The sequence below is a fragment of the Siniperca chuatsi genome, linkage group LG13, assembly GCF_020085105.1.
Source record: "Siniperca chuatsi isolate FFG_IHB_CAS linkage group LG13, ASM2008510v1, whole genome shotgun sequence".
NCBI lineage: Eukaryota > Metazoa > Chordata > Actinopteri > Centrarchiformes > Sinipercidae > Siniperca > Siniperca chuatsi.
Genome location: NC_058054.1, coordinates 4,819,277 through 4,889,275, shown reverse-complemented (window position 1 = coordinate 4,889,275; position 69,999 = coordinate 4,819,277). Strand labels below are relative to the sequence as shown.

Below are 69,999 nucleotides of genomic sequence, written 5' to 3'. Positions count from 1 at the left end.
TGTATTACGTGTTCATTGTTTTATAACAGAATAAAACCAAACCGTCACAGTCATCTAGGGCTGCAGCTGCAGATTTGAATCAATCAATATGAAATTAGTATTCAGAAACAGCAGGAGATAGGGTTATTGAGAGCATGAGGAAGTTACTACAACATAGCCTTGTGGGTCCCTGGGGGCCTCATCTGAATTTTTGGTCCTGGTCTCGTCCAATCAGAAGTGAGCCTGACTTTGTACACTGATGTCTCTGTGCAGGCTCAGGCATGAGCTGACGTGAACAGCGCCTGCGGCCATGCTGACCGCTAGTCAGGCAGGAGTCAATATGGCTCCAGGCTAAAGCATCTGGACAGACACCTAGCTAGGTAGCCAAGCCTACATTTTGCATTACATGTGAGGAATTAAGCTGATGCTCTTTTCCAGAGCAACTTAATAACGAGTGACACAGAACTTAAATCCCCAGATCATTCACTGGACATGCAGCAAAAGAATCCAAGTACACAGTCCAAGCACCTAGCCATAAATGATCATGGATGACAGATAAGTGCCACAACAGGAAACAGGAGCTGAGGTAAAAAGATTTGCATGAAGCTAACATTAATTTTGTGAGACTGGACTTGGCTTCAGTTACTTGACAAACTCAGCAAGGGAATAATTGTCCTGACAGTGATCTGGTCTGCAGAACTACCATGCATAGTATTTATTTGGCATATATTCTGATTGACAAGGCTGAAAATGTTTTGTCATATAACAGCGAGCGCCTGCTGGCCAGCAGCACAATTGTCATGAGGAGGATGTCTGTGTTTGTACTGAGAGTTTGTGCTGTAACCTCTTTCAGAACGCCAGTGTTGGATGTCTGTCTGCGCAGCAGGAAGACACTGAACCGTGATCCATCTTAGTAGGTGAATGAGTTGGGAAACATACATAAACATATCCCAAACCTGACAGGATGCAAGCTTGTAAAATAGCAAACTGATTACATGCGACTTAACCTAAACCAAATTTAGCCCTCTTTTTACCTACGTGCATAGACATTTTTTGACATGTAAATCACCAAGACTGATCTCACTGGGACTTTTGTTTGTAAACCCCACCAATTTGTCACTTCAGTATGGTAAAAACAACATTAAAAACAATAAAAATTATTTATAAAAGGTATTTACTAGGCCGATTTCACCAAAACACAAAGGTCTGACTTCTTATGAATTCTTGTGAATAGATTTGTATGTTTCTAACAAATCCAAACCATACTGGGCAGCCTACAAACACTGTTCCTAAACAAAATATTTTATGTGCACAGTTTATTTAGCCTTTTACTGATCAGGGTACTGTTGAAGTCAGATGCTTTGTATGGCCACAAGTCCACCTGACCTCCACCCTAGAAGGTTTTGGGGTGCTATAACAATGTCAGGCTACTTTCTCCTACTTCCACCTGAGACAGAACTGAATTATCATGAATTATTTGCGCTACAAGAGATCGCTTGTCAAGAAACGCCATTTGAACTGGATTTAAACGCAGATTTGTATGGATTTGAACCCAGAAAGTTGTGGTTACAACTACAGAAGTATTGGAGAGAAGACAATTGAGGAATCGTACTGTAATGCATGCATTTTTAACAAAATACCTTTCAAGAAATAACTCACTTGAGCAAAAGGAGATAATATTGAAAGATGTATTAAAAAGTAAACAATCCAGTCTGCCCAAAGTTGAACTACCAAAATGATGACCTTGTCATTATCCAACAGTTAATTTAAGGGTCAGACATGGAGACGTTGTGGCTGCTCCTCACTCACATCCTGGTAGTTTGGTGTGGTGGAATGCTAATGACGGTGAAGCACAGGTCTCTGGTCGATGTAGGAGACCACCCAGATCTCCTCCCCTGTCTCCCTCTGGAACACTTAGCAGTGTAATTTTATGGGAGTGACATGTGAAAAACACTCTCTGTGCAAATATGGATTAAGTCCCAGACAGACGCTTGTGTCTGTGTGCTACGCAGCGTGCATTTCCGAAACACCACATCTTACTTTCCTTTAATCATCACTTGAAGTTACGTAAAAATATTGAGGGTAAAGTTTATGTTACAAGTGTTAGAATTCTGTCTACTTGGGACTAAGTCATTGGTTATCCTTTATTTTTGAAGTCAGTCACTTAGTAAAAGAAGGGACAACAGTTTTGAAATGAAATAAAACTAAATCCATCAGTACTGGATGGCAGATGTTGAGTTGTTAATTCTCAGTATTTTTATGATATCCCACTGAATCACATCCTCACTCTCCCATCCTCCTCTACGTAATTAAATGTATTACTTTCAGATAAATCCTGTCTATCTATCGGGTTTGGTTAGTTTTCACAGCATTTCTCTCTTACAGTGATCATGCACATTCACAGGAATGTTGTCAGGCCCTACCGGTGATCTAATAAGGAGTCACCATGCTCCACCTTGTATAATTGGTGTGTCATAAGCAGCAGATGCAGTCATTTCCAAATAGAAGCAAACAGTTTGCACACTAAAACTGTATTGAGTGCCATTTGCTTGGTAATTACTGATTCATAATGCAGAGGAGAAACGTGCACAAATGTTTTGAATAATGCCCTTGTCAATGCGCAGGTTCAGTGATCATCACAGTTCAACCTCTTTAATCAGGTACGTAGGATCCGATGCCAGCAGATAAAAAATAACAAGGTGTAGCAGTACATAGACTCAAGATGCAGTCAGACCATATGTTCCCAGGGTTCTACTGTATGCTCAATATCCTCTTAATATGACACATTAAGAAAACCTTTCAAAGGGCTTTATGTTCTCAGTAATGTTTTTTTCCCCTTAAGTCAAATATTCATTGTATGTTTCCCTGGGTCAATATGTTGAAATCACCCAGCTAGAGGTTATGGCCTGATGATAAACTCCTTGAAACCTACGCTCTCAAAAATGCTGGCAAGACAGTTTTGTTGACTTTAGACATTGCTATCTCCATAGTGGCTGAACAGATTTTTACTGTTCAAACTGCATTTGAAACATTGCAAAATTTACTTGTGTGTTGTATCGAAAAAAAACACATGGGACAGGAAATAGCATAGGCGGGGTTATAAACATAAACTGCAACTAACAACGGCAGTTCACATTATACAGCTTCTTATCAAACACTTCACTGCAATTAATCTCTGTCACTGCTCTTGTAGCTGAACCACATCCCTCCTTCTCTGCTGCTTGTATTATTTCACTGTGCAGTTCTTTAAACACGGTTATAAACAATCAGTATTTCCTGAATTAAGGTCGATGCCACCCCCTCTCTCAAATTGTCATTGACGAGCCTCATGATTTCTTGTGTCATAGTTCAATCAGATTGAATTTGGCGCTAAGTGAAAGAGGGGGATCAGTTCCCAACCTAAAGCAAATACATCTTAACAGTCAAGCAAAAAAGCAAACTTTCAGACATCGCATTTACATCTGGTATTAACATGGAACTTGTATCTAAAGATCTCGTATCTAAGAAAAGTTTGCCTTTATAAAGCAAACTGAGCGCACTGGGATGAGAATGCCTTGGATTGGCCAGGTACAGATAAGCCATTCTTGGCAAAGGAAAAATAATTTTAGCCCATACAGCAGCATTGCTTCCCTTGACCTGGGACGCACCATGATAAGTCCGCCAGCTCCACCTGTAATTTGCATATTGACATCAGATAACAATGCCAGCAGAAATGAGATAATGAGAACGCTTACTAATACCGGGTGTAAATTCAAAGGGCCGTGATCAGATGCCATTGTCCAGATAATGTATCCCGATACAGAGCACTGTCAATACAGAGACTGTTCTTCCAAGACAAAGTCATTTTAGCAAAACATCAGACTTTAACACGGGAGACTGTTGTTCATTTCCTACCAACAGTCAACGTGGTTCTTTCCATAACCTTAACCACGTATTTATGCTCGTAACAATGACGACAAAGGTCCCCAAACCAAAATGTTTCCCTAACCTTAACAAAGTACTTGTCTTAACCCAAACCGTGATCTTTCCTAACCAAGTGCCTGAACCTAACCAAACCTTAACCATAGGCTTGTCACATCATGAAAAAAAATGTATTTTTCAAGAGATGTGTAACGGTTTTTGAAAGCACAGACAAATTATGTCGCCCTGTTGATGGGGGGTAAAACACTTCTATGTCGTTCTAGAGGGTATGGACAAACAATGTATTTTGTTGCTTAATTTGGAGGACTTGTTGTCTCAATCTTGATTAATGCTAACCATTACAATAAGATGTGACAGATTATAGAGTTTTCCCAAGCAGATTCAGTATAGTTTAACACTTTCTTGCAACAGAGGGTCATTCACTTCTTGGTAAATGTTACATTTCCTGAGTTCAAAGTTTACCTACTTGACCACTAAATCACTGCATGTGCATGTGGTTTTATTCCAGGATGTTATACGAAATTCAGCTGTCCATACTGAAAAAACATGATTTAAAAAGAGTGCAAGGTATTACAATGGCTCATAACTTTGATACTATCCCTTTGCATCTTTAAGAAATCATTTTGTGTGTTGGATGATGTTGGATGTCGTATATTAGAATAAAACTTTTCAAAAAGCTTACAGCTCATGAATAACTCTTCTGTACAGTTCGTCTCACTGCTGGTGACGTGTCTTCCTCCATCTCCCTTCCATGAAACCTTATATCTGTGTTTAGTTGATCGGATAAACATCTGTATCTGCAGCAGCAGAGATCCCACAGCCTGCTGTGGCCATTCCTCGTCTTCCTTGAGAAGCTTCAGTGTTTTTGGTTTAGACAAAATACAATCGAAAACAAACACAGCGTTCAGAAGTATAGACTATGCGAAAGTGCTGCACATTCCTCTACATTTGAGCTAATATTCTGGGAGATTCTGTGCTTAATGTAATTACGGGGAAAATAACAGTCTCCCATGTGCAGAAGGGAGTTGGTGACTGACTGCAGCGATGGACTCTAATACTCCAAAATTCACTCTGTTACTGTGGGAGCAGTGCTAAATGCATTTCCCAGAATTCCAAGGCTCAGGTTTGACATGGACCAAATTTCCAGAGACATTTCACCTCCGAGGGATTCAGCTACAACTGGACTGCTTTCTGCTAAACAGAACAAACTAGATTTCTGCTGCAAACATAGCATTAATTTATGAATTTTCCAGTGACAAACTATTAAAGAGGGAGCTCAGTGGCTGCAGTGGGGTGAGCTACAGCTGTAAAACAGATGTGGGGAAAGCCATTTTTGCAGTAATGAACAAGTTTCCAATCTGCAATCGGCTTCTGAGGGAGTTCAACGATGATACGTGATACGGATCAACGAAAACTACACGATTTGGAATGACAGTAATTGAGAATCAGGACAGAAACGTGACCGATCAGTTGGCATAAAGTCTGCACTTTGCTGCACTCAATATGACAAAAAGTAATGCAGAATATAAGTATGCATATAGAAGAAATACCTCTACAAAGAGTTTAGAATTTATAGCATCATGCCAGGATTATATTTAAACATTAATTTCAGTTCAGTGAAATTATCCTAGATATTAGATAATAGAAGACAATAAATTACAAGATAAACATTCAATGCTGGTGTGATTCATCAGAAAGGTAGGTGACGGAAGATGCAGTAACAGCTTTTGTGATGCAAAGTCAAATAACCTCCATCAGGGAAAAACACTTTCAGTGAAAGAAATACAGTCCGAGCAATAAAATTTAATGGAAAATCCACACACACACAAATACTTATACATTACTATATCGTAAAGGAATATTTCACCATTTTGAGAACTGTGCTTATTTCCTGTCTAACTGAGCGTTAGATGAGAAGATCAGTATCAGTTTTATCTCTGTGAATTCAATACAGAGATACAAATGGGTGACAAATTAAAAGAAAAATCAACATCTGTCAAATGTCTTGGTAAGGTGTCAGAAAGTCCATCAAACTAAACTTCAAAATCTGTCGCCTTTGTGTTCTCTGATTCGACTTCCCTATCAGTAGGACAACATCTTTTGTCACTGCTTTCCAAAAGCGTTACAAATTGCAGTTACAAAAATGAATCATATATTGTTTTCTCATCTGTCACCTCTATGGTTAAGGGTTGGTTAGGCTTTGGAACAAAATTACTTGTTTCTGGAATTTGTTATCTGTAATCTGTTGCTCTGTGATGTGTTTAGGCTAGTCTAGCTAAAGACTTGGCTTCCAACAGCTCCAAAACTGTGTTACTTACACCTTGTATCTTGTTAGCTATCAAGCTAGGCACCAGTACATTTAACAGTCACCTTTTTCAAAACATTTCTTATGTGTTGTTCACATTTCTGAATCCTAACTTCTGAATTAAATCCTTGTACTGTATAATCAAGTTTTGATTTATATTTCCTTAAAAACTTGTTACAATTACTGCACAAATTCTTGTTATTTTGCAAAAGGCAACACTAGAGGCTGTTCTGGAACTGGAAGTTCTGAGATTCATTTTTTATCTGCCATCTGTCTTAACAAAGTGTCCTTCACCAACACACACACACAAATCATCCTCCCTGCTTAGCAGTTGTTCTGGATGAGAACATCAGATAAAAGTGTTGCCATTAACTGTTAAGTTGCTTTTTCACTGCTACAAATGCTTGCTCTCTTCAGTGGTCAAGGCGTTGGACTTAGATTCCAATGGGGACTCCCCACGCAGGTTCAAATCCTGCTCACAGCGAAGATCTGTGCCTCTTTGCCATATTTGTATCACATCCCCCAAAGCCTCTATACAGATGGTCTCTTACTGTAATAACCTTCTTCTATGTACTGTAAAATGTATCACTTCCAGCTCGCCTAAGGATCTTTTCCAGGAAAGACTTGCCTGACACCAACAGTGTAGAACAGCAAGTTGACTGCAATGACTATTCATTGGACATTTTCAGTCAGTGATAGAGATTGGAAAGGGAAATATTGAAATGCTCATACTGTAGATAGAGCTTTTGGACTCCTAGGTTTGGAAAACCTACTCGAACCCAACGTGCATAGTTCATTTTCAAAAGAAGAGACCCGATTGGAGACGGAACCGATGACAGTCAGTGGTTGATCCTAACAGACCCAAATAGAGAGAGAACACCAGTGCCAGTAGCAGCATGATGTTCCACCAATTAACCAGCAGCTGCAAATCGAAAAGAGTAGAAATACATGTAATTTCCCCCTGAACTTTACATTCACATTCTCCATCACGTTCCAAAAAAAACGAATTTTCTCTTTATTTTTCAAGTCTATCTGCATTCCTTCATTCAGCTTATATAATTGCTTCATCTAATGAGAATGTCTGTCTTGTCTGGGCAGGTAAAGTTTCAGCACCTGAAATGACTGCCACAGTTTTGGCATCCTAGACAGCTTGGGCTGAGCCGTCTGTGGCATGCAGGATGACAAGACACAGCAATGGCAGAAAGAGGAGGAACTTGAAGAAAGATGTGGTACCCAAAATGTGATTGAAACTGAGATGGATGTGATGGTGTGGTTATGGTTGAAAAAAAAGGCAGATTTGTCCAAAAAGTTAAGGGTTAATATAGCAACAACATCGTTTCACTGAATAGGCAATTTGATTTCCCCTTGTTAGCAAAATGTCCATTCCCCCTGTTAAAAATTAACAAATCGCCTACTGGTTGCACTGCATTGGCCAACCAAATATACAAGCACATATTCCTGGTAGATTACTTACTTCTAATGTGAACCTGGTATTTCTACTGTTTAGGTGACAATCATCACAACAAATGTTGTTGTTGTTGTAAAATGTGGTCTCATAGTAAAACACTGCAGTGTTTTGTCATGAGATAAGCTTTCAAGCTATCGGCAGGATGACAGTTAAGAAATAAATCTGTATTATGACGGTGTAGTCCCTCATTCGTCCAGGAGTGTTCTATCGTAGAAAAGGTTTCAGTCGTAGTCATCTGGACACTGTTTTCAGAATCAAGACGTTTCGGATCCCATCCGGAAGTCATTCTCAATTGTGAAAAAATTGGACGGGAACTGGAGAAAGGTTTCAGTCGTAGTCATCTGGACACTGTTTTCAGAATCAAGACGTTTCGACTCCCATCCGGAAGTCATTCTCAATTGTGAAAAAATTGGACGGGAACTGGAGAAATTTTTTCACAATTGAGAATGACTTCCGGATGGGAGCCGAAACGTCTTGATTCTGAAAACAGTGTCCAGATGACTACGACTGAAACCTTTTCTACGATAAATCTGTATTATGATGTGACAAGGCTATGGTTAAGGTTTGATTAGGTTTACACAAAACGACTTGGTTTGTTTTAAGGAAAGATCATATGTGAGTTACAAGGACTACTTTGTTAAGTTTAAGGGAGTTTTGTTGTCATGGTTACAGTAATATCCATGTGGCTAAGGAACAATCGTGGCCATGCTTTAAAAAAAAGTTGACTGTTGTTTGGAAGCGGGAAATGAACAGCGGTCTCCCGTGTTAAAGTCCGATATTTGGACCAATCCATCTATCCCGACTTCCTTGGATGCAACATTCACTCACACTCACACTTACACTCACTCACACACACACACACACACACACACACAATGTATTCCCTAGCCCCTTACCCTAACCTTAACCATTGCAACAAAATGCCTAACCCTTACCCAAACCCTAACCCTTTAAATTTGTGGTGTCCAGCATTTTGGCCGCACAAAGCTGTCAGACCCTACAAGTATAGCAGGCTTCCGGTTTTTGGACTCAGTGAATATAGTAAAACAAGCCCACACACACACACAAAGCCCTGCTCCAGGCTATGTTATGAAGCCAACAGGGCTGCCAGGAGAGAACGTGCCTGTCTGTCTGTCTGTCTGTCTGTCTGTCTGTCTGTGTTCCTGCTTGTCCTCCTGGCTGCCTGCCTGACTGTATCTGTCTGCCTGTCTGACGCAGGTTGCCATTAATTCGTTGGATAAATGGATGTTTGCAAGTCTGGAGTTGAAGCCTTACAGTCTCTCTCAATAGAAACCTGTCAGTGGTGGAAATGTTTTACATTACATTTGAGGCAGTTAGCTGACACTTATCTTGAGTGACGTTCGTGAGTGAAATGTAAAACCAGTTTCAATTTGTAGATTATCGAAAAAAATAAATAAATAAAAAAATTAAATAAACAGGTAAAGGCCAAGTACAGATTTTCAGGGATTTAGGGCCTTGTGTGACCACAGAAATACTGTTTAAAAGCAAAATACTAGAAGAATTAACACTTAAATAAGACTTTATGTAGGAGACGGTAGCACTAATGTACAGCATCATCTTAAACTTCTATGTATAAAATGCATATGCAAATTGACATTCAGGTCAATACACATGGCTTACAACTGAAAGGAAAGAAGAAATGCCAAAGGGTATTGCATGTGTGAAAGACACAATATCTAAATTTCTTTTTAATTTGTTTTCAGTGTTTAGGTGTTCATTCATACAAGGATGTATATCTGTATGAGTGTGTGTCCCTCTGCGGCAGAGCTCAGTGGTTGTGTTAAGCCTGAGGTGAAGGGAAGTGTCTGGGCAGGTTAACATCTCAGAGTGCCACTGTCAGTCAGCTGTCTACTGCTGTTCTGCTGCCAAAAATATGACTCGCTAGCCCTGGCATCTGGCTACCTTACAAGACAAACCAAGCCAAAGCCCTGCTGTCAGGGTGAAAACTGCATACCTGCAACATGGACTTAGTTCCAAAATATAGAATGGAGATTTAATGACTCATACCAACTTCCATTACCATTTCAATGTCATAATTCATTCATTCATTTTGGAAGTACTTTACATAAGAATCCACATATTCTACTGTGCAGTGATTTTTTTGTGGCAGAGGATATTTAGAGTTTATGTGTATATTCAGATGTTTATGCCTCCGCACCAACAATAGCCGTTGCTGGAGGGATTATGTTTGTCTGTCCGTCACTGTGACCTCACAAAACACATTTTTGGCGATAACTCAAGTGTTCGTACGCAAATTGGGACAAAATATCACACAAACATCTAATAGGATAAAATGATGACGTGATGACATTTTATATCCAAAAGGTCAAAGGTCAACTTCACTGTGGCATCATAATGTTCTGCAAAAACACTTGAAGCTCTCTATCAGTCCTCTGTACTCCTCTGTAAAAAATAGACTCAAAGTGAAGACAGCATGTTTGGAATCATACATATGTATCATCAATATAGTGATTCCTTACATTTTGCCAAAAAATACACTTAATACCTTTTATTAAATTCCTTCAAAGCCTTCACTACATATATGAGTCTGGACAGACATGGATGTAAACTGCAACTTGACTGGTTGGCGGAGGCATACATCAGCGAGGCGGTAATTCTAGTCCGTCCTGAAAAAGTGCAGACATTAAATTAGCTGATGGGCATTCATCTCATCTGCCATCAGGTTTTCAAAAATCCAAATTCAATTCTCGTGAAAATATGAATTGTCACATACATCCTACTAGTTACAGAAATGTGTTTTCTCCCAAACCAGGCACACAGGTGTGCTGAAAAAACTATATCATTTTCAAAAGTGTAGGTGTGTTGGTTAATAATTAAGCTGCAAATTACCCCTGAATCCTTTTAATCATATATTCCCAGACATGATGAAAAGTCACTCTGCAGGATTGGCGACAGACAGCACGCAGGCACCAGAGATTTGAGGGAATGTGCGTAAATATGAGGGTTTATGATCATATGACGGGGGTCTGAACAAACCAGACATAGACACACAAAATACCCACTACCTGTACATTCACATGGATGTGGTTTTGGTGTAATGGGAGCTGTGGCTTTTTGAATTTGCTTTCATTTTAGGATTCAGCACCCCACTGGATATTCCTCTACAATATGACATCCATATCACAAATACAAGTTACCTACACAACTCTGTCATTACTTTATTTTATTTTATTTTAAAGATCAAGGACAAACATAGCAGGCAAACAGCAGTAATGTGGGCACCTGGACAGAAACCTCCAGGAATGAAAGAACACGTTTACTAGTACTCAATTTATGTTCCTCAGTAAATAATTATTTGAAACATCACAGGAAACTTTGCCCATTTGAGGTTTTGAACACTGCAATTTTAGAGGATTGCAAGCATTGACGGTTGAAAAAAGCTCTCACTGTCTGGTGCTGTTACTTTTTTCCCCTATATTTTGTTTGAGGAAATTGTGTGTTTGAACAGAAACATGTTTGCCAAATTGCTGCAGCCCAGGATGACAAATTCTCTGTGTGTGGCTTGCCTAAATAATTATATGTCTTTTTTCCAACACTGTAAAGATAAACAGTGATGCAATTTCCCTACCTGAAGAGGTTCTGCTTGCAAAATCAGTCTTTTTGTAAATCATAGCTCAGAATGTGTTTTGCAGACAGGCTTAGGTTGCGTATTTTGTTTGCAATTTGTGTTGTTTTTATGAAATGCATTTAATGCAAATCTGAAGCTTTACTAAAACTCCAATCTAGTACACGTTTTATCTGTGTGACATTGAAAACTAAGTCCTCAAAAACTGGTGGACATTTCAAGAGTTCAAGGCATCTCAACAGCAGTGAAAGTTACAGAGAGGCAGTCTACTTTGGACACAAAGACAAACTTCTATTTGGGGGGGTGGGGGTGGATATGATGTACTGCCAGTTTCACAAATGTTATACTGGTCAATAGATAGTTGTAGTTAAGCTAGTATCAGTTAGGCTAGACTAACGAGTAGGACAGTTTCACTTTTAAATATATATATTTTTTATTTATTTAAAAAATAAAAGACAGGCACCTAACCCCCAGTTTTGTCCCCCAGTGTTGCAGTGTAATGTCTAAACAATAGAACGCTGTTTGCACTGGCTGCACTAAGCAGAAATGTGTTGAACTTTATGATAAAGACTGATAAAAAAAAAAAAAAAAAAAAAAAATCAATAAAATCTTGCTCAAGATCTGGTGCTCAATCACTTAGACAACACCAAACATTAAAAAAAAAACATAATTCTGTAATCAAAAACGGACACGAGCAAAGATTTTCCAAAGATTATCCACAGAAGGAAAATTCTGTTTACAGAAAATAAAAAAACAGAGACAAACCTATAAACAACAGTACAAAAAGCTTTGCATAATCTCAGGGTATTGTATCGTGAATATTTCCCTTCCCTAACTACTACCTACAAGGTGCTACAGTAGTAACCATTATATTAAAGTGAATGAAATGCAAGAAAACAAATAAATAAAATCTATGACAGTCTATTTTAACTTGATACCTATCTGTAGAAACTGCTGTGTATGCAATAATTCTGAATGCGCAGGGGTAGTAGTGTTTGCTGTCTGGAAAACCTTATTCATGCTTCCAGCCAAGACTCACTTCATGACCACCCAGTTACAGAAATTCAATTCACCACATTACAAAGCCACGCCAGTCACAGACTGCCGTTTACATGTCAAGAATAAACCACATCTTCTCCTGTAACAGAATTAATAAATTAGCTGGTTTGGGTTAAAGACTGTGTGTGCAGATCCAATTCACTTACATTGCACTGTTCTGGCAGTGGAGAGGATGGAAAAGAAAGGGGCAAAGGAAGGAGAAATGGAGACTACAATAAGAGGTGAAAACAGGAGAGAAAGAAGAAGGGATGAAATGAGAATGCAAGCTGGGCTGCAGAGGATGATGCTAGAGGCAGAGGATATAAAAAATTATTAAGGAAGGAAGGAGGACAAGGAGATGGAAGCTAAAGGTAATGGAAACATGCAGGCAGGGAAAAAGGCAAGAAGAAGAGAAAAGAGGCAGATGGAAAAAGTAAGGATAAAGAGAAAGGTGAAGTGTACAGAGAAAAGGCGAGGTGAAGAGATGAGGGTAGAAGAGAGGAAATTAAAGGGATGACACAAGAAAGTGAGGGCAGTGCAGAGAAGGAAAGATGCCAAAAAAGATGCAAGACAGGAGGCAAGAAAACAGGAGATAGGAAGGTAAATGCGTGCATGAAGTGATGGAAGAGAAGGGTTCAGGAGGTGAGGAAGGGAAGAAGGAGAGTGATGGACAAGTGGGCTGCTGAGAGGGCAACACTAAAGGTCAGGGAGAGCCAACTGGGATCTCCAGCCTCTTGCTTTCAGCCTCACTCCATGTGTCTGATGGGAAATCCCACTGAGAAGCCACTGACCTTGAACGACCTTGAGAGAAGAGAGATGGTAGCTACTGAGAGAGGAGGAAAAAGAAAAGATGGAGTTGGATGGGTGTATGGAGGGAAGAAGGTGAGTCAAAAACACCGGGTAAGGCAGTGAATAGACAGAGAAAGGGGGGCAGAGAGTGAAAAGAAATTTCCAAATGAATTGATAATTGCAAGTTAGCTGATAATGAATGAAAATTAAGAGCGAAGGTAAGTAAGGGGCGTAGGGAGGACAGAAAACATCAAAAAAGGGTTAGGAGGAAAGAGGAAAGGGACAGAGAGTTAAAGGAAAACTGGGTGGAAAGAGATGGGTAAGAAATGGTGATCTTTTTCATCATTTGTCATGATGAACCAAAAATGTCTGTAAATAGATTTGACTTGGCAGGTGTAGCTACAATGAGCTGGAAAGTGGCACAGGGAACGCAGAAAAAAAGCCATTCAAACGAACTAATTCTCAGCTGCAACAAAAAGACAAACTTGGCGAGAATTCTTATCTCGTATCCTGACTTATCTACCTCACTGCGTGATATTTTTAGTCAAATTGCCTCATACTAGCAGATAATCTTGCTAAGTCCAATAAATGGCATTTTGTTCAGGTGGTAAGTGTTGCTTTGTCCTTCAGTTGACTGTTTGGCCAAATAAGAGCAATGCCATTCTAACTCATGTAGCATTAAATAAAGGTACAGACACCTGAGAATGCAAGTCTCTGCTCTGCTCCAAGTTAACCAGAAGTCAAAACATAATTGAAATCAAGTAGAGGTAACTGCTGTTCCTCATGTTTTGAAAAACCAAACAGAGCAAAGTTAGCAGAAAAGACAGAAACACAGAGAAGCAGAGAGAAAGACCCAAAAGCAGTGTGTTGCCTTCTTCCTTCCATTTTCTTTTCTTTCCCCCAATACTGTACCAATAAAACCACCACAGAGCAGGAAGATGAACCCATAGGGCGTCACAGCACAAAGCGTCTGGCTGTTGTTGATTCAGCAAACACTCTTTTTCTCTTTTTGTAAGCACACACACACACACACACACACACACACACACACACACACACACGTTCATCAATTTATATTCACATACTGTAATTCCATCTAAATTCTATAGACGAGGGAACTGAGACACACATACAGTAAACCATCCCTCTCTGGACACCATCCTCTATGTCCTAACTGTATGTCAATGATCTCATCTCTTATTTTACATTTTAAACCTACATACACATGTACACACAGACCAACCCCTCATCATTCACAGTAAGCAATTCACCATACCTGCTAAAATTGCCCAGGAATGCAAGTTTAAAATGTGTGTCAGCAAAACAGGTTTTACAAACTATATATTTCATTGCTTCTTTTGTAAACATGTAATTTGTTTGGTTTAAGGCTGGGTGTCTTCTTTAAAGAGGAGTTTTCCCTCTTAAGGCTACATTGGCTCTGGAGTGGAGTTATTTCAGTGTCTTTGTTTAGGTATGAATAAATCAGAATGCTCTGTAAAATACATCTTTAGTTGAGATTGAATGAGGCTGTTGTTACAGTTGTCATTACAAATTTCATTAACCAATTATCTAGCATACACACAGACATCCATCTGACAATCCAATCAATCTTGGAAACAACAGTATATATCTTTGTAATAACCTTTACCACATGTACAGAAGCAGTGTGTGTGTGTTAGCACAATACACACTAACAATACACTCGGACTATCTAATTGGGGGTTATTTGTCCATTTGCTGATTAGGGAAGTTAGCTGCAGTTTCACTAAAGGACTGAAGACTGTTGGACGTGTTGGACAACGACTAGCGAGCTGCAGCAAACTACACAATCAACTCTGTAGCCAGCACACACCCGCATAGACCACAGCAGCAAAAAGTGGGTGTATGTGGATAAAATCTGTTACAATAAATGTTGGTTGTAATAATGATATTGTAATGTAGAAGATATTCTGGAAATGAAGTGAGAAATCTATTACAGATAAAATAACCAAATGAGAATGTTTGCTTTTGGCTAATCCAATTAAATAAATACCAGACAATCAAGGTACTTAATCATATTGATGCCTAAATCCTGTTCATGCAATTATTGTCATAAAGCAGTCATTGATTCGCAGTATTGCACACAATGACCTCATACATGCAGAGATATTTAAGTCCTCCAAAATGTTTTGCTTATTGTCACTTTACTTGGACTTTTGACCTTCACTGTGCAGAATGATGTATGTGCAGAGTTTGACACTAGAAGGCTGTTTTCACATTTATCTATCACAACTAGTTTGTTAACCTCCCATGCACATACACTGAGAATGGACTTTTCAATAAAGTGGTTGGTTTCAATACTGGACACAAGACATTTTGTGTCCAGTGTTGAAACCAAAAAATATTAGCAGATTCTTGAACTATGAATGGAAGAGAATGGAAGGAATTGAACTTTTTTGTGGGAAAACCATATCAGACACAAATTATTATTGTTCAAAGCAGAGAAATTGTATATACTGTTTCGGAATCTTTAAAGAGCTACTTATATATACAAATTCTATAATCTAAAAAATCTATTTCTGTAAAGTTGTCATACCTGGATCATCAGAACATATGATCATATCTGCTAGCCGCACATATATCTCTCACACCAGCCATAATCAATCAGAATAATTCAACCAAAAACCAGGTCACTCACATGTGAACATGTTTCCTTTTGTTTGATTTAGGACCCTGAACAACTTACAACTTACTTACTCTCTTGAAGTCTGTATGATAAATTTGCTTGCTATACATGTCAGTTTTCCCCTTCTGCTCAGAGTTGAGAATTAACTCACACACACACACACACACACACACACACACACACACACACACACACACACACACACACACACCATAACTAGTACTATATTCATGCATATGCACACATACACTTTATTAATAAGGTAACCAGTCTTGCACTGCCCTGTTCTGGAGGACTGTGGGAGGGTTTGTTGGGTGGGAACTCCTCTGTCCTCAGACTGCTGAGAATGTGAGCGTGTGTGTGTGCTCTGTCCAGCCCCTTTCCTTTCCCCTGCTAACCATCCACATCTCTAATTCTCTCCCTCTTTCTCACTATCTTCTTTGATGCCTCTCCCTTTGTTTGTCTCTCCATCTCTCTCTCTCTCACACACACACACACACACACACACCTCAGAGACTCAGTCCACATGTGGTTAAGTGTCTTTCCTCTGTTTCCTCGTCTCGTCTGAGAGGTGGAGCTGAGCCCTCGGGGCACTGCTGTCTAATGAGCCACTGGCTGCTCTGCGTTTGTCCTGTCAGAACAGAGAAACGACCTCGCTGCTTGCGCTGAAGCCATGTTATCTCTGCAGGGAAGCTAGCCGGAGCTGCAGCATCTTTAAAAGGATTTAGTGCAGCTGAGCGTGAAATCCCAATCTCTCATGGTGGATATCCCTATTTAAACAGATGTTAAAACCACATCCACCTGGAAGCAGGGATGTATGATCACCTGAGGGCTTATCTGTTTGTCTGTATGTTTATTTATTACTGATTGTCGATTGCATGTACATGTCATAAGATGTGTTTCTCTTTGTCTTTGCACTGAATCCTTGATCAGTGATTGTTCTTGTTCCGCATGCATCAGCTGGACTTTTTTAATTTATTTTTTTTACATGTTTTACAAAGTTTTAAAAATGTCAGTTGTTAAAAATAAATGCAACCTCATTTTTAGTATTTACACAGAAACTCCGAAACTGTCGTCCATCATAAAAGAATAGTCCAAAATTTCTGCATTGCTTCGCATCTGACAAAAAGCCTTTTTGTGTCATGGATAAAAAAGAAAAACAAAAAACAAAAAAATACATTTTGATACAGATAATTACCATATGATACCTTGTCCCGCCACTGAAATTAAAACCACAGCAAATCAAATTGAAGCCAGTTAAAAATAAAGAACAAAGTAGACATTGGATTTCCAGAAGAGGCACAGTTGTTGCCGTTGCCATGATGAAATCATTGTTGTTTTCATTGATTGGTCAGGTTCATCAAGTCAGAGTGCACATACTGTACCTCCGAGTACGGTATTTATACAATGGAGAGGCTGTGTTTTTTTTTATGTGGTGCCAATGTAGGTCTGAAGACAGCCTCAGACTGCACAGACTCCACATATAAAATGTTTCACTGGCTGCGACTGGACGCCACTTCACTCTGAATGTATGATGTTGCCAGCTGGTTTTTTGATAAGTACAGAATCGTTTCTCCACCCTCCCATCGCACCACATAGAAGTGATCAGGCATCAGATACATCGCTGAAGAGACAAAAAAGGGATGGGAATTACAAATTACCTAAAGTTTAGGTAATCCATCCATTGTCAGTGTTTTGGCATCATGCATTAGAACATAAATCAAATGCATAATGGAAAAACATACATTGATAAAGACCCAGAACGTGTAGGAGGTCTGCTGCAGTCAAGATGAAGCAGGGAGCAGAAGGAAGGAAGCAGTGACACAGACATCAGTGTGTTGCTGTCAACGCTCTGCAGCGTGTGTCGGCTCAGTGCCGAGGGAGAGGGGAACCCCGCTGAGAGGAAAGTCCACTGAACAGCTCATCACACATGAGTGTGACTGTGTGTGTGTGTGTGTGTGTGTGTGTGTGTGTGTGTGTGTATGTGCACGGGAGACAGAGAGAGGGAATTACAGAACTGCTGCTGCTATAATTCATCACAGCTCTTCATGATGTACTCCTACACACTGTTGCTCTCTGTGGGTATGATGTTCATATGCACACAGTATCCTTGTTACTGAGTGATTATATTAAGGCAACAGTTACAATGTTAACATACATAAATACTTTTAATGGGGAGGGATACTGAAGTTTGACTTGTTTACAATGCAAATTAACTAGTTTAAAGAATTTTCTTGAAACAGGTGTAAATTCAGTGCAACTACTGGAGTCAGGCAAGATACTGAGAGGGAGAACAATCCCCAGTGTGCCATTTTTATGCCCCTCATTATTTGTCTTGAATCCAGAGTAATGACTGCAATAACTTTAGTTAATCTTTATTCATTGAGGGACTGAGCATTTCCAAATCAGGAAAGGGATGCTATCATGTAAGCAAATGGATGGTTTTCTAAAAAAATAAGATCAGATTCATATTTTAACATCCTCTTCCTCACTCTTCTCTCTTTTTCGGTTTCCTCCTCCCCATCTCGCTCTCTTTTCTGGCTTTGCGTCTCTGCTCTCTGCTCTGTTCAGGGTCAATGGCTTCTCGACAGGACTTCCCATCAGAGGGATGAACCGAGGCTGGACACAGGAGGTTTCTTGCACCTTGTAAGACGTCCCCGCAGGCAGCCAGCAGAGTGCCTTCCACCGCCCCTCCCCTCTTTTATAGCTGAAAAAGAACTGAACCACACTTAGGAAGTGAACTGTGGAGCACTTATCCTGTTAATCTGTAGTGAGCAAATGACAACAGTGACATTCAAACCTGGGTGGCACCAAATAACGGAAATGCTTTGTAATTCACTGATTGAGATCGTAATCTGAATGAAATACAAGATACAACTACTGGAAACACACATTCCATGGGTCAAGGAGATGCCTTTTGGTCAGCAGTTCCTCATATGTAGAAAGTCTACCATAATATAATGAACCCTTGTTCAGCCCTGTGTCTCATTGGTAAAATACTTCAAAAAGGTGCAATTAGATTTGGGCGAGATTTAATTGATAGTTGGAGGACACGATATCATGGTCCCCTATATTATCTAATGCACTTTAGTGCAGCAGTCCTTAGTACTACCTTTTACGACACATAAAGCTGGGATATGCTTGAAACAAACAAGCTTGTATGACTTGTCTTCCATCCACGTCCAAAACCAAAATTGTTTAAACCTGTTGCAAACAGCCAGACTCAAAAAGGTGGGGTGAAAAGGAGGGGCGATAATCATTCGAATGGGGATAATGAAACTGGGGATAATGGTCTCTCCTCAAAGGCATTACGAGACCCGAAAAGTAATTGTGCGAAGAACAAAAAAAGAGAACTTGAGAGAGAAGTTCAAATCCTGCCTACTTTCTTACCTCCGCACACCTGGCCAATTGCTGCTTAAAGTGGGCGTGATCATCGCATTGTTGGTTCCTGAAATTGTGAGATGCAGCCCCCTCAAATTCTGACATTGGAGAGGTGTGGGGAAACGGTCTGACCATTTGACAACTTGGTTTAGAGTATTCTGACACCTTTATAATGCTCAATCTTGGTTGAGACAGAGGTGACTTGATTACATATAAGGGGATTCTTTCTTTCTTTACCCAGCCCAGATTGGTGTTAGCTGATTTTCACTCTTTGTTATAGAAAGTTGTTTAGTCTCTCTGCTGCCATGCCCTGAGGGGGATCTCTGATTGGCTGCTATTTAAAAGTTCTACCCATATAACACCATAGTCTTTTTATTAAATCTGCATTCTTGTTCACTTGTTTCCTGATTGAAATACTGTTTAGTGTTGATGTATGTTTGCACCAACATCTATATGTGCAGCCAGAACCTAAACAAGACTTTAGTGTCCCTGCTTTCCTTTTCCACTGCTGTTTATCTCAGTTCACCTCCTTCTCCTTCCTCCCTTATCTCTTTGCAATCTCCTCCCTGCCTTCCCATGTCTTCCACATACTTCCTCTCATAGCTGAATGAAGGTTAAACACATTCACACTTCTCTGAGTTGTAAGGAGTAGCAGGATATTACATAATCTACTCCACTTTATCAATCTTTCCCATTTTTCTTATCTTGGTGGTCGATCGGAATTTCAACTTCGATGGTGCTACCGCTTCTCTGATGCAATTTAGATTGTCCCCGGTGGAGGAATGGTGTCTCAGCGGGTTAAGGCAAATGCCTCACCGTACCTGCACTAGATTTGAATCATGTATTTCCTCATCTACTCCTGTTTCCACACACCTACAGTATCTCCTTTTCCTTTCTGCACTTCCTCACAATTCTTGTTCACCACTCCACTTCCACTCTACAGCTTATGACCTTCAATCTTTCTTCGTCCCATCATTCTCGTTGTTCCCCAATGCAATCAAATAAAGCAGAAATGCTGCTAAATACCCACATACATTCATTCACTAGACAAGGGGTTACTGTCCTCCTCCAGTAGGATTAGGAAATCTCAGTCTTATCTCTGTTATCTCTGATCAGCTTGTTTTGTTTTACTTTAAACTCTTAATGAGCAGTTTTATCTCCACACCACCTATATTCACCATTATCTGTCATACATCAGCCATGAGAGAAGGAGGAAGAAGCAGAGGAGACTTAAATAATTCATATTTATCTCTCTGTGTTGCAGTGCTGAAGTCTTTGCCATAATCGGATGAGAAAATGACAAAGCCGTTTTGGGTTAATTAGGGACTTGAACCCGTGGAGAATGGGCTGCCCGGTTTATCTCCTGCTCTAACAAGCGTGTGGCTAACAGCCGGTTAAAACACCACTTATTTACATTTAGAGTGAATCTTATGGCCCCAGCAACCCTTGACGGGAACTTTACAACTCGCACTTACAAAGAAATAAATGTGTTTAAGTGCTGGCTTTTTAAAAAGTAATTAACCCATTTGTTCGAATGTCACGGTTCGTGAGTTTTTTTATTTTTTTTTACACCGAGTGAAGGTTTGATTAGACGTGGCGTTGGTTTGTTATCCACTTGGGAATATCTGTCCATTTCATCTCACCGCCGTATCCGGAGGCAAACACCCATTTCTGCTGCTAGATTGGTGGGTGTGAAATCAGAAAGTTAACGTGACATTGCCGTGAGAGAGAGATATGTTTAACTTGGCTGTTCCTATTTAGAAATGAGTTAAATCAGCTTCGGGTATCTCTCCTGTTCACTAATCAAATTGTCCTTGCTTCACACTCCATTTTGATGTTGACACTTGTGACCTGTTTGCCCAATTACTCAAAATAACACACACATGCACTAAACTGCATGCTCTCATGTCTCCTTGTGTCCTGCAAATACGATATGAAAATAACACATACTTGATTATGATTGCAGGAAACAGGGAGACTAAAACGGTGTGAGTGTGACATGAGAACATGCAGTTTTGCACACACACACACACACACACACACACACACACACACACACACACACGTAAATGCATTCATGTTCTTGTATTCACTTACATGTATTAACTCAACAACTACACTCACAAACTCACATGTTCAAAATCTTGTCACTCAGACTTTTCAGGCTTCTGGAAGTTGAAGGCTTATGATGCCATTGATGACTGAGACCTCTTTGGGCCCCTCAGTCTATAATTTCAAAGGGCCCAAGCATGTAACATGTAACAGTGCCCACTGTCCACCTTCTCATGTAACAAAAGCTTTTTCCTCTCCACAACTTATAAAATCTTCAGGTGCAAGAGTGATGTAAAAATTTCCTGGATGCTCCCCTTAAACTGGACTGAAACCTTCCCATATTCACTGAAAATGAAGAAACAAAAAAGAATGCCTGGTGGTTGATCACCACCTACTGTACTCCTGTCCACATGTTGAAGTGTCCTTGATCAAGACAGTTAATCCCAAATTGTTTCCAGTGTATACATGTGGCGTAAAAATCAAAATATTATGTACAAAAGCATTTGCCTAATAGATGAGATTTAATTCTAATCAATTTAAACCTAAACTCTGCTTAACTCTACACCTAAACTCATGTCTCATGACCATCTCTGGAGTCACACATGATACTAATGAAAAGTCAAAGCATCTTCATTTATGAAAATCAGGATACATGATTGTTATGTTGCAGCAATGTTAATGATCTCTCAGTTACCTCCTCCACACCACACACACACACACACACACACACACACACACACACACACACACACACACACACACACACACACACAGAGCGAAAGAGGGAGAGATGGGGATGTTTGCTAGTTGCATTATTGATCCATCAGGCAGCTGACATTTTGCTCAGCAGGTTGTTTGAGGGCAGCAGCAATTTCTCTCCAACTCTTGACTTTTCTTTGAAGCCATATTTTCCATGCGTGCAGCAATAACTGATGACATATGCTGCTCACATTTCATTGGCTAATGCGACAAATGGCTTTGTTGTGCTGCCAATACTACGAGAGCAATGACGAAAATATCATACAACATGTTTAAAAAATGATCTGGTTGTCCAGGAATAAATTGAAAATGGGACAAAATGAATCAAGGGCAAGACGATGATCTCAAACTATGTAAGCATCAAGGCTCCTAACAACACTTGGAATGAGATATTTTCGCTCCTGAAAACTTCCCGCCAAGCCTTGCTGTGACATCAGTACCAATAGTGTAACTCTTTAAACCCTTACTTTAGAGGATTACCCTCATCTTCCCTATCGTGCCTAAGAACATTTGTCTACATAAGTACCATTTTTTCATATAAGTATAGAAACACAAGAAAACATACAAACACAAATACACACCTCAGACCCACTCTTCCCCTCAAACCTGTTAGAAACACACACAGTCTGTCAGCTCTCTGCAGCACAGCTGTGCACCACTGACGCAATCACAGGTCTCGAGGAAGGGCTTAAATGTTGCGAGCACAACTCTCCCACTCCGCTCCGAACACAAGCAAACCATTGTGGGTACACTGAGTGCTGGTAACAGCTGGACCACACGGCGGTTATCTTGGACCCCAACCCTGTGGTGATGACAGGATCAGCTTTAGCCAAAAGCTGCCTTATCCACGGTCGGCACATGATAACATGATGGATGAATGTGCAGACAGGCCAGAGGAGCGAGCTGGCACAGAGCGACAATTTCTATACTTATACTGGGTGGCACTTACAATGGCCATGTTCTAGACTTTTAACCCATGTGTTAATTAACGTGTAGTGTGTTGAAAGTACAAAGAAATAATAAAAGCTGTTTTATGCATAATTTATGTATGAAAATCAAAGAGGGTTTGCAACAAACAAGAGTGTTCCAACTCTACTAAATGAAATGCTGCAGATACATTTTTGCTTAGAAAATAAAAACTTAATTGTGAAAAACAGACAGTGCTCCTTCTAGGCAAAGCTCAGACTCAACATGAGTCAGTTTTGATTTCTGACTTTTGAAGTTAACATGTTTTCATTGCTATCTGTAGCCACCAACATACAAATAACCCAGTGTGTGATTATGAAATGTACCTACATCACAACTTGAGCAATTTTTTTAGGGCAGTATTATTTTTCAGTTACTATGACTTTTCCAAAGGTTAACAAAATGGAATAAGACCTTGTCAAAGCAAGTCTAACTTTATTTTAAGTTATGCAGTTGTAAATTAAAAAAAAACCTATAACCATAAGAAAACAACAATTCAAGCAAAGAGAAAGTTTTTCCAGTGTTTACCAGGAATTTCAGTCTAAAAACACAGGGTAACAGGTGTTTGGCAGGTTGATTCTCTTCAACATTTCTAGCAATGTTGTCATGCAGAGAATGGTCCAGTGTGTGGGGAAATTAAGGATAATAATGTTTCAAATATTTCTGGGTTTATTTCTTACACAGACTTTTATCTAAAAGGGGAAAACACTCCAGAGCTTAACAAAAAAGGTTCAAAATCTCTACATAGAGGCAGGAAAAGGTGATATTAATGTTAAACTTTTGCACCCACAGGTAGCAACACACACATTTGTTTTCTCTTCTTTGATTACCTATCAACATACATTTGAACAAAATACCTCCAGAGAAACAGGCCCTCTCCCAGTGACCCCATGCCGATGTCAGCATTCCAGTGAGGTATGTGTCCATCATTGGGTGTGTATATTTATGAGAGGATTATGATTGGACCTCTGCTTCCTGTAACCTTTGACCCTAGTTTATCCCCATAAGTTATTGGCCCTTTGATATTCTAAGTGCACGTGCATCATGCTTTGACAAATATGTTTGTTTGTAGCTATAAGGATGTGGTCATTTCATTTTCTTTGGTATTTATTGCTACATCTGTCAGTTCTGGAGAGTGTTTACTTTTGGGCACTAATAATGGACTCTAGCTAGCTAACTAGCATTTCAATGTTCCACTGGAGTTAAATGCAATATGGTGCAATAATTTTATTATAAAGTGAAGTCCTGATTGTTGTTGACTGAGTATATTTAATCCCTCAAACAAAGAAGTATTCATGAAGGAAAACACAGGCTGTAGTTTTATTTTTTAGGACCACTGCTGACTCATACAAGGTGTAGGAATTATATACCTCTTTACCTGTCACTTTCCTTTACACACACAGATGCAAACACACGCAGACTGACAATGAAAGATGTTGACAAGTACACAAAAGCTATCCAGGAGATCCAAGGTAGATATCCACCTTTTGATTGCAAAAAGGGAAAAAACATACAAAAATCCTGCTTCTTTCCCATTTGAATTAATCATAACATTCACAACATGATGCAACACTTGCAGCTCTGAGTTAAATGTAACTCAAATGTAACACCTGTCTGAGCTGGGCTGAAATATCTTTCAGTCTGAGATTTTTCTGTCATATTTGACACAAAATGGTCATTTTCTCATTAGGTGATGAAGAAATTTTAAAAATGAGACATTAAGTATGTAACTAAGTAGCTTATGGATGAATGTCTAGAATCCTGACAAATGTGTTACCTGTCTGATGTTGGGCTCACTTCATTCAGGTGAAGGGCTGACACTTCCAAAAGAAGTGCCATCTACTTTCAAAACTGAGTGAGTCACCAAGGCTTTGGCTCTGTGTCAAATAATTCCCTGCACCAGCTGATGTTAACATGAGCAGCAAACAAATGAGGCTTGGGAATAAATCCTGTCTCCATACTGTTCTCCCAGTGCCTCAGTGAAGGAAGAAATGCTGGAGGGAGTGGACTTCTACTTTTGTCATATTGGGCACATCTGTCAGATGTTTGCACGTATGTGAGAGTGCATGTTTATTTTTGTTTCTCTATACTTATTGCGGTAATGTTTTTGCATTGTACTTCCTTGAGGTCACCTGTCAGTTATTCAGTGAGGGTGCTCTTGTGATGTCTTCTTTAGATTTCATATCGATGAAGTTGGAGCCTCTATACGTTGAGCTCCGCAGCTTATATGCTTATATGCCAGTTGCCCAGTTATTTCAACAAGTCCTCATGCCTAAATGACAAATTAGGTTGTATGTTGGTGTCTTGCAAGATGACCCATATGACTGTTCCAACAACTTAAACAACTTGTTTATGAGTGTTTTCTTATCTGCCACCTCTATGGTTACAGTTTGGTTGAAGGAGTAGTAGTTTGACTTTTTGGGAAATACACTTATTTGCTTTCCTGTCGAGAGTTAGATGAGAGGATCAACACCACTCTCATAACTGTACCCCAAATATTAAGCTAGGCAGCCAGCAGGGGGTTAGCACAAAGACTAGAGGCAGGGAGAATCAGCTAGCCTGGCATCCAAAAAACAAAATGTAAAAACGACAATCTGTGTTTTTTTACAGGCAGTTACGTACTGGAACTACTTTTTGGCTGGACCGTGACTTCCTGGAATCTCTACTGGTTCCCTGACCACCTTACATTGATCACAAAACTCCAGGAAGTCACTGCTTTCAGCCAAGAAATAATTCCACCAGTCTCCACTATCAAAGTCACACACTTTGTAACCATCCTCCATAATCCCGGTTCACATATACGGAGTCAAAGATTCAAAGATCAGCTGCTGAAATTCCAAAACATCAACAACAACACTTAAAGGAGCTCAGCGGTGCGATGTGTGGGGGTTTAGAAAGTTTCAGCTTTATGCGGAAGCAACCATTAGCATTTGTCAACCCTACCTGAACGACACTGGGACTGGCTCAAGCGCAGATGCAGGATGTCAATCACGCTAGCTTGTGCATCATCGTTGTATTATACAGTTTCAACAACACATATTGCCAGGCACATAATACTGCAAAGCTAGCTGCAGTATTCTGTATGCAAGATAAAAACCAGTGGGAAACAAACTAATTCACTGTGCACCAGTATATCGGCAACATCAGAAAATAACTGCCCAATTGGAGCTGCATATGTGAATGACTTCATCAAGATTCAAGGTTCAAGGCTCAGCTTTATTGTCATTGTACAATACAGGATTGCATAATGAAATGCAGCTGTAGCTCCCTCAACGCTACACACATAGAAAATGTATAAACCAATAATCAAACCTTTTAAATTAGAATCAAATAAAAGAATAAAGTATATAAAAGGAGTACTAAAGGAAGAAAAAACATATATACAGTATATATACATATATACAAATATTTGTACAATATGTGCAATATCAGTGTAATATGATGAGGGTAGTGCAAAGGTAATGGTATGGTAATGTGCATAAGAAGACCAACATAACAGAAACAACACTGAACAGTACATGTGGTTAAAGTCCTAAAGTGTATGTTGTTTTTTTTTTTGTGGTACACATACATCACACTACATCTGTCTTTCATAATGAGTGAGAAAAGTCATTATTTGCAGACTGCAAGAGGGTGTTTGACAGGTGAAGACAGTCTCAGTTTTTCTTGAACTGACTCCAAACTAAACAGCTTTTGCTGCCACTTTTGTGACTTCCTGTGTACAAGACCTGACACTGGCATTTGCATTTACAACTCTAAATGTAGACACTTTCATGAACTTCATAAGTTGAAGTATTATTGTGTTATATACTGTACTGTACACTTTTGAGGGAGAGGAGAGAAAGTCCAGTGTTTATTTACATAACATGGCAACGTATTACTGTATATGAATCTTATTTTTTGGACAGCAGTGTGTGGTACATGCAGGGCAGATGCAGTAGGTATGGGTAGTAAAATGCACAAAGTGGAGGTGCATGGAGCAGCCATGTATAATGAATGAACAGCTGAGCCGCTGGAGGATGAGGCGAAGTAGATGGTGTTGTTTTTTGACATATCACATGCTAGCGTGTCATGCATATTTCATTGGACATGTCTGGTTGGGCTGCTGCTTGCCTAGGGAGCCAGACAGATGTTGCATGTGCCTTTTGTGTGTGTGTGTGTGTGTGTGTCAGTGGATACAAATAAAGCATCAAAAATGTGTATGTGTGTGTACCTGACTGTGAGGTTCAGGATTGATCTAAAATCTGTCTGCACAGGTGGATGGAGTGCAATATGCTACCAAGACAGAAAGTTCTAATATTACATTTCACTACAGGTTGAATTCTAAACGCACTTAGATAAACACAAATAATATAAGTCATTTAAAATATATTTTAAGATCACCAGTACGTGTGAAAAACAGACATTGCTGTACGTGCTATTTCCCATGAAAAAGCAGTGAGTGGATAGAGCTCAACATGTGAAGATCCACATTTTACAGTGTAGATACAAGATTTTGTGTTTATTTCTAAATGTATGACAAAAGGATGAAAACTCTTATTTTCATAATAAGTGATGTTTCTTTATTACTTGCTTGTTTCTTCTTACTTGTTTCTTCATCAACTTGCTATCAGTTAAAGTAGAGGTAAATGGCTAAAGTTACACAAATCATTAAGTGGACTGAAGCGAAACTGTTTTTGGCTAATGTTAAAAACCCACAATCATTGATTCATTTGGGCATTTCATATTACAATTAGTCAGTGTCACCTCTCCGTGCTTGTACTTACCAAGTTTGGATGCAATGGACATGTCAAGCCCAGATATTTTATGTGGTGTTGTGAAGATAATCATAAAAAAAAACTGGATTATTTTTCTCCTTTGAAAGCTGGTTGAGTTCCAGAAAATGCTGCCAAGGGTTAAAGAGAGGTTTTTCTGTAGAGCGATGGTTTGATTTGACACATGAAGTCACATTTGCATCAACTGATTGACACCACTTTTGTTGTCTATCAACCAACTTTTCTAACAGCCTGTCACAAGACAAGTTGGGATTTTTTATTTCAGTTTCTTTGAGACAGGACGGTGCTAAGCATTTAGCTTTTCTTTAGCTTATGTGTTAAAGGTGCCTTGACATCAGCCTATTAAGCATTCAGACAAGAAATCGGAGGCTAATAATTTAGCTGCTCAAGTTTAAAGACTGATGGTGAATACTTTTACATTACATTTTAAGCAAGTATTAAGAGAGCAAGGAATAAGTTAAAATTTCACCAACTTTACAAGCAACCAGTACTCAAAGTGAAAGGTGAAATCCACAGTGCACAGACAAATATGGCATATATTCCTGTATTCATTACAATATTGATCTACACAAATACTAATAAATCAAAAGGACTCACATTATTTTGTCATCTACAATGTAAAGCCCCAATAATTCATTTAACAATAATAAGAGTACCACAAAGACAAGCACTTTAATGACAACAATCAACTTGAAATTAGCTACCTATGTATGCAAACTAGCAAATGCTAGAAGTAAAAATGTTTACTTGCGATAAGAATAGTGTGCCACTTGAAAATCGTTTTGAAGCTTAGCTTTGCTTCCATTCTTCTAAGAAATAACCCAGCGCTGACGCAAAGGTATTTATTGTTTTCTGTTTCCCAATGACATGCCTGTCGGTTGGTCATCTGAGGTTGACTCAAACAGACCAACCTACATACAGGCTTCAGCTGTTTAACACAAAGAAGGCAGATTATGTAGCCAACATAATGTAATGATGCGGTTTTATGTTTCTTAAAAGAATCACTGCATTTTATTCACAACCACCTATAGATTGTTTCTTTGAATTGAGCTGTGATTTGGAAATAAATAGGCTTAAAAGCTGTAAATAATCCCAGGAGATGATTTATTTTGATGTAGACCTCCATTAGGTCCCTATCTTACCTTTCAAACACTGCCTCATCCTCATCCTTTTACTCCTCATGCATCATGCATGGGCATTGTTTGATGCCATTTTGCTTGGCAGTACTGTTCATCAAAACTAATCCTAAACCCTTCTGCATAATCAATATTATTCAACTTCTTCTGAGCCTCTCAAAAAGTGCTAGAGTTGACACTGTGTTGCTTTGATAATCGTATTCTTCCTGTGAAATTATATTTCACAAGAATGAACTGTGATGTTTAAATCATACTAAATAAAGGCAATCAAACAAAGAATTGTTAAGTTTTCCATCAGCTCAACTGCTGAGTTGGGATATTTGCATGGTTTTCTGTGTCTCCTGTTACCTATTCATGGCCCACATTGTGTTTCGTAACTGCAATATATTATGTATTTTTAAAGATATATCACTCACTCCCCTTGAAAGCCAAGCACATCGTTGTAAATTAATGGGTCTTTGCCACCTCTTGTATGGTTTTTTAACACATTGCTCATTTTAATTGTTAGCATTGGAGAGTGGCCAAGGTTTCCTTGTGGCCGTATTGCTTTTGGCTATTTGCAGTTCTCTGGGAATTGTTTTTCCAGACTTGGAGAGTTCCCTCCCTTCTGGAGTCTGAGCCAGGACGAGAACGGAGCCCTGGGGTACTCCTCATTTCCTGTGAACACACGCAGCCAACACTGGGACACGGCATATACACCAGTCACGTACACATGCAGAACTGTGCCCGTGAACCGGCTCCGCTCCAACCTTGTCTCATAAGAATTACGTTCATGTGCAGCTATTCTGCATTAGTGAGTTACAGTACATTTAGTGTTAAAGCAGGAAGTGGTGTGTAAGGATGTGGCGTTCATGGTAGTGAATGGGTCTATAGGTGTTCACATCCTCTCATCGTCTAAAACTAGTGGACTGTGTTGATATTGTCCTTATCTAACCACATAATTGACTGTACCTCAATCATGAACTGACTGCATTGTCAACCAACCAGCCACAGTTTACAGAGGCCATGGGCCACACATACCTGGTGAAAAGAAAGAAAGTCTAGCAGGGAGTCTCTGTTCCAAGTTAGCTCCCAGTTCATTCCAATGAAGGTTTGTGTGAAATAAAATGGGAGCATAGTATGCCAAAAAAGTTCAGGCTTTCACATTTTTGGAGCCATGAGCATGCATAAAAGTCCTTCTCTGGCTGAGCCAGCTGACTCCCCAAACACATGAATTGCACCAAAATAATAAATAAATAATAAACAGAAATTATAGTGGCTCTTTGAGACTTTTTACTGGACCTAATGGCTGAGAGTGATTTGTGTTTGTGACTGTGAATTTTTTCATTGTTTTACGGCAATTTCTTTCACTTCATGTGACCTGCAATTCTGACTGTGGCCACTGTGCCAAATTTTCTGCACAGCACTGCACTGTTCTTGGGGGCTTGCTTTGGACAAGAGCGCTAACTTTGGACACGTTCAGATGGGGACAAACAGAATTGGCCTACCTGTCCTGTACCGTCAGCTGTTTTGTGTATGAGCTGTATGTGCAGATCTATGTTTTTGTGTCTTGTAAGAAAACACAGGTACACCATTTTTTTCAAACTGGCAAGAGTTGACAATGACTTGTCTGATCACTCCACTGTGGAGTGGTTCTGGGGATTCCAAGCAAACCAGATAACATCAAACTATCTTTTTGTGCCTCTGCCATTGAAATAATTGGCAACAAACAATTTCTAAATACAGTATGCACAGTGTCAATGTTCTCTCTGATGCTTCAACGAAAAAAGGTAACTTGGGCAGCAAACTGGGCAGCAAAGTCTGCACATGAACATCATTCATATACCCACTCATATTCAGTATGTCCACATGTACTAACTCAAAGTTACTACATAGCAGTCACTCACCATATTAGTATTTGTGCTTGCATGCACCATCAAATTACGATGTTTAAACAAACCCATCAGGGCTGACTGGAGTCTGGCACCAAAGCAAACAAATATTTAGAAATCACTGTAAAATCATTGTAAAAATATGTGGGTTTTCATAGTGATCATGCCAGCTCCGTGAAAGATTTTATTATTACAGCATTGCACTTGATATAATTTGGCTGATCATAAAACGTCAGGCACAAAATAATTTATTTTAGATGACTGTCTTCAATCAACCTTTTAAGAAATGGGGGATTAAGTTTTCTAAAGAACTCAAGAGTGCTGTGGAAAAGATCAACTGAAGCTATGTAAATAATAATTCTGTCTATTCAAACTGCCAGTATCCCAATTTTTTTTACCCTTTTCATTTAGTGAATATGATTATTAAAACTACAAAATGCTATCCATTACAATGATATCAGTGTCCTTTTCTTTATCACCATTCCTCAGCCTGTCTGTTCTGGTAAAACTTAGCTGTCCTGCTGCGGTTCCTCTTTGACCTCCTGTGTGTGACTGATGTTTTTATTGGTGTCCTACTGACTCTGGAGTGATGCGCCTATTACAGAGGTCACAGAGGTCCACGGGGGGACTCAGTCCATCCTTGTTCCATTACCTTGCAGTGAAACTTTTTCCAAAAACTCTTAAAAAAAAAATGTTCACAAAAAATAAGTCATCTCCACCCGTCACCCCACCTCCCTCTTCTCCCCCTTCGCCACAATTTAAATTCGTTCCACCTCATATTCAAACACTCACATGATCCCTTTGCACAAGTTCCAGATTACATGCATGTCAGTGAACGTCCAGCCCTGGACGGTGCGTGGGGGAAGTGATGGGGGAGAATTGCAGAAATATGTTGTAGTAATTGAGTTAAGCAGCTCAGACAGTAGTTTTGCTGTAAGAGTGAACTTAGGGCTTATTATCTGCGGTACAGAGTTATTTACGGTCTAGGCATTTTTGACATGGTCGCAGCTCACAAATTAGCTGCGGTCAATATCTCAACAATCTAGTTTCACTAATTGCACACACGTATTTCCATAAGATGAAAATGAAAGGGATTTTTTTTTCTGTCAAAACCGTGAAGGCAAAACTTCACAGTGAAGAATAATAAGTTGAGCGCAATTACCAAAAGGTTCAGATCAAGACACGTCCGGATGATAGCTCTAAGCTAAAGCTCTTAGCGAGGGGTCTACTAAATTATTGACATCCTGCATACTTACCATATTTTCACTCTTGCCAAAGATGCCAAATGATGAGGGGAAAAACATATTCATCTATTCCCTAAGTGCTTCAAAGCACCCAAAGTGTAACCTAGACAAACTGAGCCAAATACAAACACTTGAAAAGAATATGATGATGTGGAAGCCAAATGGTGCCGAGCGGCGTCTGTAACAGGAGGCAGCGAGGGGAGTTTTGAAGAGCCATGCTGGGTTGTTGGCGGTGATGACATTCAAGCCGCGACACAGCTCACCGGGATGCGATTTAGAGCGTGTTCTTCCACCTTCCAAATGATGGCACTTCTAAGAGGTGAAAATAGATCCTTCTGCTTTCTCACAGAGTTCACAGACACTTTATTTCTGCAACTGAATCATGAAAAAGGTCTTTTTGGCTTTTGGAGCTATGAGGCACATTAAGCATAGTTTCAGCGTGGTAACAAACCTTCCTCAGCTCATTAAAACTAAGTTAAAAGTTATAATAATGCTTGTTCTACAAAAAAAACAGTTACTGAAATTTTATGGTATGTTTACTTGACCTAAAAGGTGATATTTCATGGCGAAAGCAGTCTTTGCAGCTAAACTCATTTTTCATTACAAATGTGTTATGATATGAACTCAATCTGACCTAGTTGAGGCAAAAGGGGAATAAATTACCTAAATCAGTCATGTAGCCCATCGGAGATCAAATCTCTTTCATAAACTGAAGTCCCTCACTTTTAACATCCCGTCACATCCGATTACGGGACAGCGGGGAAGCTGGGCTGGTTTATAATGTTCAGGTTCAGGTTCAACTTACAGAGCAGCTGATGCGGTTGTGTCGGTTGAATCCCGATCCACTCCTGACCGTGAGATCTGACCCCTCTTTAGAAACGTACACATATGCATCTCAGAGGAATACACCAATAAATGAATTCCTGATTACACTGTGTGTATGAAGGCCACTGACTGCTCTAGAAATCTTGTTTTTCATTGATCATGTGACCTCATACTGGGGGGGCTCAGTGAGGAATTCATCCAAACTTTGAAAGGAAAACAAACTGGGTTCCAGCCATGCACTGTAATGGATCCTTGGGAAAACTCTGGTTTCCAGGGCTAACTGGGACACTTAAATTAAACTACTCTGGAGAAACAATAACACAGTGTTGACATAGACCTTGATATAAGTAAGCAAAATAATCATTTTTTGAGTTTATGTCCAATTTAGATCTATAAATATATACAGTATAGGCATTACAAAAAAATTAAAATAATTAGTACATGTAGACCCTACAGTAATGGTAGGTTACTTCATAATTTCTATAGAGTTTCTTTTGTGTCTTTATTGCAATTAAAACATTTTTGTTTGCAAATCCAAAAGTTTACCGGTACCACTGCTTGGAGCAGCCAAAAAAGAAGAAGAAAGACTCGTAGTTCACTAATCATTTCTCAAATTTGATATATCAAATAAAAAATTAAAAACGACATAATATTACATATCATAGTATAAAATAAGTCTTGCTGAATATGTGACATCACCAAAGAAGTCCTAATCTGATAAAAAACCTTTTCCACAATAGATTTGCTGAGAGGCGCAATAGATTTCTGCTCAAAATGTTCCTCACTATGATCATATTAAATCCATGAGGTGACTGCTGATACCAGTACCGTAACTGCTTAAATAGATGAGCATCAAAATCCAAACGGCAGCTGGCTTGACCGGGTTTTCTCAAACAACAGCTCACTTGACCGCAATCAAAAAGCAATCTACATGCACCGGTTTAGAGACGCGCGCCGTTCGTAGATCCCACCCATGAAATTTCAGCTCAACATTTTGTCTTTGCAAACAAAAGTTTTGGACGACATTTTTAATCACAAATTTGTGAGTGTGGATAGTTTTGCTCTCAAACCTGTTTTTTGATAGCATAATAAAGACACAAAAGCAACTCCATAGTTTTCTGCTTGTGTCTGCATGCACTGTGTGAATTTGTTCCCATTACTCTGGTAATGCTGGGCCTTGTGACAAGACACAGCAGCATGCATCACCAAGAAACAAAAGACTACAAGCTCTGTGGTGTCCTGAATTTTGCTTGTCCTTGCCTTTTTAACTCTATCTGCAGTCAGAACTGCCATCATGACACACTGCATCAACCTCAGACCAAAACTAAATATGAGTTGACGAAAGTCTCCTTTCAACTTGATTTAAATGATTAAAGTCACAACTCAGTATAAAAGAAGACAAGTTTGATTTCTTTGTTATAGCCTAGAATTCCAGTGTGAGGTACAAAATTGAGGTAAAATTCACCTGCCAGTATTTCTGTAGATTGGAAGTCAGACTTTGCATGAAATAAATGAAAGATATTAAACCAATTTCAGATGCTGAAACCCATAGCTGTTAAAGGCCTAAAAGGGAGCATGTGGTCAAATTTTTCTTTTTCCTTCTGGCTTAATTGAACCTAAGAAGTACAAGCTGGTAGACAGTAAACTTAATAATTTAACCATTTCTTTGTGTCTCTGAGAACCTGAAAGGATTTACAATTCCATGGAAGAAGAACATTTAGGCTTTCGCTCATTCCCAGTTTGGCCTTATTTGCGTTTCAGTGGACAAGTTATGTGAAAGGCCTTTTCTTTCCCCTCCTCAGTGCCACAGCCACCAGTTACAGCAGTGCCAGCCCTGGATTTGTTATTTATCTATTTATTTAGCTGCCGGAGTTAAATGGCTTAGTGACAAATTAGAGTGTAACGATAATGACCGCGATGGTTAACAACGCTCGCTTCTAATCGAACAGAGGAGGGAATTTCCAGTGCTCCTTTCTCTCATTCTTATCCTGACGTTTTTCACACCATCTCAGTGTGAATGACAATTACTGCCGCTGATGTGAATGGGAGTTCTGAACTTTGTTTTCTTTTTTTCTCCTTGGAATGTAATGTGGCAATCCAGAAGCAGAGCGCGGGTTTTGACTGAAGCACACAATAAGAGGGGAGGTTGGAAAAAAAGGGGGTCAAGAATCAAAATGGGAATGACATTTGCCATCAGCGGAGGCCTGCTTTATGCCAGCCATTGATGCGCCTTTTCCCAAAGTGAGCCTGCAAGGGGGAAGATCTGCATTGCAAATTGGCAGCGCACTGGCCCTTTTCACAAGTGGACAGGCGGGCCAGGGCATGGTTCCCACACACACCCCATCCGTCATTCCGCCCCCCAACAAACGCCCAACCCCCCACCTCCCTCCTAATCTCGTCTTGCCCAAATGGCCTCAATCGTAGCCGTGGTGGAGCGGCCCAGTGTTCTCCCAGGCTGACTCCCCAGAGCAGGCACACACAGTGGGGGCTTTGTTTCAGCAGCAAGGCCTGGGGAGGGTCCGGGTCAAGGGGAGGAGACAGACAGCTTTGACAGGCTGTAAGTAAAGGTGTAGTCTGCGTGGTGCGAGTTCCCTTACGCTGAACTGCATGTTTGTTTGTTTGTTTTCCCTTAGCATTGCCATCTGAAGCACTTTCACAGGGTGTATACAGTTTCCATTATCTGAGACATTAAGTTTCATGAATGTGGCTTGTTTAAGCTGTCAGACCTTTGAAGTGTTCACACCAACAGGAGCAAAGTAGTAAATTCTTAAATGAATGACAAAACTGGATTTTTTTTTCCTGCATTTTAATCACTCACAAAATTAAATTAAAAAGTGGTAGTCGCAGTAATCTACCTTCAGATATCTACGTTGCATCTACAGGGGTTTATCAAAATAATAAGACATCTAAAAATATAGTCTTTTCACAAACTCAGTAATATTTATTAAAAAAGTCAAAGTCCCTGTAAAATAAGTCAATAAATAAATGGAAACGCTCATTGTGAGGTCAGTGAAAGGCCTGACACAGCGTGGTCTCTCACACAGGTGTTTTCACTTGTGTTGCTTGATTAGACCTTTCCTCAGGACAGTGTGGCTGTGTAGAGACTGTTCTTGATTGACATCTTTTGTTTATTTTTAGAAGTTTTAAATTGATTCTAAAACTAATTAATAAAGGGTGATGGCACTGAACTTTGAGTAATATGAGCAGTCTGGTCAGAAGTCAAGTTTTGAACAAACCTATTGAAGAGTTATGTGAATAAAAATTGCATTACAATCCATCCAGGAAATTACCAAAAGCTTGGATGACTTTCTTGGTCTCATAAAGTGACAGACTGGGTGTAAGTTTTGTGATATCTCTGAGCTAACATGAAAAGGAAAACTGACTAGAACACTTTTGTTAAAATGTAAAAACAAGTAAGTAAGTAAGGTGATGTCAGTCAAGCACAGTCTGTATACGCCCACACAGTCCGAAAGGTCTAATCAGCCACCAGAAATGAAAACACCTGTGTGGGTGGATCATACCTGTGCCAGACCTTTGAAACCCCCCTCCATTTATTTATTGGTTTCTTTCAAAATTTTTGAAAAATTATTTGAAAATGAATGAATGAGCTGGGAGTCAGTTTAACGAAATTGAATACTGAGTAATGTTGTTGGTGTTTGAGTTCTGAACAAGCTGGAGGGAATTTTATTGAAACTGAGATATGCAAGTGCATCACAATAAAGGAAGTTACAAAAGCTGGGATGACTAACAGAATAGGTCTAATGTTAGTGACATTACTGACCTGAAGGAAACATGACAAGACCACTTATGTAATGTGACTAACTGAATATCTTTTTTACTTATTAGGTTAATCGCATAGAAAACCTCAGTTTTTGAAAAGTTCTGGACTAAATTTATTTATTATTAGCAGAAGAAACTTAACATGGTCTTTGGTGACCTCAAATAACTTCCACCTGAGCAGAGGTCTAATCAACCAGAATAACTGAAAACACCTGTATGGAAAGGCAGGGTCTTTAATCATTAAGTTACAAAGGTGGGTCACTTTAGGTTGGTTCTCCTTTGGCAGCAGTTGGCAGCATATCAAACTGCACTTTTATGTTTGAAGAAATGAAAGCTAACTAACAGAGCAGTTAGCCAGTTGTAGGTCTGAACAACAAAAGGACCACAAACAACTTTCTTCATTTATTAGAAAGATTTTTGTTTTCATGATGTTATTTCACACATTAACTTTTACTAAGGATACAATTAAAGTTTCTGTCAGACAGAACACTTCACATTTATCGTCATTTCCATTCAGTCACGTGTGAGGCTGATAATTCCTAAGCCTTGGGTTTGATGAGTTACATAATTTCAATTTTCCCTGAAACATTTAGCCTAATAAATAATTTCAAATGTACAAAGGACACCATAATCATATTCTGGGTTGTTCAATAATGAATTCAGAATCAGTAAATACGGATGCAAATAATGAATAAATAATAAATGCATTCTGTCTAGAAATGATTCCTGCGCCTCTGAGCAGGACACAGTACACAGTATAAATACAGAATGCAGGTTGTTATTCATGTGCAGGTGTTTGTTAAACAGGTAACAGGCTACAGAGAAAACACACTACTGCTCTGGCAGCGATAACTGTGTGCCTTTCTTAGTATTAGCACAGTGCACATGTGCAGACACAATCTCCCTCAAAAGGCTCACGTGACGCTTCACGTGACGCTTCAGAGGTAAAGACGTCTCATTTTCTAAAAACATATTTCCTCTTTTCTTTCCTCCTGACATGGAAAAGACTCAAGTGAGGGAAACATGGATGCATTTAAAAGACTTGAGATGTACTCAATGTTTTCTTTTCTACGTACTTGAATTCCATTTGTGCACAAAACTGATCATTTCTTTGAGTCACCCTGACCATTCCTTATTAGCCCCTGCTCAAAATATGAGCAAACATTTGGGGGCAAAAAATTATTAAAACACTCCCTCAATGTGCATGGAGGAAAAGTGCAGCATTAGCACAGTAGGATGCATGAAATATGAAGTAGGACCTCTACGCTGGCTACAGTATTCTCACCTACTGTTTCAGAGTTATGACAGATCATTATTTCTCTCCCATTTCCTCCTCTACATAGCTGAAAAGTAACATCTGTTGATGAAATTAGCGTAGAGAAGCACAGCCAAAAACAGCAAGCCAGTCGACACTGAAAAAATATGATAAAACAGCTGTTACATATGTTCTGAAAACAGGAGAGACTAGAGAGAATGCCACACTTCAAACCTTATATTTCTGCATTACACATACTTTTCTGCACGCTACATGCTTGCAGATGTCTGCCTTTCACTTCTCCAAACCAGTAACTACTTAGCAAACTGTGGATGTGAGACAACAGTGTGTTTTGTTAGGAATGCATACTGGCAATTAATTTAATTTCATTCTTATGTAGTGATCAAGAATTTCAAGTTTTATTTTAATGTTGACTGCCTGAAAGTCAGTTTGAGAAACAGCACCAGCAGAATCCCAAAAAATTGAAATTTATATTAATACATTAATTTTCTTAATCCTGAGAGGAAATGCAAATGTTTTATCAACTGTTTACCAGATGCTACATATGCCTCCCCCCACCCCATCCCTTGGACTACACTTAAAATACTCATTAAAATGACAAATGCAAAGTTTTCTTTTTGCTTCAAGTGATGAAAGCTCCAACCCTTCACAAGCAACAAGAGTGTCTGAGAGCTCACTTCAAAAACGACCATAAATTGTAACCCCGTAAAGTCCCCTTTGTCCAAACTTTTAATATCAAGAGTTTTATTGCTGGCCTTGGCATTGTGAATAGGATTGGTGCAGTGTTATTGACAGTGAATGGGCTTTGGGTGTTGTGGTAGTAGAGTTGTCAAGGTCGCCTTAAAGCATCTCTCCCCCCATCCCCAACACACTTTGTTATCCTGAATTTGTGGTATTTAAAGGACACGTAACCAGAGGAGTTTAGAATGAGTTTAACAGGAAAATGAGAGTAAATTCCTGAACAGACATTCATGTGTCTCACCTGAAGTAATGCTTTTTTCCCCCTGTGGAGGAAGAGTTAACTTGCCATTTTGACAGGTTACATGTGAAAAGGACCAGGACGGAGTAGCACTTAGTGTCAGTTCATACATAGGTTTGAACATTTATATGGCTTAAGAGAAATAAATATGACATTGTAACACTAAGTAGTAAAAAACAAACAAACCTAGGTGCTCTTTTTGCATTGCACTTTGTTCATAATTTGCTTTGCCAATCAAGTATTTTGTGTCACTGACAAATAGCAAACAGTCTTCACATAGTGCTGACTTTCTGAGGAACCGAAGAGCTGTAGTCCAAAATGCAGGAAGCTATCGTAGCTTTGATACTGTAGCTGTGTTGCACCATCCACTTCAGCCCTCCTCTGCCATAGTATAAACTACTCCAGAAACGAAGCATGGTTTGCAGACATTAATTTAAGAGAAAAACTCTATATTTAATTAAATGATGTACAAAATGCCAAGTTTGTACTCACATGGCTACAGTACACAAACAAGCCATGCGTGTAGTTACGTCACCAAGCGTCTAGCACCGGCAATTCCATGAGGATGCGCACATGGACTTCACTGTACCACTTTCTGGTAACTGCACCTTAAAGCAACAGAACATATTAACATAATATGCAGCAGTGGAACACAAACCATTGCATCAAAAAATTGGTATTATTATTATTTTGTAGCAAGAACAAAAAAATAAACAAAACTTCAATGGAGGTTGAAAGATGTTGACGAAAGAGATGGCACCATGTATGTCTGTATGGCCTGCTGCCAACTTCCAGTTAAGTTGTTGAAAAAACATGTCTACATATTGAATTTTCTTGCCAAAGTGGAATGCAAATATAGTGTACATTGTAATAGTTGAATAAAAACGCCCCTAAAGGGCTGACATAAATAAAGTGTAAGGAGCAAAAAATTCACACATGCCTTTGTTTGCGAGTTTACTCTTCACTTCATCCTTAATTGCAAGGAAGCACAGATGCAACAATATTTCTGTCACCCTGGAATGATTTTGTAGATAATGAGCAATAGGAACAAAATAAGGGTTGAGAGGTGGAGAGGATATTTATTTATTTTTTCTCCTTGGACTTGGAACCTGGTGGTTTTATATTGGCCTGTGTGAAAGGGGAGGCTGCTCAGGGGCCCTTTGTCAGTGCTGCCCCGTCTCTCTGTCTCTGCCTTTATGTTTAGATGCCTTTGAGACGGGACGTGAAGGTATGTGGCTGGGAGAGGGCAAGCTCAGGGATGAATGGCTTTGTTTTGAGTTGTTTTTAAAGTACAGGGTTGTTTTCACCCCAGTGTGTCCTCCCCTCCAGGACGCCTCAAAGCAGAGCAGCAGCTCTGTGGCTGAGTGGATTAATTATAAATGCATCCTGTTAGTCTGTTTATGGGGAATTAGAACAGACACATGAAAAACTGCAGATATTGTCAGGTAGATAGATGAATCTAACGCTTAAACGATTAGTGGACTGACAGAAAACTAATGGACAACAATTTTGCTAATGAATTATTTAAGTCATGCGTCAACATCATCTTAAATTGAATCCTTGGGTTTGTACTGTTCAAACAAAATGAGCGATTTGAAGATGTCACCATGAGCTCAAGGGACGCTGATGGGCATCTTTCACTATTTCTGACAAACGATGGATTCACTGAAAAAACCCCAAAATAATCAATAAAGACAATAATCATTAGTTGCAGCCCTAGATGGATCTATCGAACATGTTTTCCATGTGTTTACCGACGGAATACAGTAAAAGATGAGATCTACTGTGTATTGTGAGCCGCACATCAGGAGAAAATGTAAACTTAGGTTGTATCTTAAACACAAAGTTATGATGCACAAATGTACCACCAGTGATTCCATCATGAAATTCAGTTTACCTTGACCAAGTGAAACCTAAGACGTCACAGATCAATATACTTGGAATAGAAAGATAATAAATCTCTGTGTTTTCTTAACACTACACCATAAGTCAAACTCGGAACATTTCATTTCCAGTGCAACAGACTGCATTTCTCATCAGCAGCTGAATATACACTCAGTAACTCGCTCATGACTTAACTTGAATTTGCAATAAAAACAAAGGGGGGGGCACTGGCAAGGAAATGCAGCAGGAAACGTTTTTTATGCTACAGTAAGGTAAGGATGGTGAAAATGAAAATTTCAGTACTTGACAAAAGTGAGCTTTGGTGTCTCCATTCAAACTCTGTCAAGCGTTCCTCTCTCCGAGCCTCCATGAGACAACTATTAACGAGCAAACTGATTTCAAAGGTCCTCTGGGTTGGAGAGACTGCATGTCCGGGCATCTGTGGAAGAAAAAAAAAAGTCCCATATTGCGCTCTCTCTGTCTCCTCTCTCTCCCTTTGAGAACTGACAGAGGTTTCGATAGTGGCAGTAAATTCACTTCGCAGACCTGCTGGGAGGCAGGGGAGCGCAGCGATGGGAAGGCCTTTCTGCACTTCAAGGACCCCGAGCGTCTGCCGGATAGCCTGTCAGAAATACTAAGGCTGATAATAAATTTGCTTTTGCACAGCTGTGGCTGTGAAATGAGCGCTGAGGCACCGGGGTGGAGGCGAGAGCTAGAGGAAAGAAATCTGTGAGGCAATTGGTTGGCCTAACTTTTAGAGGGAGAAATTGTTCAAACAGTGAAGGCAAGGCAAAGAGTGAAATTTATCACCACTGCATACTTCACAAATATAGAGTGCCTTTTCTGTGTCATATGGGGTTTCATTCATAATGAAAGACATGTCGGAAATGATAGCCATAACCTGTGATGTGTGATGCAGCTTGGACATGACTATTGTGTACTTATCAGCCAAATTACTAAGTTGGACAAAATTCAAACAATTGTTACAAACAATGAGACTGAGAAATGTTTGCCTCTTTCATCCATTTGCATGAAGCATCTCAGCCGGGTAGACAAACAAGTGTGCTGTCGAGGTTGCTGAGCTTAGAGATCGACACCAATTCATCATTGCAGAATCTCAAAGTTTGATTTTGGTTGCATTATCAAGGAAGGTTTTTATAACAGTTGCTGCATACAACAGCATTACCACGTGACAATAATATAACTTTGACAGCAAATACATTCGACTGAATGCTCTAAATCTAATGCCTGAAGTCTCAAGCGACTGAATCTGACTCAAGTAAATTTTGAGCTCTTAAATATGTATAGACTATTTATGGCCCACTGAATTCCAAACACTTTCTACATGGAAGGAAAAAAAAATCTAAAACGTGATGGCAGCACAGTACAAATCCACAAGGCAATTGGCTAACAATATGCAAACCCACTAGTATGGTCCTGATGATGAGCACACATGACGATTGCAGGCATCAAGCATGTGAGTTTGTTTCTACATACTTTTTCTGCCTTAGGGCCTGTTTGCTCTGTAGCATGTATGTCAGAATTTACTTCGAAACTATGAACTGTCAGTTTGTGTTTGCATCAGTGTGACCTCGAAAAATTCCTGCAGTTATCTCACCTGGTAAATAAAATTGATTCAGAATGTAGAAACAAGTGTTGATGTGAACTTAATTTTTTTTTTTCTCCGAATATGAAAGTGTTAATGTTCAGTAGGATTTTATACAAATACACTTCTGAGACAGGTTATCCTGAGTACATTTCAAGACGTCTCCTCACATCCTTGCAAAAGCTGCTTCTCATTCCTTTTGCTCTGTGCTTCCTGTGATCTGCCTCTAACAATGTAAAGGAAGGTGATACGTGTCCCTTTGCAATTTCCCTCATCTGAAGCCGTTATTTCCTTTCTTATCACATAAATGCAATGAGATCTGTAAGAAATCTGCTCTCCTGGTATCTGCCCCTCTCCCTTTTCCCGTCTTTGCTTCGCCCACTTGCTGTCCCTCGCTCCCCCAGCACTCCCCCTCATGCTACGTTCCATTTGCTTTGAGCCACTCTGTGCATTAAGGCTGGAATCTGAGTAATGTATAAATCTATTTGGTCCGTTCTTTTGCACATGCCCCACCCTGCAGTTCAGGCAGGCCTGGAGTGTCCAGGACCTCCTTGTGAGGCTCCCACGGGGGATACCTGGTGTTTGAAGCCATCTGCCTGGGTATAAAAAAACCCCTCCAGTCTGGGGGGTAGACAGGCAGGGAACGTGATAGAAAGTCAAAACGGGAAAGAGTGAGGTAGAGTCAAAGATAGGATATTTACCCCTTTTTATTTTCTTTATCATTTCTATTTTTGGTTTTATACTTTTGTGACACTTTTTCTCACAAATTTTAGATAATAGATAATATCCTTGTGATCCAGGACATGTCTGAACAACACTGGAGAACTTCTGAACGAAGACCCTATTTAAACCTAGTCACTTTATACATCTTGGTGTTTTTGATGCTGGATGGCCGTCCAATCTGCCCAAGTGTAAATCCAGCGAAGATTTAAAAAACAGACTGAATGCTGATTTAGATGCATTTTAGCTGGAAGTCAAAGAAGTTAAATACATCTGTTTTTCCAAGACACATTTGTATGTAAATGTAACTGTTATTCAGCTGTCTTGGAAATTGCCCCTCAGTGTCTGTCCCTTGTAATAATGGCAGCTCAAATTTAAACTAAAGTCTTTCTCACTGTCTCACAGCAAAAGGAAGAAAGTGGCTCCAGCAATTCCAATACACATGGTCATACAAAGGATGCAACGAGCTGCTGAAGGGCTTAACTAATCCCTGATCACCGCAACAATCGAATAGTATGTATGGGTGATGAGAGCATTGATTTATATGGGTGACAGAGCAGTGTGAGTCAGTGCCGCTGAAGACTAGCAAAACTTGGTCGTAGTCCATTCATCATCCATGTGTTTGTCTTAGTTTATGGATTAGCAAGCTAGGTAAACTGATAAATCACTGAATCTTGTTCACTAAACTTCAATAGCAAATATCTAGTCCTCTAAGGAACTCTTCCAGAATTGTCCTAAAATACACTATATATAGTATTATAAGTAATACTAATTTGAGTCCTAATGTTTGAGTCTCTGGCTTTGAATGTGTGCACACCTACCAGATGGATTAATGCTTCTGAAACAACTGATACTAAACAACTGATACTGTTAGAATGAACACAACGTTCAATGACCAAACATTTCTGTTTGATATTCAGCAGACCTGCTAATATATATTAAGTCACAGCTTAAACAGCTAAAATCCTGTGCATAATTCTGGCATGGATTAGATGTCACAATCTGACTCTAAAACTTTAAAAGGTGATTTCCATTCAGAATGGGTACATGTACTAACATCTCTTTACTGTAATCTAAAATGTCTTTACTTGAAGTGGTTTGGGAGCTTTGAGGTAAGATCAAATAGCTTTACGCACCAGCCTCATGCCGTCATGGCGTTTTCTTGTTCATTATGTGGTCTCACTGTGTACATACATTAATGTTTTCAACTCTGCAGCCTGTAGAATTCAAAGAAAAGTCCATGTTTGAATTAGGCTCATCATGTCAAGTAGTTGCAAGATAGACTGAGCTTGCATTGTAGTTTAACAGAACCAACACTTTAAACACAAGACACCTCTATTGGATGAAAACCTCATCTCCAAAATGTCAGTGTTTCAGAAGTTCAAAGCAGTTTTCAGTTTCATTGCCACCAGGTTTTGTGAGGACTGTGGATTTTTAACTGACAAATGATCATGTAATCCACCTGTGGTGAATACAGTCGTTCAGTTGTCTTAACACTAATTTTCAATAATACTCAACATTTTGCTGGATAATCTAACAATGTAGGTCTTTATGGCTGTTTTAATTGTTTCAATGTTGTTTTGTTTCCTGTTTCTTCAGCTTGGTATGCATGCTCTAAATACCACAATACCCATGAACCTCAGCCTACATTGCTATGGAGAAAGAGCTGTAGCAAATTCAGAATTCTTGTTGCACAAGAAAAACACTGCACAGCATTTGCTGAATTAATTGAAAACTGATCCAGAATACAAGTGAACTAATTCAAACTGCTAAATGTTTTGTTAGGCTTCTGCAAAAAGCTAAATCTGAGCTTTAGCTTTCCATTGGTGTTGCACACAGGAGAAGTTTGAGCTCTGTGAATGAGTGTTTCTTACCTTTAGGTTTTTGTGTGAACAGGCTTGTTTATTCAGATGTAGTAGGTATTACTCGAGAGAGAGCTGGACCCAAAATGCAAAACTCAGTAGTGGTAAGAAAATGGCAAACAGTTTATTTCAGTTCATGGTGGGAAGGGGGAACAGTCTCTTGTAGTCCAGAGAGATGAAGACTGGTGTGGAGTGGAGACTGCAGACAAAGGAGAAGACATGTACAGTCCCAGGGTTTGTTCAGCATGGCAGAGAGTGTGGCAGCCAGGCAGTCAGGAAGTGATGACAAGGAGGCAATTCTAGGCACAGAAGGAAAACAGGATCAGGCAGCGTTCACAAGACTGGATTTGGCCGCTCTTGTTACCACAAAGGGTAACTGACGATCTGGCGAAGAATGGAGTGAAGAGCCTGGGTATTTGTACTGTAGAGTCTTGATTAGTGCCTGTGGTGTGCGGCAGGTAGCGAGGGAGAACCAGGTGGGTGGTGATTGCATAGAGTGCCACGCCCAGACAGACACATACACCAAGACAGGAGACAAACCCAAAGAGGGGACTCACAACACACAAGGAAGGGTCTAACACAGGGGAAAACAAGGGAGACTAGCAGGATCCTGACAGAAGGGTGACTTATAAAAGGAAAAATACACATAAAATCACTTAGTAAAGTGTTGGTCCGCCACGATCCAGAACAGCTTTAGTGCTCCTTGCCAGAGATCCTCCAAATCTCTGAACTTTACTGCAGGGATGAACAGCATTCTTCCAAAAGATTTTCCCTCATTTGGTGTTTTGATGACGGTGGAAAGTGCTGTCTAACATGTCACTCCCAAATCTCCCATGGATGTTCAGTTGGTAACCCTCATGCCTCATATGGAAGCATCTACATTCGTTATGCTTCTCCAATTAATCTATACATGTATTTTCTGATGCAGCTGCTTATGATTTGCATTCATGGTTCAACCGATCATTCAAGCCTTGGAAATGCTCCAACTGTCAGTCACCTTTCTACTCACTCAGTTCTCCCATTTCGCTATGCTATGAAAATCACCTAAAACTGAAATTACTGGAGATTTCAGATATCAAAGCAACATATTCCTATTGACATATGCTGTGTTGACAAACAGCACTAGTATAGCATAAAGGAGTCACACAGATGTGTTCAAAATATCAGTATAAAATGTGGATTCATACTTTGTTCTGTTTGTTGAATAAGGTTTGGTCAAATGGGATATGATTTTTATTTTTTTATTTTTTTTTTTACATTTTTTCATACTTAAACTCACCCATATGCTGTGCCATCTGTGCTCCACATAGCTGTTCTGTTTTCTATTGGACCAGTACACAAGCTGGCAAACTTACAGCTTGAAACCCAAATAATGGACTGTGTGTTGTATTTGCACAGGAAATCAACCCATTTCAAGTTCACATGTCTTATTCCACGCCACCCTTAGACCTAAATGGCGACAGTTTCTCTTGGCTGCACATGCTAAAGCTAAGCATGCTAGCAGGAGGGCAGCATGCAGCCAGAGCATAACCGCCTTCTGCCGAGGGCCAATTTTCTAAGGAGGGTCCTGGAGGAAAGTGTCTGTGCTTATGTTGGCTCAGAACGCCGCTCTAGTTCAACAGACTTGACCTTTTCCAGACCAGTCAAGCAACAAACTCTGTGGACACCCAGGGAGAAGGCAAATGAAGGGGAAAAAATGATTAGAGAGGGGAACTAGTGATATTCGGTCTGCTGTTTGAAGGAGGTATGAATGACTCATCAGTTTATACACTTTGGGTTTTGGATTGAATGTGGATTTTTTTCAAAAGGCAACAAAGAAAGTGAATGATGGTGACAGTTATGTAATTAACATTAAGGGAGTGTATCTGTCCCGGTCAGATGATTCAACATGCATTTACGTTCCATGATCTGATACGAAAATGACAGATATATTTGCAATGATAAAATACCGCAAAACACAAAAGCTTGGATTATTTTAAGTACTTGGCATATAAAACATTCGTGTTGATGTCTATTTTTCTTAGTTTTGCTTTGGCTGGACAAAGGGCCAGAAGACTTTTTAAACAGATGCAGTAAAAATGGAGACTATAAAAAAACATTTCCTATTTGTCATGGCTAAAGTGGTCCCAGCTATTTTTATTCATTCAAACATACGCAGTGCAGTACATTCCCCAGAGTCATACCATGTGTGAATGTGGTGTGAAATGGAGAGCTATGTAACTGCAATCCGAATGTCAAACCCACGAAGACCTTTGCAGCCTCAGGGACACCACTGTTAATAATTAGTTTAATTTAACCATTTATTTATCCAGGTTTTTCTCAGCAATCTATGCTTATTTTCAGCAACACTGTGCCTCAGCTCAGTACAGTTACATACTTTTCCCACCTGAGCTGCCCAAACCAGCAGCAGGCTGATACTGACCCTTAAGAAACTCCACAGAAAGTTTAACAGCTATGTGTCCTGTTCAAGGGCAGCTGTTGAGGAAGGAGGAAACATGGATCGTTCACTCAATCCAGTTACTAAAGGGGAACTCCACCAATTTTACAGATCAAAGTCAGTTTACTAGTCATGGATAGTACTAGTCAGCCTTTGAAAACAGTTCAATCAGGAGAGACAAGTGAATAAAGGATAGATAGTATTTATTTAAACAGATGATGTGAGGTGTTAATCTTGACAGAGTCTTTGGCGCTTAGAATCCGTGGGGATTTTGGTGGTCCCCCCGTGGAGTCCTGACACTGGTGAGGTTGATGGAATGATGAGCTGATGGATCTGTGAATCTGGGGAGGTGGAGGGGCGCGCAACCGTTGAACGAATGTACTGAAAGCAGAGAGAGAATCATATTTAAACAGATGGTACTAGAATGATGGGTTGACAATAAAGGTGTGTCAATGTGCTATGGGATAAATGAGACGAGCTGATGGAACAGCTGATGTCCCGTTTTGACAGCCCCAGATAATGACAGCAGGAAATATAAGTGAGCATGCGTGAGAGGTGTGAATGGCAGAATGGTATGAAAATTAATTTTCCTGACTGACTTTAAGCTAGAGCTTAATTTGTATAATGGCTTCTTTGGTTATGGAGGTCAAGCCTGAGAAAATAACCCTGGATAAGGGTTATCTCAGCCTACCTTACAAACTGAGATCATGGAGTTTGAAATACATTTGCATTTGCCAGGCACAGAGGGTCTAACAATGCAATTTTCAAACTATCCTCATGGCCTAGGTTTTGTTTGCTTTACCAAAAACAAATGAATTGTCCCTTGGCTGATGGCCTAACTTTCCAACAAATTTCCTTTTTAAATCTGTTTTTGGTCATGCTATATTTTTCGGGTCTGTAATTTACCAGTACCAATGTACATAGTAGAGACATATTTCTGAGACAGTTACTTTAGTTTTGTTTGTTGTGTTGAGTTTATAAGCAGTTGTTTGTTTCCAAAGGAATTTTCTTCAAAGAGCTACTCCATTTAAACCGTAAAAAAGTAAATATTCATTTGGTATTAGTTTCTAAATGTTGAGTTAGACAAATTTTACATTATTGCACGATTAGCTGAACGGAACTATGCATAGACTAGGAAACTGTGTTATACTAGCAATTAATTAAAATGTAATTGCAATTAAAGAATTGTACAAACTGAATACAGTTTCTACTGTATATTCCCTACAATTGGTACAACATTTCATAGTCTTTTTCAGAAACCTGAATCAACAGTGACATGTAAGTTCATTTTAGGAAATTGTAGGAAACTATGGAACCTGTAAAATTCTGCTTTAACATACTGCATTAAAATACTGCACCCCTGTTGCTTAGGGGTTAAAACGGAGACCTTGAACCATAAGGTCCCTGGTTTAAATCTGATAATCGCCCTCATTTCCTGTAATCTCTCTACTACGGATGAAATACCAAAAGAAATAATTTAAAAAAAGAATAAATAAAGCATTATGTTGTAGTTTTAAAGATATCTTGCTAACTGAAATACAAACAAATGGTACAAAATACATTACTTCTTTGGTACATAGAAGTAATGTAAAAAGTTTTTTTACCCAAACTATGTTACAATAAAAGGTGCTTGAAAACAAATAGTTTTGTCTCAAAGTCGAACAAAGCAAAAGTCTTTAAAGCCTGGAAAAGGGGAAAAAGTGGCTCCATCTTTGGTGGTCCAAGCTTGTGAAACCTCAGATAGATGATGATATCTTAAGCATAGAGCAGTCCAATCAAAACTTCCTGCATATACCTGCAGTGCATTCATACACAAACAAGGTCCAACCTGGCAGCTTCAGCCCCTCTCTGTGGTATGGCAGAGGCCCTGCCTGACAGTGACTAATGCTCCTGTTATAGAAACTGAGTGTGTTTGTACAAACAGCTACTGCTGCGTTGCTGTGGGCTGCACCCTGCGGAGTGGATGTGGATGAGTGAATGATAGCTGTCACAGTTCAGGTGACACTCAAGATGCTCAAGAAGTTTTTTTGCTCAAGATTTCTTTAATCACATTTTTTTCTTTCTTCACTGACTTAAGCTTCATGTGCAATATTTACTGCAGCATTATCTGATGTGAGGGAATTATACTGTGTGCTCAAAATAGGCATAAGACCAGATGTATCACTCCCACAGTAACCATATTATTGCAGTATTACTCCAGTCAGCATATTACTTAGTCTTGACATGATACCGCATGAACTATAAGCACCTGCAGTCAAATCTGTACATGAAATTGAACCTACTTTTTATTTTCTTCATAGATTAATGAAGTATGCTAATGTTGTCAAGTAATGTAACTGTGCAGTTATAGTATGGGTCCTGAATCGGCCTCATTCATCATCGCTGGAACGATGAGCTTCATGAGAACTATTTACAGCGTCTGTCTGATGACATCTTTATGTGGTGCAGAGAATCTGCTGGAAGGCACAGCCGTGTTCATTTTCCTTATGGAGATGTCAGGGGGAAAATGCACACACATGCACGCGCACGCAAACGCATGTACTATACACACAGGGGTTTCAGTGTATGGCTGACAGCTGCCGTGTGTGTGAACCACCCATGTCATGTTTTTAAGCATAATCTGTCATACATACTGTACAGTAATTGTGCTGCTGTCTGCATTAATTCCTGTAGGCATATTTATTTTTGCCGACATGACACACAATGTGTGCAATTGTATGCTGGGAGGGAGTTAACTGTGTGTCAGTTACAATGTACAGTGTCTGTCCAAGTTGTGGTCACTTCACAGCTGTTTTGAATTTCAGAAGTGCATTGTCTCAGCTTTCAAAATGTGTCTTCTGGATTTTTTTACACCAATTTTTCTATAGAAACCATTGTTATAAATTTTATAATCACACAAGGAAATAACCTAATAGTTTCTAATGTCTCGAATTGTGGTTACTTAGAGTTCAACAGGGAAGAGTGCATAATCCGATTATGCACAGTATTTGTATTAATTCACAGCATTTCCTGTTAATATGTCCATTATCATTCTTGCTACTGTTGATTCATATCATGTAGTATGCTATTCTGTCTACTTTATAGCTCTATGGATCATCTTTTGTGTAAATATATATCACTTTACCAGAAAGTCTTTACTGAAGAATCAAAAATCGCTTCGGCACTTGAAGTGATGTGTTCTAATGATTCTAACAAAATGTTGGAAATATAGAAGAACTGCACAAGTTGATATGGTGAACATATGGCGGACATGTTAGGAAATAGTTCCATATTTACACATCCAGCAGACACAGCAACATTAGCATTCATTTGGAGTTGTGTCTTTGTCTACCAATCGAGCCCAATATTCACTCTCCTTTTAGGTAAACATGTCCTCATACGAGAGAGCAGGTTGTTGTAGGTTGCCAATGACTCCCAAAACGACACACGTGGCCGTTGGAGAGTACCAGCAACAGGCGTACCGGACCTTCGTCATTATGGTAACAAAAATAAACACGTGGTTAACGTTGTGAAATGGACACAGTTTGGTTAGGTTTAGGCACCAAAACTACTTGGTTAGGTTTAGGAAACGAAAATGGTTTGGGTTAAAATAAGTATGTTACGTAAGTTAAAATAAGTCAGTGTTAACTTTTGGTTTCACACGGGACATGAACAGCGGTTTCCTGGTGAAAGTCCTGTGTTTGACACATAATGTGTGCAATTGTGTGCTGGGACATGCAAAATTGGGTGATAATTCTTTGTGGGTTTGTGTCTACGAGTGACATTTTTTTACATGAGCCATTGTTAAGATATTGAGGAGTGCAGCTGTAAAGTTTAGATTGGTAGATTTCATTATCATGCATCAAGCACATCCTACAAGTCGTAGAGTTATAGTTTCAAGGTGGTCAAGACAATGTGACTGCACATTTCTGTAATTTTTAAAAGTTTAAACTAGTAATTTGTGTATGTGCCCATGTTTTTATGTAGACAACGCATGGTGTGTTATGTGTGTGCTTTCATTCATAGTGTCTGTCCATGAGAGAAAGTTCAGTCTCATCTGCCAAATCTATGTGAGAGCAGCATGACCTTTAGGGGATCTGGAGTGTTTTCCAATGGTGGTGATGAGGGGGGTCAGGGCCGCGGGGGAGGAGAACAGGGGTGAGGGTGAAGGGGGAATGAGAGTGGAGTTGGGTGGGATGTGGGGATAGGGGGGGGCAGAATGTCAGGGAGGTCCACTTGGCCATGAAATTAAAAAGAAAATGCAATGCGATACAAGGAAAATAAACAGAGAAAAAGGCCTCCCTGGTTTGGTTTAAACAGCCAGGGTGATTATTGAATTGTGTTGATTGTTTCCTGGCTCCCCATCTTAAAACAGAAGACTACCAGAAAACTCAGCTGCTCACAACTTTGAATGGATCAGTAATCACTTGTTGGTTCCAACATTGAATATCCATATCCGTATATGTGATGCTTATACTTAATGCATAGTGTTCAACTTTTGTCTTTTGCCAACAAATTAAATATGCCTCTATTTTACTTTACTGTTGAGTATATCTAAAGTTTGGTAATCAGGTATTTATTTCTTCTCAAAATACATATAGGCTATGCGATGTTGGACTAGACTCCTTTTTGACTCCTTTAAATTAATTTACTTTATTTCGACATGTATTGTATGTAGAAAACCAACTTGGAGAGCTGAAAGGAAATTCTTGTGTGCAATAGTAACTTCAACATAATTAGCGTGTCTTCCTGAATCTAAAGTGACAGTTACCATCCATCAAGTTGGAGGAAACGTGATTAAAACTGTAAGTTTGCAAGCAATGATAAACAATTTTGTAATTGACCAGAACAGGGTAATGATGTTCACCGTATTGGGTATTTCCTGTTCAACTCATTTGCTGACCTCTGACCCCCCCATAGTCATTCCCATGCTCCCTGTGTGGCGCTGAGCTCCCGCTGTTCCAAGGTGCCTCAGTGTAGTTATTTCTACTTAACACTCAGGCTCTCTGACTTGATTGCTACTTACAGCTGGAAAATACTACTTCTTTTCTTCTTCTTCTGTGTTGTTAGGACAATGCGACAAGCCATTCACAGCCAACGGCTAACTACCTTCAGCGTGCTTGAGCTGTGTCGGAAAAGTTATAGAAATGTCACTGTAGGTCCTAAGTACCCAGATTGCCTGGGTGGCTTTAACAAAAAAGACGACTCAGGATTCTTTTCAAACATGACACGGATGTGTAAAATTACCAGTACATTCACAGACTGAAGTGCATGTTAAATGCAATGAGGAGTCCAAACAGTGCAGTGCATGTTGGTTCCGCCTTGAACTGGAGCAGGATATTCTCCCCCCTGATGGTTAAACTATATTTATTCAGCATTTATACAGTTACAAGCCTGTTACATTCCTGGGTCAGCAGAACTGCAGGTAAGGAACAGGTGGCTGTTGGTTGTGGTTGTTAAATTACAACCGTCCATTATGAATTGAAAAGCATTTCCAGTATTAGACAGTGAAGTATCAACAGCAGAATAATTAATAAGAAGAATTGTGATGGAAAGGTTGCTAATTCAAATGGCTTTTTAGTTGTGAAAATCAACTGAGGAAAATGAGCATGGCACTGTTAGCTGTGTGATTATGAAACACAGCGCTGAGAAGGAGCTGGTTTGACCAGTAAACCCTGTATTGGAAAAATGAGCTTAAATACAGACAAATCCAGGAAAATGAAATTAATTTACTGAAGCAGTGTGCTCTACCCATACTGGCAACGTCAATATGAATTTATTTGTAGCTGACAAAAATGAAGCAGTTCTGCAGTATTAAAATCCCAATAAACTCCCCTCCCTCAACATGCTCTCATGGCTCTACTGTGCATGTCTCACATGTCTGCAGCTCTTTTTTTTCCTTTTTGGACATTTCCAACTCTAAGGGGGTGTAATTTATGTGCTGACCTGCATATGTGCCTCTACACAGAGCCTTGAGTATTGGAGATTTGACAGCTCTTTACTGTACCGGGGCTGTGATTGACTGTCATTTTCACAGTCTGGCCCTTTTGGGTTGTGTAGCTCAACTGCAACCAGGGATTGGAAGAATTCAAGTCAGCATCCTGGCAGAGTCAGCAGCTACAGCATGAATGTCTGGAAGCTGTAAAGTCACAATGAGGAGACATTTTGAGAGCATTTTTGTTTCTTTATTACATGTATCTAAGGGTACAACAGGATCTTGGGGGCTGTGGCATAACATAGGAAAGGATCGTTAAAGAGAGATTTAAAGCAATTTAAAAGCAGTTTCAAGACTGCAAACCTGTACCGGGTGAACCCCACCTCCAGCCCATTGTCAGTTAGGCTGCCCCTCCTCTCCAAGACACTAATCGAGTATAATGAATGGGTGGATGGATGGAGGAATTATCTAGACTAGGATTTTGTCTTTTCAGATATTATTCAATTGGTATTAAAGCATGAAGCTGGTACTTCTAGGTAGTGAGCAGGATTAGAAATATTTCCGATGAATCACAGTATAGGTTTTTAGCCAAGCTATCTATGTGGCTCTAGGGATAGCGATATCAGTCAGTCGATCCACCACTTTAGTCTAGACTGAAATATCTCAACAACAACTGGATGGATTGCCGGGAAGGTTGACATTAGTGGTTTTGAGTGAAATGTCTCAAGTAAATGTCAACAAACTGTTGGATGGACTGCCATAAAATTTGGTAAGACAGTCATGCTCCCCTCAGGATTAACTGTAATTTCTTCTGCGATCCCTTAACTCATCTAGCGCTATCATCAAATATTTAATTTGTCCAATACTTTGGTTTAGGACCAAATACCTGCAAAACTAATAACATTCCCATGAGCGTCAGATGTAGTTTGTGTTTAGTGCTAATTAGCAAATGTTATGTATTCTAAAACACTAAAATAAGATGATGAACATGGTAAACATTATACCTACCTGCCTTCCTTAACATCAGCATGTCAGCATTGTCATTATTAGCATGTTAGCATGTTATTTGCACCACTATGCCCAATTACAGCCTCCCAAGCACAGCCACAACTAAATGCCGAACCTTAACCCTTACCCTAAACCTAATTGTAACCTGTTCCCTAAGTCTTAACCCTCAAAAAGCAGTCTTTACCCCTGGGGACCTCCATTTTTGTCCCCACAATGACACATCCACATGGGTTAGTGTGCATTCAGGTTACAGTCTCCATATAATATGAAACCTGCGCCCAAACTACTTTTGAGTAGTTTACAATACATAATATTTTAGAAACATATAAAATCTTAATCTGTAGCATGACACTATGCACCAGCTGGCAAAATAATATAGAGTAAATAGTACAATATGTTCCTCTGAAATGTAGTAACATAGATGGATCAAGTATAGTATTAAATGTACGTATACTGGAGTAAATGTCGATAGTTACATTATACAACTTGTTGATGGACAAATACTTGTATATATAACGGGTGAAACATTGCAATGCATTTATGTTGTAGCATGCTTGCATTTGTTCACACGTGTGTGAGAAGGCTCCACGGGGGCTTTCTCTACAGACTCTTTAATAAAACACACTGTACAGTCCGGTGCTGATGGCTGGCATATGTGTCCAGAGTTCCCCGCTTGCACCATGACACAAGAATTCACACTCCGCTTCCATCAAGCTTTGCCATCGACAGCTGCACTTTTAACAAGAGCACAGAGATTCAATTACTGGCCTGTTTCTACACTGAAACCTCATCAGCTGAGCCACACAGGAAATTGTCTCTCGCAGTGTAAAGGTGGTAACTGGATTGTTGGACTCTGAGGGAAAATGTACACACATTGTTCCTGTGTGCATTTGATTATGTTGTGAATTGTTGGCAGATTGCATAATGGCAAGCAGAAAGCATATCCAAGCTCCACTGGGTACAGTTTCTAGAAAAAAAAAGTTTCTGATAGAGGTGGCAGTGTTTGAGTTTTTCATCAGGCAGTGGGGGAAGGTTTGCAGTCACTGGGGCAATGAGCAAGACATTTTTTGGCAATTTCTACTATAAAGAAGTAAGCACAGGAGAGTTTAAATCATATTCTTTCAGTTTCTGGCCCATCTGTCTCTTTTTTTCAGTTTCCCCCTCATTCCCTCTCCTCTTGCCTGTTGTAAGTCAGGCTAAAGTGGTCCAGCTCCCACTCCTGTCACTCCCTTACCCCTAACATAATAATTGTCTGACAGCTTTAATATTCTTACCACCACGGCTTTGGCAACTGCCTGGGATCCTGAATCACAGTGAAAGTCCTTCAATAACATTTTCATGGAAATTAAGTTGTTAGGGTCTCTCTTTATCCTGAATAGATGGCTGTAAAAAATATTTTCTTTAGCTGGCATTTCACTGTTATACACAACTGTTCCAATGACATGGGACTATATCCTGCTTTGGCCTTATTTCTATTTGCTTATAATTTTGGAGATGGAGGAATTGCCTTGTTCTGCCCAGAGCTGAGACGACTCCAAGTCAAGTCTTAAGTCTTTGAGAGTAAGTTTTAAGTCTCCGAGAGTAAGTCCAAGTCGTGTTAAGTGTTTTTTAAATGGCTGGGACCAAGTTTTTTTTTTCCAATGCAGAGGCCTTATAATTAAATATTCAAGTGTGAGACAATGCAAGGCCTTTCTGACACTGCTTTTTTTGTTGTTCTGGGCTTTCACCAGGTCAAAATTTGAGACTTGCTTGCTTTTTGTGATTTTAATGCTGAGATCAGACTACAGTACGTGATATAAGCCCAGTAATGGTCCGACTTTACAGATGTGGCATGTTGCGAAATGACAATGACTGGTTGGTTTTAGTTTTTTTTTTGTGTGCCACAGTGAAAGACCACCAACGCAGCATTACTATGCGTTGGTTGGTTGTTACTATTTGTATTTTGCCTTCTCTGAATTTTCTCAACTTCTCAACGTGTTCCATGAGGTTGACCCACAAGAGCTCAGAGCACTCTTCCACGCAAAACTGTGTCCACGGCAAAAGTATCCATTTCAAGGAGTATTATTTAATGCAATATTACCAAATTAATCACACCTCTATTGTGTGTGCAGCCCACCTTCACAGCCTATTGATGATGAATGGCTCCAGTTTCACTTTCATTCATAAAACCATGATTACATACGTAAACATTTGTTTGTGCTGTCAGGTGGAATACTAAGTCTGTCCTTGGCCTATGTACGTCAAGCTAGTTGTGAAAGGCGCCAAGCTGTGATTGGTCAGCATCCAACGTTTAATCTGCCATGTCTCTCAGCCAAGCCTTGGCAAGAATATATGTCTCTATGATCACCTAATCTGACACAGTGACTATCTCAAAAGATAAACTATCATGTAGTCTGATCCTGGCATAAGTCTGACTCAAGTACTAGTCTCAGGTCTACAGTTTAAAGGTCAAAGTTGATGATGGGTTTGGATTTCATAGCAACAATAATCATACCAACAAATGCTATTAAAATGTACTGACCACCCTGTACAACCATTCATTTTGTTGGTATGAGAGAGACATTTTAAAGTCATGTTTCTCTGCTCAGGTTTCTTGAGCTCTCATTGCCTTTTGGCTTTGTGTGGCAGCACTCATTGTAAATCGCTCCGGATGAGGTTGTCATCTATAGCGCCTAAAATGTAAATATAAAAATGTGCTGGTAATTCATAGTTATAACATTTTGCCTGGGAAAGTGGAACAAGTTGGGAGCTCCTAATGCAAGCGTCTGCATTTTAGCTACCTTTGACATTTTGTTGGCAATCAGCAGCTGTATGAGTGAATGAAACTCTATGGGCACATACTTCAGTTTTTCCGTGAGAGGGAAGTGCATCAAGTTATTGGCTTCCTTTTCCACTTTCACCTCACACACAGTTTGGCTGTGTCACTCTCAGGATAAGTGAAACAGGGGATGTTTTATTAATTCTTAAAAGCTTCTACAATATGTATTTTGTTCAGTCAGTTAAGAAGGTAGACTAAGAGTTAAAAAAAAAGTTGGTAACTCTACAGATCTGATGTTCTTTCAGACCACAGAACATGGACAAATAAATGGTTATGAACCGATAATGAATAGTTTCAAAACCTTTAAAAGCCGAACCACAAGTGACTCTCAGACTTTGGAGGTTTGAACCACTTCAGCACTCAAAAAGAGCCATTTCAAAATGTGTCACTACTATTTTCAAATCATAAAAATCCAACATAGAACATGGACTTTTTCTTCAGACGCGTCTGTAATAATCATCAGTGACAGCTGCTGGGAAGACACGAGCGCAGTGCTGACAGTTGCTTCGAAGCTTTAGTTTCCAGCACACATTTCATGGTGTCAACACACAAAGTCAAAGGAAAAGCCTTCCCGGAACCATCCAGAAAAGAAGTGCCTTCACTCTTTCTCCAGACCAAAATAAATAACCAAAGAACCTAGCCGAAGCACATTCCTTTCCCTGAAAACGGCCTTAATTTCCCCCTGGATGCAGGGCTGTTGCAGAGCATTTTCTGCCATTGGGGAGCCATTGAGTGGTGTGATTGAGTGTTGGATGGGCTAATTGTGATTACTGAGGTTAGAGCTTGCTCTGGGATAGGAGGCTTTCCAGCCATCAATCTTCATCCATCATCGCCCTCTCGTCAGACTGCTTCCACTTCCTGATTTCTTTCTTGTTTGGTAGCTACCCATTACATAGCTATTTGTATACAGTCTCTGTCTGAATGGCCTTTACTGGGGTCTAGTTAATGTCAGTTAAGGATGTGTCTGCAGGTATTTGTGCTGTTTCTGTATTTTCACCCAACAAGATACAGACTGGCTTTTTACACTTAATGTTTAGAACTTTCTTTGTCTCTCCTCCTTTCTTTTGCACATTAAAGCGGAACAAGGCAACTTTCCATGTTGACAGCTCACAATATGTAATAAATTCCAGGGTGGGCTGGAGATACTGGTGTTATTGTTTAAGGGGCTGGTCTGTGCACGCCTCAGGGCCGAGTATGAATACCAGGGTTTTCTGACTGACCTTTGTGTACTTTAGAGGGTCTTCAAGAACAGGGAACGCAGAATGCTGAATATAATGGATACCAAAAGTGTTGTGTTTCGGTGTGTGTTGGTAGGTAATGACTGAATTAAGAAAAGAAAAAAAACACTCGCTAAAGTAGTGTTGCATATAGTTTTATTTGTTTTCAGTGAAAAATTTTAATAGACGAGATCTTTTTGTCTCACTCTCAGACTCTTATAAAGGCCAAAAGTACAATTTAGTCCATGCGCCCCTCATATTGTGATGTTTTTTGATGATATCACATTGGAAAAAAGGTGAATGCTATCTTTGTTGCTTTGCCTTTTGCTTTTATACTGAATGTTTATTTCAGACAAGTTATCTTAAAACATCATGACAAATTTTAAATTACTGCCTATCCTTTTTAAATGTTCATTTTCATCTATTGTTGAGTTTATGGGCTTGAAAAAGGTCCAAGGTGAACATTTTGTGTTCTGTTATGAAGAATAATGCTCTATCATCATAATTTAAGGCACAATCTGAGACAGGTGTACAAGGCCATTCATGTAACTGAATATGAGCGATCACAGGTGCTACATCACTGGACCTTCATTTCAAGTTTCATTTCAAAATTTGCAGGATAAAATGAACTTCTGACATATACACCCATGGTTATTTAAAATGAAAACTGTGAAAATGTGCACTATAATGGTTGCATTCAGCTTGTTTGCATTTAACTTGGTATCCATGTTGCTTCATATTGATTACATGTTGTGTCTATGAAAGCCTTTAATGAGTGGTGGTCTCCTTTTTAAGATCAATGGCATCGAAGAGTCAAGGTTAGTATGTCTTTAGGTTGTTTTTGTGTCTGCCTCTAAGCATTTGTGCCAGTGAAAGAACTGATCACAGAGCATTAGCTTCAGCCCCAGAGAGGAAAAAAACCCAAATCCCGCAGAGAGATGGACTGATGCAACAAACAGGGTGAGGACAGAGCTCGTATTTTCACTCCTAACTATTTTAAAGTACAGTAAATGAATGCTCCAGTCACAGTTATATTGAATGAATGTACATTGTGTGAATAGCACAAAGCATGTAGCCTTCTGTCCTTGTGTGTGTGTGTGTGTGTGTGTGTGTGTGTGAGGTCTAGTAACCACATATTATGGGGCTGCTATAATATCTGTCCATATGTCTATCAACCAACAGCACCATATAGACATATTCCTGTACATTTATTGTACTTGTCTGTGTTGATTGCAGCGTTTACAGAAAAGTGATTCCTTCTCTTACATTGTAGACCTTGGCATCGTACCAAGTCTCCTTTTCTGAGCTTTTACCCATAAACCTGTCTGTCCTCCCCTCAGGCTCTTTGTGCAGTGGGAAGTGATTTTTTGCTCAACTTGCAGCAGCAAATCAGGTTAGAAACCTTAAATTCTCTGAGTGGTGTGTAGTAAACATCTGTCGAAGATGTGAACAGAGTCAAAATAAAAACACAAAGGATTGATCTCTAACTAGGTTATTAAACCTGAGCAGAAACTGGAAAAAGAATCAAGCTGTAACGCCTCAGAAGCCGTAGTTTACATTGCTATAAACAGCCTTCAAGCATTTTTTTTGGCATAATGTGTAGGAAATAATTTGACAATCTAAATTTAAGGCCCACTTTTCCTGGAGCTTTCAACCACATCTCATGGTTTTCATCAGCGGATGGAGTTTGTTCAGTTGAGCTAAGCAAACTTTGAAATGTGATTTGAAAATAACTTCACCCGCTGTTGAAGACTGTGAAAGGCAGTTACTTAAAGTTACCAAGTGGACCTTAAGTTTAGATTATTTTCTCTATTATTATTCTTACATGTCAAGCATCAAGTAGGAATGTGTTACTTAAAAATGTTTGGATTATTATTGGTAAATGGAATTTTGCCTCCAGTTCAATTAAAGGAATAGTTAAACATTTTGGAAAATACACTCATACCTCCACTCGTGGTGACAAGATGGTTTTGGGTTTGTGTTCTGTTTTTTCCTGTTTTATTTTGGTAAATTTTCTACCTCATGTGTCTTGTATAGTTTTACTTCCTGTCTTTTGTTTGCTTTTCCCGCCAGTTTTGATTGCTTGCCCTGCCCTAATTAGTTTCACCTGTGTGTGTTTAGTCCATGTGCCTTCCCTCTGTCAGTTGTCAGGTTGTCTTTGTTTGTTCCTCCCAGTTCTGCGTTTTTCCTGTGTCTGTTTCTCCCCGTGATCCTGCTTTACCCCTTTGTTACCTTCTGGACAATTGGACTACTCTTTGGATTATTATTTGTTGGACTCTTTTTATTTATTTATTTTTTTTTTTACCTGGACTTCTCAGCCAGCCTTAGTTTTTTTGTGTTGCCTTGCCTATTTCTGTTACCACCTTCAGTAAGTCATTAAAGTTACCTTTTTGATCATTCTACTTCCCTGTGTGTTCCCGTCTGCCTTTGGGTCTACCTGTAAACTGAAACGCGACAGCATTAAGCAAATCAAGCCTTATTAACTCAGACAAAAACTGATACATTTACTTATCATCATGGGACATTTATACACATACTAGCACCAAATGTACAGATTATCTGGTGAATGTGAGACAAGGCACTTGTACAACATCACATTGGCAGTTAGCTGGACCTTCAGCCTAGAGGTTGTTCCAAGGTTGAAAATAGAAGAAAATTCAATATATCGGCTCCTTCCTTTTTCTCCCAATAAATGTCAGAGCAGCAATGGGAGCCATGAGACTGACGGAGGGGAGAACAGTCTCAGCCTGTTAATTTAGAAAGCAGCATGGTTAATTTACAGAGTGCAATATCTGTTCGTTACACATCCAAAGTAAACAGGCTGTGAATTTTTTTTATTGGAGCATTACCTCAGGTTTTTTCGCACTGCAAGCTTTTAAGCACGTCTGCTGTGGCTTAAGGGAGGAAAAAAAATAAGCGTCTTTTTCCATTAAAACTACAACAGATTCCCTATTATTGGCTGGAAATGAATTGGGCACTATGGGCCGCTTCAATGAATGGAGCTTTGATTGGTTTAACTGAATACATGAGGTCCCGGTCAAGCCAACGATGAGTCCCTTGGAACGTGACCAAGAATGAAGTTTTGGGCTCCCAGTAGAGAGAGAGAGAGAGACCAATAAAGCACACTGCATAAATATGTGCTTCAAGAAAATGACTGTATGGCCACAGAAAATCCTTAATTCTGATCACAGAGTGTACATTATTTTCAGATAACAGCGTAACTCAGATTTAGCTGCCTCATTGTACCTACCATTAGCTGTTACCACTTCTTCACGGTCAGAGTTCCTAATCATCAAAGTTTCAATCCTGGTTAATTTGGCAACACCAAATGCATTTTACCAACACAGATCCCAGAGTTCTGTTCGAAATGACACATGTATCAACTACTGGGGGCGGTAAACACACCTTGAGTGGCAATCTGTCAGCAATGCAAGGAAAGCAACTCCTGTATCTGTTATTGTTGGCATCCCACACAGGAAAGGCCGACTCTATGCACTGTGTGGAGTTTTTCTTCTATGTATTAATAGCTTTTTATTGCCAATGTGTGAACTGATTGTAACGTAACTTAAACAATGAGACCTTCCCCGACTTTCTCGGTTGCCTTTGGACTGATTTCTATGTAAAGGACTCGAGGCTGCACGAAAGGATGTGAAGTTTATGTGCACACCCAAGTGCCTTGCCTCTCTTCAGCTCCCCTACAGCGCCAACAGTGTGCAACAACCGCTAACAACAAACGGCCGGCACCTGCCCATGACAGCTACAGTAGCTTGGAAAATAGCAATATGGGGCACTGAGTTTGATGAATTTACTGTTTATCAGACCACAAATGGGACAAATACTAGGAAAAATGATAGATGCTGTGGAGCGGAGTGTTTCTGGGGGCCGGGCCTCACTCGTTGCTGTACTAAAACACAACTTTATAACTTAATTCACAGATTTGATTGAAAATGGATCATATTTTACGGAGAAAATATTTTCTGCTTTTCTCTCTGATATCCTCCGGCTGTGTTGCCTCAACTCTCTGTGATTTATGGAGTTTCCTGATGATAGATAGCTTGTTGCTAAAGTAACATGACTCTGCGCCGGGGGAGTGTTGGTGTTGTTTATACCGCTAGCATAGGAGCTTTGGACTGCTGGGAGGAGGAGGTTTTCAGGCCCGGGGGGGAGACAGGGACAGACGGAGGCCAGTTTGACGACAGGGAATACACTACCAAGGTGGTTTTCTTGCCGGGTTTGACCCCTCCATAACCCCCACTCAGACCTCTGGAGGTTGCCGCTAACTGATGCCCGATCTCTCTTTCCCTCCTCCCGCTTCACCTCTCCTGTCCCCGCCTGAACCTACCTTTCTTTGTCGTCCCTGGAGTCCTGGTTGGAGCGGCTGCAAATCACCTTGGTACTGTATTCCCTGTCATCAAACTGGCCTGCGTCAGTCTCGGGGGATGTGTTCGGTCCCGGTTTGGCTGTGTTCATTGTTTTGGCTGATGCCCAGGATGCATGCTCCCGTCTACGGAGTGCGAGCAACAGGATGCTGACTGCAGTTCACTTAACGGCCATAGGTGTCACAAATGACAAGGATTTTCTGAAAACTCTGCACCGTACCTTTTTTTTAAATATTGAAAATAATTAAATTCTTTAGGATTATAACTTTGGAGTTACGTGGTTGGCGAAGATACTTTACGTTTAAAAACTATGTACCGGCACTATGTTGCCCTCAAATATGAAAATATAAAAAATGACTTATTTTGATTGACTGGTAAGTGGTCATGGTATATACAGGATAATCCACTCCAAACTGCATGATTATCAAAATCATAATGCACATCACTCTGTCTCGAGGGGATTATCAGCCTCAGAGTGGAGAGGTGTGTGTCTCCGGGGAGTGCAGACATCAATAGTAACCTTCGTTGTTTGTACTTAAACAGTCTCAACAGTACTAATAAGGTAATGGTTAGAAATCCTAAACAAGATCTCCTGCCCTGTCCTGTCAGTTTGATAGACTGGCAGAGGTTGACTTTGCTAACACGTGTGTGTTCATGACACTGCAAATGTCTAGTGACATTTTGGCTCCTTGTGTCCTGTGGCTGAACTGTACTCTACATAATTGAGGCTGTTGTGGGAGTAGAAACTATGTGTATTTGTGACTTGCTTTACATTGAAATCCAGTCATTTTAAAATGTGTTGAAACAATGGTTATGTGTAACCTAGACATCTAAAATAATTTACTTTTCAACCACATTTATCCCATCTTTAACCTAGACTTCTTTCGCCCTGCAAATCACAAAATCTGTGCTTACTGGGTTGGGTATAAGGTCAGAGTTTTGTTTAGTTATGTGATTACAGATACAGTAGTTAAATTTAGACTTTGGATTGGTGTGGTTAAGATCAGGGTAAAGACGTGGTAGACGTAGTCTGTAACCTTTCCCCTGCAGCTACATATTTTTTTCATCCCCAACGGTTTCAAAACAAACAGTGAGCTGGGCTGAAAACCTGGTGATGGAGCAGCTAGAATGCAGTTTAGGAATGTGTCTTTTAGGTATTTAACATGTTTACCACGGGAATGGCAAATGCTTTTCAGCAGTGTTTTCTAGAGACTTGTGATGATGAAACAAGGCCTCTGTAGGTGCATTGACGGGAAAATCTAACCATCAAACAGCTCTCTCTCCATCTCTTGGGTTGCAGTGCTATGTTGTAAGATGCCAGACTTTTAACTTGAATGGTTAAGTCTTGCCACAGGCTATGAGAAATGGCAGGCCTAACCACAGTGTCCATTGCAGGTCCACCCAGGATAAAGACATGTAATTAGCAGATGCTCCTGACAGCATAAGGTCAATTTAAGGGCCACCTGGGATCTCTCACAGGCTGGGAACAGCAGCGATTGTAGCTCATCTTAATTTAGCCTGAGAGGACGGAGCAGAGCAGGGATAACTTACTGCAGTCATCAAATTGCTGCTGTTTCTGCAATTTTCAGTTCTGTTTTGACAATTTTATCCATGACCACAGATCTAACTTGTTGAAGAGCTAACCATCAGTTCAATAGAAGGGTCTTCCTTTGCTTTGGCTGCCTCAACCTCTGACAAATGCAGGTCAGGTTTGGGTGACACAGACAACCGCCCACACATGACGACATACAAGCCCAAATGCTCACACGTGTATTGGAATGTGTCATACAAAAGTACAAATACTGCATGTGCCTGCACACATACAGTAAATGCACACTGTGATATTTTTTTTCTCTGCACAGTGGAAAGCATGAAGCAGGACACAGTGCATGCAGCCTACCAGAGGCTGATGTCATTGATGGAGTGGAGACCACCGCTCCCTCTGCCTGATGGCCACTACTGGCCCAGATGGTGTGTGACCTGACAAATAGGGGTCACTGAAAGTCAGAAGGGCGGCTGCAGGGTAGCTGGTCAGTGTGGGTGGTATAAGTAACCACTTCAAGCCAATATTACAAGATGCTGCTCCTTTAGTTGTCTTGTATATGAACATTTCAGGCAAAAGCCTTGATCAGTTTGAATTTTCTAGGTATCACTACTGTTACAATAATGTCCAAAAGTGTGGTTTAAAGATCTGCAAAACAGACCCTTTTCAGACCAGAGGTCATTTATTTATTAGATTTGGTTCTCCGTTTTGAAACATCTTTTGTCAGCACCCTCACTTGCTAGTGTTGTTAATGGAGGTATATAAAAGGTGGTGATGATTCTATGCCCCACACCTTGAGAGCATCCACAAACGTTTAGGTTCAGTTTCCTTTAAACTGGGACACAGAAAAATACCCTCTCCACTTTTTCAGCGCTCCAATGAGCGGCGAAGCATCCACAAATCATATGTTTTTGTTTCACCAGTCCCATTCTCTGTTCTGTTTAATTCCATACCATTTATAAAAAAAGGCTGTTAGCCAGTGCAATTTAACTCTACCCTTTTTTTAACATTAACAAAAAATGGCTATGGGAGCACCACGTATGTAATGTACATTTTTAAACGCACAATGGCTAGCTGTGGTACTGTGTTATTTAGCTAAGTCAGCTGATGCTGTGCTACGTCAGCGAGCGCTTGAGCAACACTTCAGCTTCGACTCTGCGACATTGCAGCTGGCCATGTTTTGTAGCCTTGTCGCCGGTAGTCTGAGGAAAGCAACAGGAGAGAAAAAATACTGCAGGGTTTAGTAACAAACACAAAATAACCATCAATTTCACACCCCAAACTGACGAAGAAACAATTGAGTTCATATAGCAACTCGTTGATCATGTGCAGAATATTGGTTTCTACACTTCTCCAAACTTGACCAGATGAGTAACCCTAGGTGTTCCCCTCACTGACGCTGTTCTCCTCGTTGACCTTTCATCATTTCTCACACTTCATCCAAGTAATCCGTGTTGTATTATCTGGCGGCCACTGTGCATTTGCTTAAGCTAAAAGATTTCGGAATGAATTCAGCCTTTTATCATCCTCTTCATATGGTTTGCATTAGATGCTTTTAGGGATGGCTTTCAACTTCAGACACCAGCACTTCTTTTCCATTTACACTCTGTCTCTGTCTTAAGCATGTCCTGTTCTCCTCCGGTCTCTTGATGCCCATTTAGGTCCGGCTTGTGCAAACAGACGCTATCAGCCGTATGAAATGTTTTGTCTTGGTTCCATTAGCTGGCGTACATGGCTGCTTCAAGATCCAGCACGTCACAGGCTGAAAAACACTGGAGCATTGAACTTGGATGTGCGTGTCATTTTGATGGACCGTAGACTAGCCCGCCAAATGATAACCAGGAGTAGTTTTCCAAACCCAACACATTTTCAACGCACTTGCAGGTTTGGACAAAAGTGTCCCCAAAGTGGCATTACCTGAAAGTGTAGACCTACAGTATATTTCATCATGATGGGCTGCAGCTGTTACAGGACTGTCAGTGTCATGCTAAAACTCAGAGCTACAATGTCACCAACCTCAAACGCCACGGCATTTGTGTTAAGTTGGTAATGTTTCTATTAAAGTCAGGTAAGAAGTGAAAAAAAAAACTTTTTTCCAGGTGAAAATCAGATTGTAAATGTACCATTTGCAGTGCAAACACTGTTTTAATTAGTTCTGTTAATCAGAAGGTCATTTTAACTTTTCCCCTAATTTTCTCTTCATTGTCAAGTGCCAGAAGAATTTTCTGAGCTTTAAACTTAGCAAGAAACCTCATTTACTGTAAACGATGGTGATCAGTGTGCTTTAGCAGGAAACATTACTACTTTTGGATACATGGGGACATCCAGGAAAAATCCGGGTTAAATTCGAAGATTAAACTTGAAAAGCTGTGGTGTTTTTTTTTTATTTGTTTTTATTAAAAATGGAAAGCATTGAGCCTTGGGGTGTCCTGGTGGCCTCAGGGGTTAAGTTGTCCACCATGAAGCATCACCATCTCTCTCTCTCTCTCCCCTCATTTCCTGTCACTCACTAATAGAAAAAGTAAAAAAATACTTTAAAAAAAACAAACATTAACATATTACTTGTATGTTTTTAACTTACAAAAAATACAGTGAAATGTATGCACATTGATAAACAGCAGAACAATTTCAACTTGAGTGTCCGTCAATAATCTCTTCTTGAATTCTTGAATCTCTGTGGACTCTCAAACTGAAACTCATCACACCAAGGAAGAAATGATGAAAGATTAACCGAAGTTGAATGCTTTTTTGTTATTATTTTCCCTTATTAATATATGTACCAATTAACTCGGACTCTCATGCAGTATCTGCTCCTTTTTTAAAACACCTGTCATGATGAAGAAGCCCTGGATTTCTGCTGTAGACCTTGTTATTCTCTCCTCACAGTGGTAGTGTAGCTACTACATCAGTAAGAAATAAATGCATTACTGTCACAGTATATGCCCACATAACAGGGGTTTAAACTCTGAGTGTATTTTTGTAAACTTTGGGCACTCGGAGAAAGATGAAGCCCACATATGTGCATTGAGCTCCATCCATCTTAATGAAATGGGTTGTTAATCCAAACCCCTCCGGCCAACAGGAGTGTTGGGTGGAATGTTTTCCCAGCTGTTTATGCTTTCCCTCATTTTTTTCATAACTGCACAAGTAGGGGATTAATCTCATAAAGAAACAATTAACAATCTTCTCTTTGTCAGCAGTAAAACAGCTGGGATGACCCGGGCTGGGCGGCCAGTGGCCTCTGCTGCGGTATTAGTCATTTGTTGAGGATGGATTAACTTGGAAACAACATTTGACTCACACTGTAAACTCAGGGCCCCCTTATTAGGTCAGCACGTTTTCTGCTGCTAAGACAGATGAGGCCGAATTTGCAATGGATGTATGGGTGAGTGGAAGGGTCAAGTGGGCTAATAGCAGGTGGTCACCAGCTTTGTGAATGAGCAATAATGGACTGCATCTGTTCTGCTGAGAGCTTATTGTTTAAGTGTTTTATACTGTAAAAGCTGTTAATGTAAATGAGAGCCAAAGTTCAGACCCTGTTGCTTTCTGTCGCAGTGAGGATGCTGACACTTGTTGCATTGACGTATGAAAAACAGCTTTCTTCTTATATGGTGACAAAAAGTAACATTGCAGATTTGTAACTAGTGATGGACTAATTTGTTTACAAATTTTATACAAACAATTCCATGTCTCCAAACAAACCAAACCTATTTGTGTGTGTGTGTGTGTGTGTTTGTGTAAATATATCGTCCAAAAAACTCTTTATGCACAGGAACCTTGCACAGTCTGATGAATTTATGTTTAAAAATCAGAGCAAAAATTAGCACTATAAAATTATATACATTAGCGATGATTCTGTCATTCCTGAAAAAAGTTTGAAGAACATGGAGGATTTCCCAAGCTGATACTGGAGCTGCAGAATTATTTTAAGATCTCAAAAAGAACTGAACACACAGGCACACTGCATTTTAGCTTGTTGGAACAAACAATGCATCATGTATCATGCCAAAAATTAATTCATAAGTACAGAGTCTTTTGTTTGAAACTATTCTAAAACCATTGACAGGCAACAGTTTTGAGCTGCTGTATATAACATAATGTAGGAGTAGACATGGGGTCATATTTAAGTTTACTAGAATAGAAAATAATACATTTGTATGTGTGTTGTGTGTTCAGTTTCATTTTGTTTCCAGCTAGCTAATAATTAATAATCATATTAGTGCAGCCAGTAAATTATCAGAAGCCTTTCTGTGACACACAAAATAGGCAGGCTGTTGCTTTCATCTTTCAAGTTTCATCTTTTCTTCTCTGGTTCCTTGCTTTCCAACTTTATTCTTCTCTTTATCCGGTTGTTCTCTGGTGATGAATGTTCCTGCGTAAATGACAGCAGCTTCTGATAATGTGTTGCTCATATTAATATCAGGGAGCTGAAAGCCAACTGAAACTGAAGACAACTGCAAGTTTAAACTCTTTCACAGTGCTTCCTCTAGCACTTTCCAAGTTCAAATGATACTGTGGTAAATCTCTTTGCGTAAATCCTATAATAGCTACTCAGAACATCATAGGAACTCCCTGCAGCATCAATACCAGTAAAGTTAGCATCTCAGTGTTTTCACTTGGCCAGTTTAGAAAACTGCCATGTGCTGGATCAGTAGTTTGGAGTATTAACCACTAACTGGGTGCATTGGTTGGCCAGATCACTTATAACCAGCTGTCCACTGGGGATCGGAGGATATTTCACCCGTTCAATACATGGCCAACGCTTTGATGTACACACCACCACAGTACAATCCTCAACCAGCTTACCCATGTAGAAATACGCCCCACACTGTGAACCAGCTATTACTTTAAGTATTGAAATGATATTGATATGCCTGGGATGAAGTACCAAAATAAATGTTGACATGCCGGCAGTCAGTTCATGCTAATTGATTATGCCAGAATATCATACTGGGGGAAATGTTGTGATGGTTTGTGTCCACATTAAACCATCTCTATTTGAACTTCCATTTTATATCTTATGTATTGTACTAAGGGTTTTTTGGAGTTATCCCTTTTGGGCTGGATAAGGAACTGTTGCTGTTGTAAACTTGTAAAGCCCACTGAAAAAGTATACATCATTTTGGGCCATACAAACAAACTTGACTTGAACAAGACTATTGTCGACCCTTGCTCTAAGGCAGTTGAACAAATTGTGCACTGTTGTATGGAAACCCATTATACCTCAGGATCACTGCAGCTGTTGAGCAATAGGCTGCCCTGAGGCTAGGAATGTTTAGGTGCCTGGACACTTGCTGTCCACTTTCTCTGATTGGCTGACAGACACCACTGACCTTTCTTTCAAAAGCTCAGTTTTCATTTACAGATTATAGCTATGCTATTCCATTACAACACTATTAGAATCCTATGAACTGCTAGACTGTGTCTTGGTATTTTTACTGCACACACATCATCTGGTCTACACTGTCAAGTTTGTGAGTTGACCAAAGTTTTGTCTTACAGTAAGCTGTTGAGACAAAGTCATTATGAGTACACTGTACAGTGGTTTATACTCTTTGAGTCAGGATTTAACAGCTCTGAAAACGTATCACAACAATACAACGTGTCCTCTGTGCCAATGTTTTAGTTAATTATTCTATCTATTTATTGGTTTATTTAACAAGGACAGTGCACATTAATAAACATTGCTGTAAATGCATCAGAGTTAGCCAAAAGGCTAATCTTCATCTGTAGTCCCTGGACATATGTTACGAAGTCATTCTAAAAAAAAGAATAAAATATATAATGCTTGCAAA

The 69,999-nt window shown here is 39.7% G+C and overlaps 1 long non-coding RNA gene across 3 annotated transcripts; it reads right to left on the bottom strand.

Moving 5' to 3' along the window:
• Window positions 1-36,951: 36,951 nt before the first annotated feature.
• LOC122887356 lies at window positions 36,952-45,350 on the bottom strand. Of its 3 annotated transcripts, XR_006380520.1 has the most exons (3): window positions 44,901-45,350; window positions 39,309-41,139; window positions 36,952-39,212 (listed from the first exon to the last, which is right to left on the bottom strand). It is a non-coding gene; the product is annotated as an uncharacterized LOC122887356 (long non-coding RNA). The 3 variants fall into 3 exon arrangements; XR_006380519.1 differs by having other exon boundaries at window positions 36,952-41,139; XR_006380521.1 differs by having other exon boundaries at window positions 36,952-39,424.
• Between the last annotated feature and the right edge of the window lie 24,649 nt (window positions 45,351-69,999).